General features: G+C 40.1%; 1 protein-coding gene and 1 non-coding gene across 3 annotated transcripts; one reads left to right on the forward strand and one right to left on the reverse strand.

Annotated features, from left to right (window-relative positions):
- Positions 1 to 4,951: 4,951 nt before the first annotated feature.
- Positions 4,952 to 37,812, forward strand: CEP78 (centrosomal protein 78). 2 transcript variants are annotated; one of them, XM_065908207.1, is made up of 16 exons: positions 4,952 to 5,453; positions 9,691 to 9,863; positions 9,954 to 10,026; positions 11,083 to 11,186; positions 12,960 to 13,134; positions 15,620 to 15,733; positions 17,453 to 17,517; positions 17,790 to 17,913; positions 20,023 to 20,158; positions 21,582 to 21,627; positions 22,973 to 23,101; positions 33,331 to 33,408; positions 34,833 to 34,999; positions 35,825 to 35,996; positions 36,322 to 36,369; positions 37,185 to 37,812. In XM_065908207.1, exons 1-16 carry the CDS (start codon positions 5,201 to 5,203, stop codon positions 37,746 to 37,748), a joined length of 2,421 nt encoding a protein of 806 aa, XP_065764279.1. In that variant the 5' UTR covers positions 4,952 to 5,200; the 3' UTR covers positions 37,749 to 37,812. The 2 variants fall into 2 exon arrangements, with proteins under 2 accessions (XP_065764279.1, XP_065764281.1); XM_065908209.1 differs by lacking the exon at positions 36,322 to 36,369.
- A 2,884-nt stretch (positions 37,813 to 40,696) lies between these two features.
- On the reverse strand, positions 40,697 to 40,803 carry LOC136148785 (U6 spliceosomal RNA). The gene has a single exon (XR_010659560.1). It is a non-coding gene; the product is annotated as a U6 spliceosomal RNA (small nuclear RNA).
- Between the last annotated feature and the right edge of the window lie 21,822 nt (positions 40,804 to 62,625).

Here is a 62,625-nt window from a genome sequence, read left to right on the forward strand (position 1 = left end):
AAGTCAGAGAAGAATTTTAAGAGGAGGGGGTAGTGGCTGCATTATGGAGAATGAACTGGAAGGTAGCCAGGGTTAGCAGCAGAGGAGGAAGTTGGTGTGAGAAATCTCCCTTTCCCTGGTGAAATAAGAGGTACTCTCTCATATGAGAGAGCAGGGACATCGAATAGTCTAACAGGACAGGACAAGAGTAGAGGAGATTTGGAAGGGTCATTGTGAACAATCATAAATAAGGGAGGGGAAGAAAGCAATGGGGACCACAGGTCAAAAACAAGACAGCCTATGTTGCTGACATAGCTCTGTGACCAGGTCCAAAAAACCTCGATGCTCTGAAAGCAGGTGTGAAGATGAAAGTTACAGATGGACAGAAAGCATCAGCACCAAGGTTTCATGGGAAGAGAAAACCACTTGGCAGTGCGGGTACAATGCTGGCATGATGGACCAGGGCTCGAGTACAGGGACTAATAAGCAAAACGATAAACTGTATTCCAGTCAAACTCACACTCACCAGACCCCCGAAGGAGGACAGCCCGTTTCTTGTAACACTCAGTAGGCCTGTCCCTCCCAGCTCAGGCCCCTACAGAGAAGCCAAGGCGTTTTGTCTGAGTCAGACATGGACCTAAATTGTCAGAGCATCCCAGAGGTGCTGTGGGGAGGCAGCTTTTGCTCATCATGTTCCTAGAAGTAGGTGGGTAGAAAACATCAGATGCTGAAAGAGGAACCAACGCTACTACTAAGCCATAATTAAATGTAAGTAGGGGAGAGAATGGGCTTCCCTGGTAGCTCAGCTGGCAGAGAATCCACCTGCAATGCAGGAGACCCTGATTCAATTCCTGGGTCAGGAAGATCCCCTGGAGAAGCGCTAGGGTACTCCAGTATTCCTGGGCCTTCCTGGTGCTCAGATGGTAAAGAATCTGCCTGCAATCAAGAGACCTGGGTTCGATCCCTGGGCTGGGAAGATCCTCTGGAGGGTATGGCAACCCACTCTAGTATTCTCACTTGGAGGATCCTCATGGACAGAGGACCCTGGTGGGCTACAGTCCAGGGGTTCCAAAGAGTCAGAAAGGACCGAGCAATTAAACACACAGGGGAGAGAATATCAGAGAAACTTTGAAAGAAATCCAGCCGGATAGAACACAGTAAGCATGAGGAAAATAAAGTTTAAATTAATATGTTAAATGACTAATATGATGAAAGCTTGCCTGATCTGCATCTGCAGTAATGCCTTGTACGGAGAGGAGATGAGAATGTTCCAGCAATCATTAATCAGTACTTCGTCTGTACCAACACCATGCTAGGCATAGGGAATACAAGGATGAGTGAGACATGGTCCCTGCCTTCAAAGGGCTTACTGTTCATGGAAGGAAAACCATCTAAAAAGATGCTGGGAATTCCCTGGCAATTCAAAGGTTGCAATTCTGTGCTTCCACTGCAGGGGGCATGGGTTCAATCTCTGGTCTGGGAACTAAGATCCCACATGTTATATGGCAGTTATAAATAGATTTATTTACAAACAATTAAAATAAATAATAAATTTATTATAAATAAATGATTAACAAGCAAAAAGATGCTTGTCACTGGAGATATGAAGTATTTTGACACAGGGATGTCAGGGGGTAGAGTAGTGAAGCACCAAAAAAGCAGGAGAAGAGAGAAGAGGATTAGGGAAAGAAGGCCTCCCAGGGAAGCTGGTCCCCAACCTGAGGCCGGGAAACCAGCGGACGTCAGCTCACTGAAGAGCAAGCAGAAGAGGAGGGTCTTAGTAAAGAAGCAACATCTGTAAAGGCTCAGATAGAAATGACAGAACATCAGAAATTTCAAGCTGTTCTACATGTCTAGAGAACACAGTCAGGAAGAATGGAGCAAGAGATAAGACAACAGAGGCAGTCAAATCATGATGGAGCTCATATGCCAAGCTAGGGAATACAGACCTGATTGCTGAGGACAATGAGAAATCTACGGCTTTTCAGGAAGCAGTCTGAAGTTCCAGGAGGAACTGGAGAGAGAGATCTTTGTTAGAAGGCATCACCCTGGAAGGAGAAGTTAAGCCTGACCGGGAGATAAGATCACCTGGAGAAATTGAAATGTCAAAAGGGGTGCCCACTGAGGATAGGAATCTGAAGAATATCAACATTTAAAATGGGCCAACATTTAAGATGGGTAAGTGAGACATTGGAGAGTGACACTGAGAAGAAGGAATTAAAGAGAGGGATTAAAAAAAAATCAGGTGGCTTGATGGAAAACACAGAGGAGGGAGCTTTAAGAAGATAGGAGACAACTGCATTAGATGATGCTGGAGAATAAAAAAAAAATGGATGCAGCAATAAAGAAATTATACTGAAAATTGGAAACAATTTAAATTACCATCAACAGGAAACTATACAAATAAATTATGGTATTTTCCTACTTGGGACTTCTATACATCAAGGGAAATACACGAACTACACCTTCATATGTCAACATGGATGAACTTAGGAAAGATAACACTAAGCAAAGCAAGTAACAAAAGAAAACACAGTAGAATATTATATGCTGTTTAAGAATAATTACAAATGTAGCATAAATAAAAAGACATCCATTGCAGTGATGAATACCAAGTTCCAAGGAAAGGTTACCTAAGGTCAGCTGGGGAACGGTTGTGATTGGGAAAGTCTCCAACAGAAATGGTAATGTTTCATTTCATAAGTTGGTTGGAAGATAGAGGTAGTGTTTGGCTATATTATAATTTGAGCATGTTGTAGGTAAAAGTCATTACTGACCATATCTAGGAAATTTTAGTGTAGCATGTGTGCCCATGGAGAAGGTGATGGCAACCCACTCCAATACTCTTGCCTGGACAATCTCATGGATGGAGGAGCCTGGTAGGCTGCAATCCATGGGGTCCTTAAGGGTTGGACACAACTGAGCGACTTCACTTTCACTTTCGTGCATTGGAGAAGGAAATGGCAACCCACTCCAGTGCTCTTGCCTGGAGAATCCCAGGGACGGGGGAACCTGGTGGGCTGCCGTCTATGGGGTCGCACAGAGTCGGACACGACTGAAGCGACTCAGCAGCAGCATGTGTGCCCAGGCTAGCAGTAGGCAGAGGTACCCAGAATGCAGTGGGTAGAAAAGGAATTCTGTAAACATAATGGCAAGGCCTGATCGGAGGACTACCACTGTTCTCGAAACTGGATGCAAATCCAACATCTAACCCAAGGTTAAAAGATAACCTGAGGCGTATTTACAATTTTAAAAGTTTACTTGAGTGAAAAGAGATTCAATTCAGGCAGCACCAAACTGGAAGTGGTTAGGTGCACTCCACCCACGGAAGCTGCAGAGATTTTTATTTTAAAATAAAATGAAAGGTAGAAGCAAAGTAATTAGTGGTCTGCGACAGTTCTATAGCCTAGTTGGTGATTTTGTGACTGGTGGTCCTTACCGGTTGTTGAAACCAAGACATTTATTTATAGGCTTTGGCTTTTGTAGGTGGCCACATCAGTCTAATGGCCACATCAGTCTAAGGACCACATCAGTCCACTGGAGCCACCTCAGTCTAATGGCCTCCTTGCATAGTTAATCTAACACCAACTGTCTGAATTCTTCCTAAGTTACCTAACTTCCTGTACCTCAGTTTCTTTTGCAAAGTGGATCATCAGTAGTAAATTCTCTGTGGAGTTGTTAGGAAACTTGGATGATTTCATACTAAAACAGTGCTTAAAACTATGTCTAGGAAACAGAACTAGACCAACAAAGGTCCATCTAGTTAAAGCTATTTTATTTTAAAAATAAAAAACTTTTATTTTCCAGTAGTCATCTATGGATGTGAGAACTGGACCATAAAGAAGGCTGAGCGCCAAAGAATTGATGCTTTTGAACTGTGGTATTGGAGAAGACTCTTGAGAGTCCTTTGGACTGCAAGGAGGTCAAACCAGTCAATCCTAAAGGAGATCAGTCCTGAATATTCATTGGAAGGACTGATGCTGAAGCTCCAATACTTTGGCCACCTGATGCGAAGAACTCTTATTGGAAAAGATCCTGATGCTGGGAAAGACTGAAGGCAGGAGAAGGGGACGACAGAGGATGAGATGGCTGGATGGCATCACCGACTGGATGGATATGAGTTTGAGTTGAGCAAGCTCAGGGAGTTGATGATGGAGAGGGAAGCCCGGCATGCTGCAGTCCACTGGGTCGCAAAGAGTTGGACAGGGCTGAGCGACTGAACAACTGAACTAAACTGAGGACACACAAAAAGTGCTAGTTACCAGACAGTTATCATTATCAGTACAAAACAAAATGGTTATTAGTAATTACGATAATGTTCTTAATGCATGGAACACGTCACCATTTGCCAACGACTGTGTCAAGTAGGCAGAAACCAAAGAAATAAGAATTCTCTGCAGAAATTAACACACATGTGTGACGACTTAATGATGCACAGGTGTTTTTCATCCAGCCGTACATGCCTCCCTTAGGGAGTGTACTCCCTCTCTTGGCTGGTGCAAGCACAGACACTTACCGGGAGTGTAAGTAAGTAAGCGAAGTCACTCAGTCGTGTCCGACTCTTTGCGACCCCGTGGACTGTAGCCCACCAGGCTCCTCCGTCCATGGGATTCTCTACGCAAGAATACTGGAGTGGGTTGCCATTTCCTTCTCCAGGGATCTTCCCAACCCAGGGATCGAACCCAGGTCTCCCGCATTGCGGGCAGACGCTTTAACCTCTGAGCCACCGACCACTGTAAGATGCGATGACACAACCATATCTCACTTTCACTCGGATCAGTAAACGCTTTTTGTAATCCCCGGATGCCCTAAACCACCTACCTTTGGCACCGCCCTCTTCTCGAAGCTCCCGCCCCTGATCCTCCGGCTCGGTGCCCACGGGAGGCGGGGCCTGCGTGCTGACGCACGGGGACGCGCTGACGTACTCGTGCTCCCGCCTGCCGGCTTGAATCGCAGTCCCGCGCCGCGGAGGGCGGTGAGGCGGGCGCCAACGGCCGGTGCGGCTGGGCGGGAGGCAGCGCGGAAACACGGCGTCCAGGGGGCGAGCTAGCTGGGGCCCGGGGCGCTGAGTCTTCTGGCGGACCCGCCGCTCCTGCGCACGCTGAGCGGCAGCAGCCGCCCGGCGGTGGGCGCCCCGGAGCCGGGTGGCGAGCCGGCGCCCCCAAGGCGGGGTGCGGACGTCGTGTCCGCAGCCTGCGTCCCCCGCGGCCGCGCTCGGGCCATGATCGACTCGGTGAAGCTGCGCCGCGACGGCGCGGCCGACTTCTTCTCGCATTATGAGTACCTGTGCGCGCTGCAGGACTCGGTGCCGCTGCCCGCCGTGCGCGCCTGTCTGCGGGAGGGCGTGCTGGACTTCAACGCCGACCGCCTCCGCGTGGCCGACTGGGCGCCGCTCCTCAGCACCCTCACGAATGATAGAGATCTGCCCCTGATCTGCATCAAGAGCTGCTTCCAGCCGTGGCTTGGCGAAACAGGTTTGTGGTTCCGGCTCTCGGGCCCGCGTCCGCGCTGCGGAGCGGAGTCGTAGATGGTGCGAGGGGGAGCCTGGTTCCTAGCACTGTGCCCCGTGCCCCTGTGTGCGCCGGCGGTGGGGCATGCGGCCTAGGACTCCTGCCGGCTCCGCGACCCCGGCCGAGGGCCTCAAGGATCTCTGTTCATCTGTTAACGTGGGCTTCGCGTGTCTGTGGTGGTTGCAGGATTCACTTCTGTTAATGCACAGTTTGGAGCGTTGTTAATTGTTCGGCAGATGTTACCTGGTCTATTGAATGACTTTGCCTTGTACAGAACAAAGAGATTAGGAAGTTGATATATCCCAGCTTCGTTTCCTTTTGATTGAGACAGGACTCAGGGAAAAAAAAAAAAAAAGTATCACATAGTGGAAAGAGCACAAGTGTGAAGGCAGCTTAGGGGTTGAATTCCAGAGCTTATACTCTCTGTGACCTGGGCAGGTTACTTTTCAACTGCAGTCCCCACACTTGTAAAATGACGTTAAAACGCACTTTTCCAATGGGTTCTTAGATTTAGGCAGATTATGTGTGTAAAGTACCCTTGCGCTTGAGTGAGTTCAGTCATCTCCTGCCCTGGGTGACCTTCCCTTCTCCCGGGCAGCAGATAGATACAAGCACAGTAGTCAGTACTCTGAAAGAGTGAGTTCTGGAGTTACAGAGCATAGGATTTTTTAAATTGAATTTTTTATTTTATATCAGCATGTTATTGATTTACAGTGTTATTGTAGTTTCAAGTATACAGTAAAATGATCAGTTATACATATATATATATATATATATATATCCATTCTTTCTCAGATTCTTTTCCCATACGGGTTATCAAGTAGTTTTCTGTGCTATACAATAGGTCCTTGTTGGTCATCTATTTTATATATAATAGTGTATATAAGTTAATCTCAGGCTCCTAATTTATCCTTCCCCTCCACCTTTCCCCTGCGCAAAGCACAGAATCTTGGAAGAAAAGGTTCAGAGTAGGCTCCTTGGAGGCGGTACCATCCTTTCTAAGGACATGTAGAAGCTTCTGCGGTGGCAGGAGGGAGCAGTTTGTGTCAGAGGTTGAGAAATAGAAGAAAATATGGCAAAACTAAGGTACAGGAGTGGAACTCAGGGTTTGGGAAAGAGATGAGTTGATACCGGAAATATTGTGGGGCTAGACAGAAAGGGGCTTTGTTTGTCCTGTTAGAAGGTGGGATGTTTATCTTGAAGGCTGTGGGAAACTAAGAACAATGAGATGGACTTTTGATTTAGAAGTTCACTCTGACCTCCACGTGAAAGGCAGTTAACTGGATGCAGATGAATTTAATCTAAGGGTCCAAATTAAGTTATAAATGGTTGGACTGGATTTTAGAGATCAATGATTCAGAATGGGTGGGACCTAGTGACCAGTTAGAAAAAGGAAGACAGCAAGCTTGGGTGAAAAGCCACATCTTTCTGAGAGATACGGAACACAGTAGGAAGGGGGTGGGGTGGGGAGAGGATCTTACTTCTTCTTCGGTGCTTTAGAGCCAACTGGTAAACAGGTCTGGGCCCAAGGTATAGATCTGGGTTTTGAGGAGGACAGGTGTTTGAAGGCACAAAGAAGATCCAATGAGTTATAGTTCTGAGGGATGTTTTTTAAGTGGACACACCTGAGGATGTTTATGAATAAGAGAAAGTAGCCAGCAGAGGAAGTGTGTGCAGATCTAGGAGAGGAAATGATTTATTTTTAAAAACCTGAATACTTATCATGTACCTGGCCCTTTTCTAGGATCTGGGGTTCATACCATCTGTTAACTCTTCTCCAAGGACAGCTCAGCTCATCCCCTGGTGAAAGGAAGTCAGGTTATTCTCTGTATCCCATTCAGGTGTAGGAACTGTCCTTACCTCTGAAGCCACTTTACTTAACCAGAGTAATAACTTAGAAATCAAAGAAATTACAGCTGAAAGGGACCTTAAAGGCCACTGTACTTGATTTTCCCTAATATTTTGCATGAATATAAGAAAAATGTATGGCAGAAAGTATTCTCTTCATAGTTCCTTTACTGAACTTTCTTTATGTCTTGCATCCAGTGGGTCTAGCTTGTAGATTTTGGCCTCTTCCTAAATTTGCTTCTTCATCCATATTGTTACATTTTGCCTGGACTGTTGCAGAAGCACTTAGGTGGTTTTGCTGCCCTTGGGCTTAGTTCCTGTAAGTCCATCTGCATACTCAGCTTGAGTGATGTTCTAAAATAAAAAGATATGTTTAAAACAATGCTTGCAATAGTGTTCCCACACAGGATTATTGCATGTTAGTTGCACAGCTTGTGTTTTGCATAGAGGCTTGAAATCTGAACTGTGCTCTACCAAGCCTCATGGGGCTCTTTGGCCCTGAAGAAGGGTTCTTTTTCTAATCATTCCCTTTATCTAATTGGTCCTTCAGCAGCGGGGCTCCTTTTTCTAATCAGCGGCGGCACCCTTATTGAGCCAGCGATAGCCCCAGCCCTCATGACCTATGGGATAAAAATACTGTCTCCCAGACTTGGTTCAGCCAACATCTCTATTATTTTTATTTTTTTAATATTCAAACGTTCAGAGCAGTTTTATTTTCAGTAGCCCCAAAGTGGAAACCACTTAAGTGTCCATCAGTAGGTTTATTGATAAATTGTAGCATGTCCTTACAACAAAATACCACCCAGCAATTAAGAGGAATGAGCTATCGATATCCACAACAGCCTGGACTTCAGCTTGCTAGACTTCCTGTCCTTCGATATCTCCTGGAGTTTGCCCAAACTCCTGTCCACTGAGTCAGTGATGCCATCCAACTGTCTCATCCTCTGCCGTCCCCTTCTTCTCCTGCCTTCAGTCATTCCTAGCATCAGGGTCTTTTCCATGAGTCGGCTCTTCACATCAGGTGGCCAAAGTATTGGAGCTTCAGCTTCAGCATCAGTCCTTCCATAAATATTCAGGACTGATTTCCTTTAGGATTGACTGGTTTGACCTCCTTGCAGTCCAAGGGATTCTCAAGAGTCTTCTCCAAGACCACACTTCAAAGGCATTAATTCTTTGGCATTCAGCCTTCTTTATGGTCCAACTCTCACATCCATACATGAATACTGGAAAAATCATAGCTTTGACTAGACAGACCCTTGTCAGCAGAGTAATGTCTTTTCTTTTTAATACGCTATCTAGGTTTGTCATAGTTTTTCTTCCAAGGAGCAAGCATCTTTTAATTTCATGGCTGTAGTCATCATCCTAAGTGATTTTGGAGCCCAAGAAAATAAAGTCTGTCACTGTTTCCATTGTTTCCCTATTTATTTGCCATGAAGTGATGGGACCTGATGCATTGTTTTTTTTTTTTTTTTTTTGCCATTGAGTTTTAAGCCAGCATTTTCACTCTCCTCTTTCACCTTCATCAAGAGACTCTTTAGTTCCTCTTTGCTTTCTGTCATAAGGGTGGTATCATCTGCATATCTGAGGTTATTGCTATTTCTCCTAGCAGTCTTGATTCCAGCTTGAGCTTCATCCATCCTGGCATTTAGCATGATGTAGTCTGTGTATTAGCTAAATAAGCATGGAGACAATATACAGCCTTGATGTATGCCTTTCCCAATTTTAAACCAGTTCATTGTTCCATGTCCAATTCTAACTGTTGCTTCTTGACCTGCATACAAGTTTCTCAATATAATTACTCTGAGTGAAAAAAGACAGACCAGGAAAAAAAAAAAAGACTACATACTGTATAGTTTCATCTATAAAACGCCAGAAAATAAACTAATCTATAGTGTCAGAAAGCAGCTCAGTGGTGGCCTGAGACTGGAGTGGAGTGACAACATCTCTATTTTGTTTCTTCTCCCACTTGCACCCCTGGCCTTTTATCATCCCCACCTGCAGTATTTACAGCGCCCAGCAGGTGTCAGGTCTGAATGGCTACACAAGGATGCTCCCTCTGCAGTTAATCCACCTCCCTCTCCAACTCTAAGTAGTGTCATCTTTCTAGATTCAGCTTCAGGGTGATCATGAAGCCATCACTTAGATATAACGTTTTGCTTCCATAGGAGCCTCTGTACATATAGATTATGTTGCTTTATCTCATGTGGTGAAAGTTTTGAGTTTACATATGTCCATCCTTAAAGAGGGTTTAAAGGGCAGGAGTCATTTCTAATCCTTAGCCCAGAGTGTATGCTTTTTAATGATGATAAAGTGTATGGTTGAAATCACTCATTTTACAATACTTTTGCTTTAGCTTCTGACAGAAATAAAGTTTACAGAAGTCGTGTTCCTGCGATAAGAAATAAAGATGTGACCTTCCAGTTGTGTAAAGCTCTTAAAGGCTGTTTAAGTGCATCAGGTGCGCTGAGGAACCTGGAGCTTAACGGGCTAGTTCTGAGAGAGAGGGACTTAACGATGTTAACAAAGGTAAGCCTTCAGTGAGTCCTGCCAACATTTGGCAGTTGCTTTGGGGGGAAACTGAACCAATAAAATTTTGAACCTTTTTCCTCATTAAAGGGATTGAATAAATCGGCCACTCTGGTGCACCTGTCTCTTGCGAATTGTCCGATTGGAGATGGAGGTTTAGAAAGTAAGTGTCAGTCTTAAGTCTCTTCCCGTCAGACTGGTCTTGTGATTCCCTGCACGCCTTGTTGACTCCTGTCTGCCTGTTCTTGCTGCGCTCCCCGCCTGGATTGTCTCCCGTACCCGCTCATGCCTTGGTCCCTTCTCATTTGTACCATGGGAGTCTGTCATTCTGGGTACTCTGAGCACTAATTTTACTTCAGTTTGCATTAAGCCCCAAACCACACATTTTGTATTTTTTGTGTTTGTTTATATTTTTGTGGTTTCTCTTTAAGAAATATTATGGGAAGGGAAATAGCAAGATGTCAAGAGCAAAAAAATCTGTATCTTTAAACTGTTAAAACATCCATCTGCAGTAATAATTATAATGCACTGTGGAATGTGTTAAAGTAGGAGATATATTCAAAGTACTATAAGGGCATTTAAAAGGCAAGCAAACTCAGTAGTGTTGGCAGGGGTTTATCTGGAAGTAATCACAAAGAAGGTGACTGTTGCGGTGCTGAAGCATTCGTGTGTGTTCACTGTGCCCAGTACTGGCCTGGAGGGCTAAGGGGGGCTGCATTTCAATTTGAGGGAACAGAGTTTGAGATCGTCTATCTTATATTACTGTATTATATTGCATAGTACCTAATAAGATTCTGAGTTTATAGTTGATATTTAAATTGTTGATTGAAAATTGGGATATATCATTGGAAATGAAAGTAAGAAGAGTCTTATGCTTTTTAGGTTTTTCTTTTTTTTCCCTGTGTCTTTAAAGGTATCTAATACTTAACTGAGTTGTTAGGAATAAAGTTTGCAGTATTCAGTGTATTCAGTTTTAATATCTAAATAGAATTAAACTATTGTTGTAAACTGAACACTCTAGCACTTCGTTACTGACTTATTTTAGAATGCACCGATCAGTCAGTTACCTATTGGGAAAGATTGTCAACAGTGATTTTAAGAATCTAGCTATAAACCTCCAACTGACTCAAGAAAAGCAAATAAGTCAAGTTTGACCAATATAGGCTCTTCATCTTATTGTGTGTGTGGTTTTCTTTTGTTTTTTGTTTTTTCCTTTTAGTTGTTTGTCAAGGTATAAAGAACTCTGTCACTCTTAAGACAATAAACTTCACGGGGTGTAATCTGACATGGCAGGGAGCAGATCACATGGCCAAGATCTTAAAGGTGATTTTATGTTTAAACTTTCATGAAAACATATGTGATTGAAGCACATTAATTTTTTGATACAAATGGCAGTGATTTTTGTCTTTTGATACATGTGAGTGCAGCTTTAGTTTTGTTGAAAGAATATGACCAGTTTTCAGTTTGAGGTTCTTCCATTTAATAAAGATAGTCCACTTAATCTTAGAAATAAGACATTTAATATATACTACATAATAATATTTAAATACTTTTATGTCTTTAGTTATTGAAAACATTTATTGTAATACTGTGAAGAAACTTGTCATTATAGTCTTCAACAAGACTTAAATGAAGTGTTTATTAGATGCTATAGTCTATAAACTAATAAAAATTACTACTTCAGAACTCTCTATAGTTTTAAAAATACTGCCTTAACAACTTTATAGTGGTTATATTTACTGTGTTTAGGCCTAAAATTATTTAATAATTTGACATGAAGCCTTTTTAATACTTTGATGGTACAGATCAAGGATAGGTAAACTATGGCTAGGGGGCCAAATCCAGCCCATCCCCTGATTTTGTAAAGAAAGCTTTTTGGAACATAGCCATACCCATTGTTTGCCTGGTAACTAACTAAGGCTACTTTCACCCTACACCCATGGTGATGAGTAGCTGCCACAGAAACTGTATGGCCCACAAAGCTGAAAATTTTTTAATTTAAATTTAAAAAATTTAAAAATGCTTTGGACCTGTACAGGGCAAATCCATTGATCCCTGGGACAGAAAATGGTGGTGAGCTTGCGTGCTGAAGCCCAGTGTCCTAGGTTCAGATTTCATCTCTCCCCGTTTCATAGCTGATGACCATGGGCAAATTGCTTAACCTCTGTGCTTTGTTATGAGGTTTAAATGAACTCACTTGGATAAATAGTGCCTGGCACATAATAAGCACTGTGTAAGTGTGCTGTTATTTCTGCTTGTAGCTTTTATAAGTTATTGTTAATAGAAAAATGACACTAATGATTTTTCTTTTAGAGTGTCAGAGGAACTTTGAGTCTTGTTCAAGAATGTAATAAGATTTTTTTCCTTTAAAGTCAATGTTCCTTGTTAATAAAATTTATTTTATGAATATAAAGTACTGAATATCTTTAAGATAATGCTAGTGGTTAAATGTCAAACTCTCAATTTCCTAAGGCACATCAAACTGACTTTTCATAGTCCAGGCCTTTAAAGTTGGTGTATATATCTGAAGTAGTATGTGAGATCCATTTTGTAAATATAGTTTTTAAAATAATACCTTAGAAGTTAGAAGAAGATATTAGAACCTATTTACTTTTGTATCATTTCAAAAATATCTGTGTCGTTTTCAGTGTACACAAACTATATGTATAGAACTTCATGTATATAACTTGTTAATAAATAAGATGCATATTAAAATTTTTTCTTAGAGGGTGCCCAGTCAAGTGTTTGGAGACCACTGGAGTGCAGAATGATAAAATTTAGAGCCTCAGCAATGACAGAATTTAGAACTTATTCCCTGGGTTGGCAGATAAGGGAAATAAAATTCTTAAACTGTAACTGAATTGTCAAACTTTATATAGCTTATCAAAAACAGTCATCCAGTGGCTAGAGTCTGATCACTGACAGACTTGAATCTGGGTCACTGGATCCCTAAAGCAGAATTAACTGTTTAATTTCTCCTGTCATATGTGATTGGCACGTACATGTGTGTAAATCTCTGACATAATAAACTATACTCAGTAGGCATACGCTGTTTCTTCATTCAAGTGACTTACTTTCGTCCCATTCAATCTGAAGTATCAGACCATCAGAAGGCATGAAGAAACCTGGGCAGAGAGTCTTCGTTACAGGAGACCTGATCTTGACTGCATGGCTGGTTTGAGGCGCATCACTCTGAACTGCAACACACTCATTGGTGACCTTGGTGCAAATGGTTTTGCAGAATCTCTTAGTGAGGATTTATGGCTGAGAGGTAAATTCTAAAATTGAATATGTTGAATTTTTCATACTAGATATACTTGGCTATTGGCATGATACTGTTGCCATAGAATTTTTATTTTTTTTAATTTTATTTTTTCAGTAGCTTTTATTTTACTTTTAAACTTTCTCTGAGTTGCATATATTCTTTATAGAAAATACAAAGTAACAGGAGAGCAATTACCTGTAATCTTAATGCCCAGACATAATCACCATTCATTTTGGTGTATATACGTTCAGTCTTTTTTTTTCTTTCTATAAATGTATTTATACACTTAGGGATTACAAAAATAGAATGTAATATACTTGCTATTTCATATTCCTGCTTTTTTCACTTAATGATGTCTCATGTAGTATTCCATCATATTGATGTCCTGTAGTTTAATCAGTTCTTTGCAATTAGGTTTAGACAGTTTGGTTTTCCCTATCAGAAACGATGTGAACACATTGTGTATACATCCCTGTGTCCATCAAGATTACTTCTGTGGAATAAGTTACTAAAAGTGGAATGACTAAGTGTGAGATAGTTTTAAGACTTTGGGTACACTTTTCCAAACTGCCATTCAGCAATGGTGTGCCGGTTTGCAGCCTAACCCTCGCAAACACTGGCTTACAGCACTTCTAAAAGCTGTAAAACTACAAAAATGAAGACCTCTGCCTTTCTCATGCGACTTTTTTCAGTTAATAAAGTATGAGCATCCTAACAAGTCAATAATTTACATTTACAGCATCATTTTTAGTGACTGTTCAGTGTTCGCTTATATAAACATGCCACAGTACACTTAGCTTATTCACTCTTGTGTATAAGCTATGTCCCATTTTTAAGTTACAGCTCTCATACACATCCTGGCTTATATCTGATTATTTCTTTTGGTTAAATTCTTAGAGAATTGATGAATCAAAAGGGCATACTGATTTTGAAAGCTTTTATTACGTGATGACTTAATCTGATAGGTGAATAATCACATTTTATTTTAGTTTGTATTCACTTGATTTACTGGTGAGATTTAGTGACTGTTTGTATTAATTTGACTAGTTGATTAATTATACCGTGTCCATTTGTCTGCTGTGAGAGTGTGTAAGGATTGCATCATGCCCTGTCAGATCCGCACATCTGACTTGCTATTTCTGTGTGCCATGGGGTTTTGAAAGACACCAGTTATTTTAATGTAATAGTATATATGCTGTGGTCACTTGCTCAATTGTGTCTGACTCATTGCAACCCCATACAGACTGTAGTCCCTCAAGCCCCTCTGTCCATGGGATTTTCCTGGTAAGAATACTGAAGTGGGTTGAATTTCCTTCTCTAGGGGAACTTCCCAACCCAAGGACATACAGCACTTTAGAAAAAGACTGATGATAGTTTCCTTTCACTTAGTATTTTTTAATACCTATGCTTTTGTACTGATGATACCTTTGGTTTAAATGAATAGGTTGTTCAGCCCCAGAACTATTAGAATTCACGATCATTTGTCCTGGATTTTGTCTGACCTTTTACAGAAAGTGTTGTTGACCAACATTCTTTCATGATAGGTTTTTAGCATGTATTTTCTATTCACACATTCTTTGAGTTTGTTATTATTTGTATCCTCTTAGACTTCTTTGTCTTATTTATTCTAAAGCAGTTATTATACTTTTTCTACTTTGTTCTCCCCTTTTAACCAGTTTCAAGAGTGGTTTGGAACTCAAGATCATGATCAAAGGAATGCAATGCAGTTTCTGAGCTTCACCAGTTTTTGCTTGTGGGGTTTACAGTGCCACCACTGCCCTCGCTGGGCTCCCCTGACAGCTCAGTTGGTAAAGAATTCACCTGTAATGCAGGAGACCCTGGTTCAATTCCTGGGTCGGAAGATCCGCTAGAGACGGGATAGGCTACCCACTCAAGTATTCTTGGGCTTCCCTTGTGGCTCAGCTGATAAAGAATCCACCTGCAATGTCAGAGACCTGGGTTTGATCCATGGGTTGGGAAGATCCCCTGGAGAAGGGAAAGGCTACCCCCTCCGGGATGCTGGCCTGGAGAATTCCATGGACTTATACTCCATAGGGTCGCAAAGTGTCGGACATGACTGAGCAACTTTCACTTTCACTACCCTTGCTCATTATGAACTGAGATTCATTTTGTTTTGTGCTCATAGGTTATATTCAATTTATTCTTCAGTTCTAGAACTGTAAAATATGCTGGATGATTTATTGGTACTAAATGCAGGGTAATCATTGTACATCCAAGAAGAGGTTTTTATTTTTTTTTTATTTTTTTATTTTTATTTTTTTTAATTTTTATTTTTTTCAAGAAGAGGTTTTTAAATTGGATTTTGCATTATGTGTGTGCATATATTTCTATGTTTTTTTCTATACCCAAAATTACAAACTTGCCATGACTGGTTTTATGCAGGACTCTTCCACACATGGGAAAATGAGAGTTGTCTTTATGTTTAATCTGTATAGAGTTAGCAAGTGACCTTTTTGTCTTTCACCAAAAGCACTTGACCTGCAGCAGTGTGGCCTCACCAATGAAGGAGCAAATGCTTTACTAAAAGCCCTTGAAACCAATAGAACTCTGGTCGTTCTGGATATAAGAAAAAATCCACTTGTTGGTATGTGGTCACTTTTTAAAAAATTGATTAAAAAATAGCAAAACAAAAGCACTTTTTAATGTATTGATGATTTTAAAAACCTAACGTGTTTAACTACACAGTTGACCCTTGAACAACTTGGGGTTACTGGTGCTGACCCCCACACAGTTGAAAATCTGGGTATAACTTTATAGTCAGTGGTTCTGCCTCTGGATTCAACCAACCTTGGATCGAGTAGAACAGTAGTATATATTTACTGAAAAAAATCTGTGTAACTAGACCCACAAAGTTCAGACCTGTGTTGTTCGAGGTCAGCTGCACTTCCCTAATGTTGCATTTCCCTTATGTTTTTAGCAGATAATTTACTAATTAAAGTGAATTATACTTGTAAATCATTCTTGCCTCTACTCTGAAGATGAATGTAGATAATCTTGCTTCTGCCAAACGCCTTATTTCCTTCTTGTGCAATTCTTGGAACGAGTGTTTTATTCCTTTGACAGTTTAACAAGTAAAATTTTTTAATACTTTTTGTGTACCAGATATGGGTTTTGGCACTAAACCAGAGATAAAGCACTGAACCAGACAGACAAAGTCTTGCCCTCATGGAGCTTGCATTCTACTGAAGGAGTTCAGGTAGAAATGAGTAAACAGATGAGGAATATAGTTTTAGATAGTAGGAAGTGAAAGAGATATCTTAATGTGAAGGGAGTTAGGGGGCAGGTAGGCCTACATTGGATCTGCTTTCTAGGGGACAAGTTTACCAGAGAAGTAATGTTTGAGTGGAGACCTGAATGAAGAGAGGAGCAAGCCATGGAAGATCTGGGGAAAGCACATTCCAGGACAAGGAGACAATGAGGATGCAAGCATGTAGGTGGGTGGAATATTTAAGGGAAAGTAAGGAGGCCAACATAGCCAGAGCACTGAGTGAGGAAGAGCGTGGTATACCATGAGGTCAAGGAGCTAGCCAGGGCCTAATCTTGTAAAGTCTTGAAGGCCAGAGTAAAGACATGATTATTCTAAATGAGTAGAGGGTTTTGAACTGGAAAAAGGCATGATCTAAATAATGTCTCAATAAGATGACCCTGGCATAGTGAATAGACTTGGGGGGCTGGGGCAAAGAAGAGAAACAGGGAGACCAGTTAGGAGACTGTCTCAGTGATCCAAATGAGAGAAGTTTATGGCTTAGCTTAGCTTGGAAGTTTGGAGCAAGTGAAAAGCGATTGAATTCAGGTTGTATTTTGAGGGTGTAACTAACAAGACTTGCAGATGGATTAGATGTGGGCTATGAAGGAAGGATTAACAGAGAGTCAAGTCCTTGATGATTATGTGCACAACTGGGTGGTACCACTTAGGAGGGGGCTGATGGGAGGAGCAGCTTTTGAGGGAATATCGAGACTTTGGTTTGATATTTTAGATACCTTTGAGGTATCTGAGTGTCTAGACAGTTCTCAGACTCTGCTTTCTACCCAGAGGTACCCAATGCCACTTTAGATGCGAAATGTTTAAATTTTACCTTTGCTGCTACCTAAATAGCCCCTGGGGTCAGTCTGCAAGATGGCATCTTAGGTTTTTGAGGAAGAAATTAGAATATACAAAGGGAGAAATAGGTATATTATTATATAATGTAGATTTCATATTTAATTTTATGGGTAAAGCAGTAATTAGTTGGCTTTTGTTTTTAAATGGAAATAGCCACTCATTGGGAAATAAGTACTCTCATTTCAATTTATTTTACTTTAGATCATTCTGTGATGAAAGCCATTATCAAAAAAGTTCTCCAGAATGGAAGAAGTGCCAAGTCAGAGGTATAACATGTTTTAGTTTTCTAGAAAGAATTTCACTTCAATGTCTTTCTTAAAAAAAAAAAAATTATAAGGATACTTTCTGCCATCGTAAACTAAGTTTTTAGTCAAATTAAATGGCTTTTCTGTTTCTGAAAATATTGTGCAATTCTTTAATTCAGGTTCCCAGAAATGCTGTCAGAAACCTTTTATTAAAATGTTTTAATTTCCAATTAAGATCAAACCTTGATAAATTACCTATAACTTAAGTGGCATATTTATTATTTCTTTCTCAGTACCAATGGATAACTTCTCCATCCGTGAAGGAACCAGTGAAGGAACCATCCAAAACTGCCAGACAGAAAAAGAGAACCATAATTTTGGGAAGTAGTCGAAAAGGAAAAGCTACTATTAGAATTGGTAACTTTTTTTTTAATGCTACTAGAACTTATAACCCTTATGTTTTCTAATGTGCTGAAATTAAAACAGCCAGTATTAACCACATAGATATTATTAATAGGACTATAATTGTCTTGATATGTATCATGAGAATTTATAGAATATAGAAATTATAAATGAATTTAAAGAGATGTTAATATTAACCAACTTCTATGTTTACATTTCATAAAAAGTTTGTTATTTTGACAATATTTCCTGGTTGATGATTACTTCTAGTATTTTGCAATTGAAATTTGTGAAAAATTGGAAATAACCTGAAATAAGCTATTATAAGCATCTTCAGAAATACAACTTCTTTTTTTTTCTACTAAAAGATGTATGATTTTGATTCCCTATTAATCAGCTTGCTTAGAGAACAGTGTGTTAAATAGAAGTTGTCCAAAGTGTTTATTAAATTAAAAATAGCTTATGATTTGTCTGCCAATTGTTACTTTAAGACGGTGATAGTTTGGTAATCAATCAAATGGTATATAAAAAGAAATTAAGATTTTTATATCACACTAATTATATACTATTATTAAAAGTTTATATAATGTATAAAGCATTCTTAAAATAGCTAATTTGACTTGCTATAATATTAGAAATAGAAATATAGGTAAATAAAACATGTATATATAAAACATGTTAGAAATTCGGTAATAGTATGTGGTGGTATAGAATAGGGCATCATGAAATGAGAATAAAACAAATTTTTTTTAATTTAGCATGATTAAACAAAGTGGAAATGTAACTGATGTTTACAAGTTCACTGAGCTATTTTAAGAGTAATTTTATTTTATTTCTTGGGCTTTTTTTTTTTCTTTTGTATTTGCTTCAGTTATTTGGAGACATAGAGGTAAGCCAAATCAATGTCTGGCTATGTAGGTAGATTCAGGTGAGTATAGGAGTTAAATAGCTGTGTGAATTGTGTCACATCTACAATGTAATTATGTATGCCTTAAAAAGATGGGAACTTTTATCGGAAATGTTTTTATCTCCTAATGAGACAAATGTAATTTAAAAAATTTTAATTATAAATATACTTGCATTACTTTCTGCAAGTAAAGGTGTACACATACAAACCATGTGCATATAGACTTTTTTTTTTAATGTAATTAAGTTAAAAAACAAAATGAACTGAGCCCCTCTGTATTTTGAGGCATGTAAATTTATCCAAAGAAATCACACAGGATCACGTGGTTGTTACCAGTAAGCTACACTATATGAAACATTTGTCCTGTATCACCACATACACTCTATTTTACATGCCATCCTAATGCTGGTAAAGTACAGTAGGTTTGAAGAATAAATACAATTATTTTAACCAATGATGCTTGTTTTCAGTAATGTTCAAGTTAAAGATTTAAATGTGAATTTTAGCATACGGTTTGTTCTAAAGAAAGTATTAGCTTGTGAGTCTCTTTTTTGTTACCAAATGTTTCTTATAAAAATACTTGATTCTTTAGTACTGAAGTGTAGGGTAAGTCTCCGCATTTCACTCTTTCATCCGGTGGGTTTCAATTTTTGTGTGTGTTTTTTTGTGTTTTCTATATGAAATCCAATGAACAGTGAAGGTCAGCAGACTTACAGGAGGGTAACATTGACTCATCTACCACCTGGCAACTTGTATACAGTCATCACTTTTATTTGTTTTTACATAGAAAAAGTAATCTTAAAATGAAATCTTGGTCTAATCCCGAAGATTCGATTTGGCAGAAGTCATGGGTGTATTTATGTTTCTCTATTTTTGGGATTCATAAATGCCAAAGGTGTTCTAAGATTAATATTGAGTGTCTCTGCGTGATACATAAAATGTGTCATTCTTTGGGATTTTTCAAAAATTTATTTTTGCATGTTCTGCATACCTCAGTACTTTTGTTTTAGTTAAAATAACTCGTTACTGCAGTGGACTTACATTTTTAAAAATTGCTGGCCTGTGTAAAACATTTTCACAAAACGATCGTGTTTCTAATGGCCTGGACATCATTGTGAAGTGCCTGTTGTATTCCCTTCAGTGTGTACGCATGTGATAGTTGCTCTGTAGGCTTTTAGTGCATTTGATTCCTTCTTTTCGTGATTTCTCAAACACAGGATTGGCCACAAAGAAACCTGTGAGTAATGGAAAGAAACCCTCCACTGGTAAAGACTCTTATGCCCCGGAACCTCTGCCTCCTGGTGTGTCTGGCTTCCTGCCATGGCGAACGGCAGAGCGTGCAAAGAGGAGCAGGTAGTGTTTGCATTCTCTGTCTTTCAGTCATTTGGAATTCTTTATTTTGGAGCTTCTATTATGTGGGAGGTCTCTGGTGGTTTCTATAGAGGAAGAAAGATAACTCACATGGCTTCTGCCTAATGAGTCCTCTAAGAAAGAAAAAAAATAATTGGGAGTTTGAAGTTGTTTCTCAAGTGTGACAACAGAGGTAACCCCACGGGAGTCCTGAGGGGACTAAAATTCTCTCCAGTCGTGCAGATGAGAAAAGTTTCAGTAAAGGCAGATGTGTTTGAGTCAAGCCCTATAGCATAGAAATAGAAATTTGGATCTGTAGGAATGGGAAAAAAGACATTTTAGGCATGGGAATAGTTTATTGCAGAATGGATGAGAAATATGGATTAGACCTAATCTACATCAACCAGCTTAATTCAGTAAATCAGATTTAGTTTGTCAAACTAGACTTAAATAGCTTTAGCTGATTACTTATTCAGAGGATAAGTTCATAGTAATTTTGTCATAGAGCTGTGAGTAAAATTTTTCAACTACAGCTCTAGGCTTACTAGATGAAATAAATTGCTCTAGGTTATTTTCAAGTGACTTATTTGGTAATATTCATAAAATTAGAGTGGTGCTAGTGGTAAAGAATCCACCTGGCAATGCAGGAGACGCAGGAAACGTGGGTTTGGTCCCTGGGTTGGGAAGATCCCCTGGAGGAGGAAATGGCAACCCACTCCAGTATTCTTGCCTGAAAAATCCCATGGACAGGGGAGCTTGGTGGGCTAGAGTCCGTAGGATCACAGTGAGTCAGACACATCTGAGCACATTGATGAAATTCGGTGTTAACAATTGCTTAAGAAAACAAAGAGAATTGATTTTAAATAGTACTTGAAGTAATTACTGCGTAAGATACCTGTTCAGTTGCTCACATTTAGTTGATATTTATAATCCCCATTGGACAACTGACTACTTTTTTGCAAATGGTAATATAGATTTTTAAAGCATAAACTATAATATTGAATTCCCAGTCTTTGCACTTTAGTTTAAGAGCTTTGTATTTTCATATCTTCTTCTTGAGGCACTTATTAATCTCAGGTCCATCCTCATCACAAGGAGTTGTAAATTAGAGAACGATTTATGCCACCAGTTAAGAAGGTAGACTGAAATCTCAACCACCCTGAATGTAGGAATCAAAGGTGCCTCTCAGCAGTTCAGAGAGTTGTCACAAAGCGAGTCTGCTAAATTCTGTTCACTTTTTTTCATAGCAGAGCCTTCCAGGTCCTTGTTTTGAGCTGACTTATTTTTATATACAATTCTATGTGGATATTGTACATGATACTAGGAACTTATATTAAATGCATTTAACTAGTGATGTGTGTACATCAAGATATAACTTTTTTTTTTTTTTGCATTTAATAACTTTGTTTTGTTAATATCTTTTTAGGGGTTTTCCTTTAATCAAAGCTCGTGATGTGTGTAATCAGTTGCAGGTATGTGGTTATGATTTATTTATTGTATACAGGGGGTTGAATTGGGAAGGGTGGACGGTCATACTCCTTGCTTTTAAACTGAACAGAGCCTTACTAAAAACAGCTCCCTCTCTGAAATAAATCCATTTAAAACCCGTCTCGTCGTTCTCCCATTGCCCCTGTGTAGTTGTATGGATATGGCCCACTGGGAGCCTTGTGGTTATGTCTGTAAACAAGGCAGTGGGTTCTCCAGTCCGCAAGTCAGCGGTTACCTAGTAAGACGGACTTGATTGCCATTTCTAACTCCTTACGTGGAGCTGTCATATCCGAGAGTGTTCATGTGTTTTCAGAAGATGTTGTTTGGGGGCTGTCTCTACAAGTTCCTGATTTCAAGCCAATGTGAAGCAACATATCCCAAACCTCTGCTCTCTGAGCGTTCCTTCTTCCTCACCAAGGCTGCACACTTGCCTTCTTTTACAGCCTCATGGCCTTGGAGCAAGGTGATCCTGCCAGTGGCCTTAGGAGGCTGTGCAGCTGCTCTGTTGAGATTAAAAGAAGAACACCTTGGATGTCAGTCCTGCCCCTGGATGCCTCATTCTATTAGTGGGGGTTTCCTCTCCTGCAGGGCTTGTCAGAATGATATCCTAGTGACTTGGCTTCTGCACAGTTATGTAAAACTAACACATGTCCTTTTGACCCATAGTCTTTTATGGGGTTGTGACCAGGTCAGTTTTTAAATGGAAGTGTCTTATTGAGCAACATTCCAGTGGCAGTGAAGCTCAGTAGGAGAATTGAATTATAATTACACTAGTTTTGGCTTAAGGATGATGAGAAAATGAAATTTTTGATAGGTCAGTTTTAATTGTGTATGTAGGTGACTAATTTTTTAAAAAATTCTGTTTATTATTCACAGTTTAGATATGTTGACTTTCTAATTATTCTTCTGATTCTTTACCAGTCCCCTTACTGATGAATTGCCCTCCTAAAAACTACATTTTCTTCCAGATTGTTTGTGTCTGATGGTGAAGAATAAATTTCTGTTTTGCAATATAAAAGTGATCTGAGAAAAAAATGTTTACCCTGGCTCCTTATTTGTCTTCTATGAAAGAAACTTAATAAAATAATATGGACAGTTCCGAATACTAATCCTAACCATGTACACCAGAGGTCTGTTCAGTAACATAGCAAAAATAAGTTACTGTAATTTTACTTTGTCATTGCTTGTTTTAGACTAAGGAGCAGCGGGAGACATTTACAAATAATGACTTGATAGCTCAGATCACTTGTGTTAAATGTCCTTTAATATTTGGATATTTGGTATCTTGTTCATGCTATCTTTTATACAACTTTGTCATCTTTTTTTAAGCAATCAGATTTTCCTGTGACTGTGACCGTAGAGAGTCCTTCCTCCTCAGAAATTGAAGAGGTTGACGATTCCTCAGAAAGTGTTCAGGAAGAGCCAGAGAAAATCAGTTTGAAACAAGAAGCATTGCAGGTATAAAGTTATCACTTTAAAGATACAGAGAAGATTATTTTTCAGACAGATTAGTTGCATCTGACTGCAATACTTGACAACTTGTGTGGGAGCTTTCTGTTTTCCCCTCCTGTCTGCATTGTATCCCCTTGGTCTTAGCTTAGACCAAAGTGAATGGTGGACATTTGAACTCTAAGAAATAAACAATCAAAACATGTCATTAGTTACATATTTGCCTTTCTTTAGAACCTTAGTATTAGCTATAGGGAGAATCTTTAAGATAAACTTGAAGGAATTGAGTTCCAAATGAATGTAGTCAGCTGATTCAGTGCCCTTGTTTTACAGATGAGAAAACTGACAATTCTTTTTATAGGAGGGGTGTATGACCTCATTTTTAATGAAAAATTGAAAAAAAGGTTTCAATATTGATATTCTCCTTTCCTAAAAATAAACAGCAAGAAACTCCATTATATTGCCTAATAAACCTGACATTTAATGTCATTCCATACTTCTGTTTGTATGGACAGAAAAGAAAAATTGATCTTCATAAGAAATTTTTACTCTTCAAAATAATATATTAATTTTATTTCAACTTAAATGCAGAGCTGATAATTTGTAGTAAATAAGGGAAACACGATTTGAGGGCACCTTGTTATTGTGCTACAAAGTCTGTGTTTAATTTTTTTAAAGTACTTAGTATGATTTTCTTTAATATGAAATCTTGATAAATTTTGAACTAGCCTATTACTAAAGGACAATGGAAATTACTGTTTGATTTTTAGAAGAGAAAGTTAGATTTTAATTTTTTAGTTAAAATTAGTGATAATATAGAGAAATTTTATTATGAAATATTACAGTAGGAGGAATCTGTAGTTCATGTAGAATTACCCCCTTTTCATCTTATAAATGAGCACCTACAATCTGTAGCACATAAGTGGTTTACTAGTAAGGACCCTAGGGCCTCTAACCCGCATTCATTGTCATTTTAGGTGTGTTGTATTCGTTTCCTTCACCAGTAGGTCGGAATATTGTATTGATATTTCTAAAAGCAGTTGTAGACATTGGGGAAGACCAAGAAGTTTTAGAAACTGTGACCGCAGAATAGATTCAGGATGCTGTGAGAACCCTTTCAGCTCTTCTTTGTTTTAACAAGACACTAAAATGATGGTATCAAAGTGTTTAAATATATAAACCCACAACAATCAGGAGATTTTAGAATATCTTTGAAAGACAGGAGACAAGGGGAAGAGTGTGAAACTGAAGCAGTAGAACAAGGGAAACCATCACCTATGATGTGCCCAGGGCCCTCCTGCAGCTGGGGGAGTCTGATCCCCTGCAGAAATAGCTCCACACTCAGACGTGCATGTGGGGAAGAGGGTGAAGTTAAACAGGTGAGTGAGATGGGGGAGCTCATCGAGTCTGTGCTTGAAAGAGTTGACTCCCAGCCCCACCCTCACTCTCCTGAAATGAGATAATTTCATTTTGAAAAAGTTAAACTGGAGACAACTAGGGCAGCTATTGTGAGTTTTTACGCCCTAGAAAAGAGTACCTGGGGGTATCCTATTATAGTTACTACCCACTTTTTCCTGCATTAGAAAAGCCAGTCAGTCACTGACTTCCAGGAAGCTTTTTGCTCTCATTCTTAAATAAAAAATAACCATCATACAGCTTACAACAAGAGAAGTGGAGAAAGAGTAAAAACAAATCCCAGTAGGACCAGGGAAAATTTAGGGAACAAAATAATTTAAGAAAAAACCTAATTCGTGTCCTTAAAGAGGCTTAAAAAGAGCTGAAAACTTTAAGAATAGGGTGTTAATTAAAAAGGGGATGTCAGAAAGCAGAGAAGTCTTTTGGAAATGAAAATGTGGTTGCTGAAATAAATTCAGTAGGAATTAAAGAGATTTCTCAGTATATAAAAAAGAAAGAATGGAAAATGTGATAGAAGTGATATATTAGGAGAGGCTGCACCAAGGGGGTCCAGCATGTTCCTGTTAAAAATTCCAGATCCAGAAGAAAATGGAGGGAAGCTGTCAAAGGGCAAGAGAATTCCCCATAACTGAAAGTAAGCTTCAGGCTTCAAACTGAAAATAGCTAAACAAAAATAGCCTCAACCTAGATACTCTTCACTATGAAATTTTAAAATACTGAAAAGATACATCCATTCCAAAGAAAAAAATACTGATCACCTAAAAAATATAAAATCTGACTTTATCATTGTTGTCATCAGCACCATGGATTCTGGAAGGCATTAGAAAGATACCACCACAGTTTTTCAGGCAAATAATTTTCACCCTAGGGTTTTGTATCCAGCCAGACTATCAGTTATAAGTGGAGGCTGAATAAGATATTTTGTACCTAAAGAAATTTGAAAAGCTTACCCCCTGTGCTATACAAGTTATTTGTAGAAATAATCCAACCAAATGAGGAAATAAACTAAGAAGGAAGGTAATAGGGGAGTCAGGAAACAGTGGATTCAGTGCAGAGTCAGCTAATATAGATTTGAGAGCCTTCCGTTGGTTGTGTGATTGACAGCTTAGAAACACAGTGAGGCGTATTGTACTTACTATGCATTAGGTACTGTTGGAAGGGAGGAGGGAGAGGAAGAGGAGGAGGAAATTGAACTCCAGAGGAAAAAAGGCTACACTGACATAAACATGAAGTGAACTAAATTATGGTAGATTTTTTTCGGGCGAGGGGGAGGGGGCTGCACCTCAGCTGCAGGATCTTAGTACCCCGACCAGGGATTGAACTCATGTCCTTGGCAGTGAAAGTGTGAGTTCTTATAGTGAGTAGCCAGTGAATTCCCTAAACTATGGTAGATTTTAAACTACTGCTGGTGAGCAAGAATCCACTTAAAGCTGCCATTACAGGTGTCCCCCTTTTCAGTGGCACACAGAGGCAGTGACCACCCATCTAATTTGTTGTCCAAACCAGAACACTGATAATGTAAGGAGGCACCATACTTCTGTAACCTCGGGACAGCAACCCAAGGCATCCGAGGGTGTGTGGTCATGCTGTGCCAGGGTAATGACACGGAAACAGTAGAAGAGGTATAATCTATACATGGAGACACGGTGGATGTCTGCAGTGGGCATGTTAATTTAATTGTAACAGTAGAAATCCTGTCTTGGTTTACAGTTTTTATTTTTTATTGTCAACTTGGTCTCCCGCATTGTAGGCAGACGCTTTACCGTCTGAGCCACCAGCGAAGTCAAACCTGAACTATACTTAGTATGTGTTAGTATTCACTTAGTATGTACTGAAATGCATTGTGTCCTGGTATATACTTAGTATATCTAAGTGTTTTTAACATATAACTCATTTAATGCCTATAACTCATTTAATGCCCTGAATAACCTTATGAGGTTGGTGCTAGTATCATTCCCGCTTTTCAGAAAAGGAAGCTAAGCCAGAGAAGGAACTTGCCCAGCCTGTCCTTGATTTATGGTTGGGTCGGGGCTTTGAGTTCAGGCTTTCTGCCTCTTCTCTTAAACATTGCTCCATCCTGACTCTCAAATAAGGAAAACTTAACTGCACATAGCACAGAATATAAATTTCAACTTTGACAATATAAAAACTAGGTTTGGAAGGTAGACAGGAGGTAGGAAAAAAGGGGAAAAGACACGAATGTCTTCATTTTATAAAGCGGGATGTTGAAAGAGTTTATAGTTGATCAGCAATATAGATTTTTAAGTATATCACTACATATGGAAAAGATCATGACCGGTGGAAAACCTAATAATGACATAACTTTACTAAGCAGTGTGGATATAGGAAAGAGTGTAAAGGAACTAAATCCTTACCTAGTAATTTAGAAAGTTAACAGATACTGCCTCAAATTTAGTCAAATAGTCATGTAGGTATAGTATTTGGAAATGGAAAATTAAAAATAAGACTAGTTTTCTTAAACTTCATAAAGAAGGATATCCAGATAGCCAGTAAACATGGAAAAGTGCCCAACTTCATTAAGTAATAAGAGAAAAACAAATCAAAACCAAAAAACTATATGCCAGTGAGATTGACAGAGTCTGATAGTATCAGGTATTGCAGACCTGGAGTACTATGAGAACCTTCTACCCTGCTTATGCTGAAGTATAAATCAATACTACTTTGAAAAGCCTTTAGCACTGTCCATCAACTGAAGGTATATAAATATCCTGTGACCCAGCAGCCCTCACCCCCGCCCTGGATAAATGCACCAGAATAACCGGTACAACAGGATTCGTGTGCAGGCGTTAGGACAAACAGAAAAAACCAGTGTCCTGTAAGAGTCAAACATTAAATAAATTATGTATGTTCATACAGTGGGAAAGCTTTCAAGGAATAAAATTGAATGAATTATTAGGTTGGTGCAAACATAATTATGGTTTCAGACAGTGAATCATTATAACTAGGCTTAAGCACATCTTCATTAATTAAAATAGGAACCATTACAGTCAACACTTGTTTACCAACAAGAAATAAGTTTTCTTATTCCTGTAGCATAAAAATCCATGCTTCAGGATCCAACAAACTCTTGAATAGCATTTTCTGCATCCTGCTGGTTGTGGAAGTGTTTTCCCTGCCAAAAGCTGTGAAAATGTTTGAGGAAGTGGCAGTCAGTTGGTAAGAGGTCAGGTCAATAGAACGGATGAGGCAAAACTTCGTAGCCGAATTCATTCAACTTTTGAAGCCTTGGTTGTGTGACGTGAGGTTGGGTGTTGTCGTTGCAACCCAGTGCCAGCTGCAGGTGTTGGAATTTTCAGAGTATCTCATTGATTTACTGAGTGTACTTCTCAGACGTAGTGTTTTCCCCAGGATTCAGAAAGCTGTCATGGATTAGACAGGCAGTGGACCACCAGGCAGTGACCATGACCATTTTTTGGTGAAAATTTGGCTTTGGGAAGTGCTTTGAAGCTTCTTCTTGGACCAGCCACTGAGCTGGTTGTCACTGGTTATTGTATACAATCCACTTTTTGTTGCACATCACAATACGATTGAGAAATGGTTCATTGTTGTGAAATAAGAGAAGACAGCACTTTAAAATGATGACTTTTTTAAAATTTCTGGTCAGCTCATGAGGCACCCGGGCTTCCCTTGTGGCTCAGCTGGTAACTAGTGTGGGAGACCTGGGTTCGATCCCTGGGTTGGGAAGATCCCCTGGAGAAGGGAAAGGCTACCCACTCCAGTATTTTGGCCTCGAGAATTCCATGGACTGTATAGGCCATGGGGTCTCAAAGAGTCGGACACAACTGAGCGACTTTCACTTCACATGAGGCACCTACTTATCAATCTTTTTTACCTTTCCAATTTGTTTTAAATGGTGAATGACCATAGAATGGTCAATGTGGAGTTTTTCAGCAACTTCTCATGTAGTTATAAGAGGATCAGCTTTGATGATGCTCTCAATTATCGTCAATTTCTGATGGCTGACCACTATACTCCTTATGTGTAAGGCTCTTGTCTCCTTTGTAAACTTCTTGAACCACCATTGCACTGTACATTCGTTAGCAGTTCCTGGGCCAAATGTGTTGTTAATGTTGCCAGTTATCAATTCCATAGTCTAAAATAAATATTAAATTAACAGCAAGTAATAAATCATTAGCAAAAAAAAAAAAAAAGTGAGAATGCACATTAAAAGACAAGTGCTCAGGGCTGGTGCACTGGGAAGACCCAGAGGGATGGGGTGGGGAGGGAGGGAGGCGGGAAGAGGGATCGGGATGGGGAACACATGTAAATCCATGGCTGATTCATGTCAATGTATGGCAAAAACCACTACAATATTGTAAACTAATTAGCCTCCAACTAATAAAAATAAATGAAAAAAAATATTGATATAACCACATTTATTTAGGGTGTATTCTAATATCAAATAGTAGCAAATTTCAACAATGCAGAAAACTGCAATTACTTTTGCACCAACCTAATAGAACTACAGATAGCAATCTGGATGAATTTTTTAAAACAATGTTGAGTGAAAGAAATAAAATAGAAAAGACAGCATACACTGTGATCCTCTACATAAAGTTGAAAGTGAAAGTTGCTGAGTCATGTACGACTCTTTGAGACCCCATGGATAGTCCATGGAATTCTCTAGGTCAGAATACTGGAGTGGTGGGTACCTTTCCCTTCTCCAGGGGATCTTCCCAACCCTGGTCTCCTGTATTGCAGGTGGATTCTTTACCAGCTGAGCCACAAGGGAGGCCCAAGAATACTGGAGTGGGTAGCCTATCCCTCTCCAGCAGATCTTCTTGGCCCAGGAATTGAACCTGGGTTTCCTGCATTTAGGAGAATTCTTTATCAACTGAGCTATCAGGGGAGCCCCATGTCGTGACAGATGGAACCAGATTAAAGGAAACGGTTGTCAAGAAATGAGGATGGTGTTTATAACTGGGGAAAGAAGCCTGAAATGAGGGAGGGATATGCAGGATCTTTAAGATGCTGACAAGTACTTGCAGATTTGAGTGGTAGTTATGGGTTATGTAAGTATTCTCTTTTTAGTTGTCACATTGACACTTTTGTTCTGTGTACTTCTCAATATGCATATAATATTTTACAAGTAAAAACCTGCAAACCTGCTTAAAGAATTGGTCGCCTCTAGGGTGCTGGATGTGAGTGTGGGACGAGACTATTTCATTTTAAGCCTTTCACTACTGTTTGCATTCACATGTTCATTCACTCAACATTAATTGAACATACTCTTTGTATCAAGCACTCTTGTTAAAGAGTGCTTATAAGTTTTATTACATGCTTTAGCTCATGTTTTATTGCATGCTTTAGCTTATGTAATCCTCACAAGAGCTCTGTGATGTGGGAGCTTATCTCCACTTTATAGATAAGAAAGCTGAGGTCTAGCATTATGGAACTTGTCCAAGATTATAGAGCTAATGGGTAGGGTCAGGATTTTGCCTCAGAATTTTTAAAATATAATTTAAAAGAGAAATTTAATTACTACTAATTATAAGCAAAGAAGTGCACACTTAAGGGAGATGCCAAGTTTTCACTTATCCAGGTACAGAAAAAGCACACATCTCTCACACTGTATGCATCTTGCGTTGGTAGGGACTTTCCTTATTCAGCAGTTACTTATTGACTGTCTGCTTTGTGCTGGGTGCGGGTGCTGGGGATAAACATGTAATAAAATACATCCCCTTTCTTCAAATAGCTTGCCTTCTAAGTGAGGAAGTAAGCCAAAAGTTATTGTAGTGATTATATACCAAGTGATAACATTGCTGATGGCTGTATAAAGTCTTAGGAACCTTTTAGAAAGCAGTTTGGAGATAGGTACCTCAAAGCCTGAAAAACATCTATTTGCTTTGATCTCAGCCTCATTTTTATGGAGTTGTTGCAAGAACATTTTTCTAAATATGGAAAAAGGTCTTCATGCATAAAAATGGTTATTTTGTCTTATAATATTGAAAAGTTGGAAAGGATTTAAATGTGTAATCAAAGGAATGGTTGACCAGTAACCCCACTCAGTGAAATATTTTGTAGCCCACTTAAAAAATCCAGGTTATGAATCCCCTGATTATATGAGAAATGATTGATTTTAGTCATTTTAAATATAAAAAAAGATTGAACATAAAATTGGATATATAATATGATGGGAGCTTTGTTCCAGAAAAAGCAACCTAACCAGTGTATAGAAGGGAGGAAGGAGAGCAGATGACAGGACAGATTTCTCCAAAGCCTTATCGTTAGTCTTACCTAAGTAATCGAATGTCAAGCAATTTTACTTTCTAATTTTTTTTGGTTCCATATTTCTGTTTAAGGGAGAAGAATTATTCTGTCAGAGAGGGGTTCACTTTTTCAGAAAAATTTAACACTGTGTTCTAGTCCTTTCCACTAGAGGGAGAAACTATTTCATGTTACTGCACGTTAGTGTGCTGTTTAGAACCAGTCAAAAATTCTGTAATGTAGTCTACTTTTCTCAGACTGTGGTGAGGGTTTTTTGTTTGTTTTCTTATTTGTTTAGAATTTCTTTGAAATCAATTTTAGAAGATTTATTTAGCCATTATATTAAAAGTAGAGGAATTTCCCCCCTTTTTCCCATTGAAAACTTGGTTGGCTTTAGTAATGAAACTTTAAAGAATCTGAAGTTATTAGACTGTCAATTTTTAAAGCATGTTCTGAGCATAAAAATATGTTTATTGAGCAAATTTTTGAAAGCAGTGAACACCTTATTAAAGGAAATAAAGGCCACCTCTGCTCTTTTGTCTTAAAAAGGTATTAAAGATATTTTTCATGTCACTAAATATTTTTCTAAGTCAGATAATTTGATAAAGCTCATGGACCATCTTCCAAGAAAAACACACAGATATATTTTGAATATAGAACTCCTCAGGCCCATTCATTAACTCTGGTTGAGCCCTCTTATCATTGTTATTTTCCTAGTGGTTTCATAGAGCATTCCTTCATATGGTGTGCTATTTTTATTTAAACCAACCCCAATTTGGAGGCTCTTAGCTTTCTTCTAGAGTTTGATTATAAATAATCTTATGACATCTTGTTTGTAGATAAATCTTTGCCTACATCTCTGATTTCCTCAGGGTAAACTGCTGATCTAAGATTGTTGCTGGGTACCAAAAGTTATTGTCCAGAAAGTGACACCAGGTCCTCTCACAATGATAACATATAATAGAATTCCTTATTCCATAAGTGATTGTTCAAAGAATTTAAAATGTATAAATACACCTTACTGTTTTCATAGGTATTCTGATTATTTATGGTTGCATAAGAAACCACCCAGAAACAATGACTTAAAACAATAACAGTCATTTATTTTTCCTTTGTTCTTGAACCTGGAGATGAGTAGTATATTAATTTTCCTTTACTATACTCTCACTGACTTAAAATAATACCTGTTTTACTAGCTCACAGTTCCATAGGTCAGAAGTCCCGTATAACAGCATGACTGAGTTCTCCACTCAGATACACAATGGGAACGTGTGGGTTCCCTCCAGAGAGTGTTAAAGTGTGTGAAATTTAAGTGCAAGACATCAGGCCCCCAAAGATAGATGTTCATGTTTGTACTAGATGTTCAGCAAAGCTCATGAGTGTCATAGAGCTAAAATCAAGATGTCAGTCTGAAAGTGTTACTATCTGGAGGTTCCAAGAAAGAATACTTGCAAGCTTCTTCAGCTCAGTGGCATAATTCAGATTCTGCACTTGCTTGAATAGAGATCCCCGTTTCCTTGCTGGCTGTCAGCTGGGGGAAAGTCTCAGCTGCTGGAGGCCTCCCACTTGTATTCTCTGCCACAACATCATGCTTGACTTCTTCAAAGCCGGCAGTGGGGAATCTCCCTCTTGTCCCTTTTGTATTTCAGATTTTTAGGAGAAGTCCAGTTCCTTTTGCTCGGATGCTTGATTATATCACATCTGCCCAGAATAATCTCCCTCTTTTAAAAGCAAGTGATTTTGGAACCTTAATTACATCTACAAAATCCTTTCACTACAGCACCTAGATTGAAACACTGGCAGGATTGTGTGCTTCAGCATAGGAATCTTAGGAGCTCTTTTAGAATTCTGCCTACCCATAAGCAGTGTCCTCCACTTCAAGGACCTAAGTGTCTTAGTTCTTAAAAATTGTGAGTTTACCAGTGTTCATTTTATGTCACTGACCTTGGTGAATGGAAAGACTCCTGCCTCTGTGGACAGGAATGGCAGCCAGCTTCCTGAATTCACAGTCCTGGTTCTGCTGCTTCGTGGTGTGAGCTTGGCTGTGCTGCTCTACGTACTCTGCTTCTCTGCCTCTGTTTTCTCATCTGTAAGACGACGAAGTTAGTCTTGTTCTTTCTTCGTATTTAATGCCCAGGAAACTCCAGAACAGTGCTTGCCATGTAGTAAGTTGCTTTAAAAGTGATTACTCTTTTTAAAAAATGCTTTTGAATCTACAGTTATGTAACTCAGGTATGTTAAACATGTTCAGTAATAGGGCTTCCTATTGTAAAGAGACCCACAAATAAAAGTGGAATTTTTCTTTCTTGGTCTTAATTTTTTATTTCTGAATTACTATGTTATATGCACACACCTTTTATGGTGGGCTGCCACAGATTTATAAAGAGTGGGATTTAAATAAATCTTTACTATGCTAATTTGATATATTTCAGTAATTAATTTCATTAGCATGATATGATATTCCAAGTAGCAGATTAAAATCTGAGTTCACTTCTGGCTCTGCCCCTAAATCATGATGACATCTATAGCTAGAAATGCCTTGGAATATCATACTATGATTTAGTTATAATATTTACTCTGTTTCTTTACACTAGGGAAAACTGGAGGAGTGCCTAAAGCAGTTAAAGGAGGAAAGAGTAATAAGGCTTAAGGCTGATAAACGAGTCAGCGAGGTAAACAGGTCTCTTCTTCCACTTTTGAAAGCTTCTTGGTTTTGTTTTGATTTGATTTTAAGCCATATCATATAGTTTGTAAACTTGAAAACTAATAATGTTGCAAATTGGTGGTATCATATAGACCTTTACATTTACTGGTATTTAGTGATCATATGATCTAAATAGAGGATGAAATAGAGCTCTCATTTTCCATTTTCCTTTTAGACATAGGCTTATAGTTTATATATATTATTATATTACATATCCCAGAAGGTATGTTTTTAAAAATGCAAAAATCTGTTTTTTTGTGTGTTGTGTGTGTGATGTTAGCTTATTTTCTGTTCATGATTATTCTATTCAAGAAAGCATATTTTGTGTATGTACTGTATATCTAGTAACATAAATAACATGATGAGACTTTACTGGCAGTGAATTAGGAAAATGAGTCATTTAAATAAATATAAGATATTGGAAAACTAGTAAGAATGCAATGGAAATAAAAATACATACTGTGAGAATTACATTTGGTAATGTGCATGAAAACAGAGCATAAGCTAAAAAGTTATATAAATACAATTTATTACAGGGTGAATGTAGGGAAGAAATTTTGAAAGTGCATCTACTGAATTGGTGGACACTAGTTCATTCAATAAATATTGAACACCTGCTTATATAAGATATGAGGGCATCATGAACATAATGGCCTTTCTGAGAAATACTAGGGTTGATTTTTATATAGGGCAAATCATAAATGATGATCTACAGAAGAGTGCATGAGAGTGAATATTTCAAGAAGCTGAGTATATTGGTGATGGTACAGTTAATAAGTTGGGCTGGGTATGATTTAGCACTTTTAAACTTAAGCATTAGATATTTTGTTCACTAAAGTTATTCCTTAACATTCAGCAGAGTTGTAATATGCTTTGTTCAAATTAGGTTCTGTCATTTTCTAATTTAAGGGAAACTTAATAGCAGCTAATTTTCTAATGTGGAATGAGGATCCATTATGAATTTAACCAGTTTAAAATGGATCTTTTGAGAAATCATTAATAAAACAATCACTTTGGTTTATTTATATATATGTTGTATAGGAAACTTTGTTGAGTGCCTCTGCCTTTTAGTTATTATGTGATGTGGTCTCTGTCTTTACTGATGGAGAGTTAGATTAATTACAAATTAATTACATTTGAGGATGACAGAGGATGAGGTGGTTGGATGGCATCACCAACTCAATGGACGGAGTTTGAGCAAACGCCAGGAGATGGTGAAGGACAGGGAAGCCTGGTGTGCTGCCGTCCACGGGATCGCAAAGAGTGACTGAACAACAAATTGCACTTTGGATGTTTTAGTTTTGTTCTTTAAACTAGATGAGACTACTTTTGTTTTCTTTTGATGACAGTGAGAAAAAAATCATGTCAAATATTTTCAATCTTCTTTTATAGTTGGAACATGAAAATGCCCAGTTAAGAAATATAAATTTCTCTTTGTCTGAAGCCCTTCATGCACACTCATTGACAAGCATGATCCTGGATGATGAAAGTGTTTTGGGCAGCATTGAGAATTCTTTCCAGAAGTTCCATGCTTTCTTGGATCTTCTTAAAGATGCTGGGTTAGTTCTTTTCTCTTCATGGCATTCTTCTCTTTGCAACTATAGAGGTAGTTTGCTGAGGAACTTGAGCAGCTTTTATTACTCCCATGACCATATTTAGCCAAATGCAGTGAATTATAGGTAATAGAGTTGATTTTTTTTAAAATGAGGAAATCTATAAAGAAAAGCAAAAGGGGAGCCTGCTTTGGTAGAGTGGGAAGCCCATTATAAACAAGTAACCTGTAGACAGAGTAATTAGTAGGTATAATTTTTTGTAAAGACTACATTGAAGGCAATTTTAATTGGAAATATTTGGGAATGCATAAGAATTTTCCTGCCTTTCACTTATTTTTCTCATTCATTGAGTTTGAATTGAGTTTGTTATTGTCTTGGACTTAAAAACGAGATGCAGGTCAGTGGTTCTCAACTGGGAGCAGTTTTGTCAAAAGAGGGAAGTGGAGATTGATAATTGATGGAGTGCTGTTTGGTCAGTGATGAGTTGGTGTTGGGAAGGAAGAAGCAGACGCTTCTTGGGAGCTGGAGGGATGGTACTGGGAGTGTGGGAATGGAGGTGAGAGGCAGTGGCTGGTGTGTGTGGTCGATGTTGAAGCTACTAGTGAGAGTGTTTGAAATGGAGTGGTAGTAGGCAAGGAGATGGGATGTGTCCCAGAGAACGAATCTGGAAAGGGCTGAGAATTTGGGGGAGAGAGAGGCTCGTGGTCTGGAGTAGGTGTTGGCTTTTAAGATGTTAGAAGTATTTCCTGATTGTAGGTCTGGGGATATCTAAGCTGCTCTTCTGTGATTATAGTAACTTTTGTCTTTTTCTCCTTTTCTTCTCTGGTCCAGGCTTGGGCAGCTGGCCACAATGGCTGGTATAGATCAGTCAGATTTTCATTTACTAGGTCGTCCCCAGATGAATTCTACTGTTAGTAGTCCACCTAAAGAAGAAAAGAAGGCACTTGAAGAAGAAAAATCAGAATTACAGCAGAGTGCCTTAGGACAAATGCAAAATATCCAAGTAAGTGGACAGAACTTAATGATTTTAAGAGCTATTAGCAAAAAGGAAATTTCCAAGTCTCAAAGAAAATAATAATGATCAGTCTCTGAGAGTTCATATGCTGAGGAGCTAGAAGCCTCTTTGAGCTCCTTTCCGATATCTTAGATTAGTATGTTTGTGCCCAGTAGATTTCATGATACTGTATTGTTGTAAATAAGAAAACTGGAAATTCTTTTGAAAATTTATGAGTTAAAGCAAACTATCCTTAGTGAAGAAAGAAAACCTTAGAGAAAATATCCTACATTTTGAATTGTACAAATGTCTATTCTATTCATATTTTATCTAGGTTTCTATTTGTATGCAGTCAGCTTACAATGAAGGAGCACTAATGAAGGTACAAGTACTGATATAGATAATTTTAAAAATAAGTGGTCCAGACATAGTTCATAGGCAGTTATTATAGTGAGTCAGCTGGTTATGGGAATGGGAGGGGAAACCTGTCAGCTTTTCCTCCAGCCTTAGGCGGAGCCTCCATCCCCTACCTCAGCCAGTCTCAAACTGGTCTTAGAAACTGACAGCTTGGATACACAGTCTGGTCACAAACTGGGCACATTTTCACATGTTTTCCATTTTGTAAAACTGTGTAAAAAAACAACTGGTTTACATTTACCTGGAGGATAGAAAAGAAATAAATTTTCTTACAGAATAGGGTTTTATTTTTAGTAAGGGAAAGGAAATAGGTAATAACTACCCTAAACACTGAAGTCTGAAAATGTAGCAGACATAATCTTGGATATAGCTAAGTTGAGAATCACTTGCAAGATATAATTAGAAAAAAACTGACTCTGAAATCTTCTAAATTATCTATTGACTGTTTTAATAATAAGATCACAGAGTAACATTGAAATTTCGGACTCCACTTTTTAATGGTTGGGCTCCCCAGGTGGTGCTAGAAGTAGAGAACCCACCTACAATACAGGACACGTAAAGAGACATGGGTTTGGTCGCTGGGTTAGGAAGATCCCTTGGAGAAGGGAATGGCAGCCCACCCTAGTATTCCTGTCTGGAGAATCCCATGGACAGAGGAACCTGGCAGGCTACAGCCCAGAGGGTTGCAGAAAGTTGGACACAACCAAAGCGATTGAGTGCTTTAATGGTAGGCCTTGTTCATCGCTGAGTTTTTGTCTTGTCTTTTGTTTTTCTCTCCAGTTTCAGAAAATTACAGGTGATGCTCGAATCCCGTTGCCTGTCGACACCTTCCATGTCCCAGTCTCTGCTCAGGAGACCTTGGAGACTTCCAAAGACAGCCTGGGAGTCCCAGCCGCAGAGCAGCGGCAGGAGTCTTTTGAAGATTTCATTGCCAGAGCATGTTCTCCTTCAGCAGATGTAATTTGTGGAACTGGAAGTCAAAGAAAAGAAGAGGAATTATCTAGAAATGGCAGGCCTTCCTCGGAAAAAGTGACCAAAACAGATGAATATATCAAAAGGCACTCTGCTAAGAAACAGCCTGGGAAGGCCCTGCCTTCCTGCCCTGACTCACCTGTAAAGCAGAAAAGCAGAGGAACCGGGCAGAACAGCTCTTTGGTTAATGAACCAGTTAAAAGCGAGTCTTCGAAAAAACACATTTCTGTGAAGAAAGAGAGTAAAATAGTGACTGTGTCATCAAAGACGACTAGAAGTAAACTCAATCTTCTTGAACATTCTCAAAGTGATACTCTTGGATCTGATTTTGAATTTCAAGAAAGCATCCATACTCTATCACGCCTGACATAGGTCTAAATCTTTCAAAATTATGTTTTTACCTTCAAATTTTAATAAATTACTTGTTTTTATTATAGCATTTGGTGTTTTAAAATATATGATTGGGAGCCATTAGAGAAAGATTTATCTATACTTTTTATTATAATGAACATTTTGGCGTATGGTATATTTTCCCTTTTGACAGTTTGCACTGTTCATTCATCTCGTCTCTACTGAAGGCTTAATATGTACAGTACTTTTCTGGGTGCTGTTTCAGCAGTGAGCAAGATAAAGCTCTACTGTCTTAAAACTAATACTCTATGGTGGGAGAAAATATGAGTAATAAGGCAGGGTAAGGGGACTAGAAAGGGGTGGGAAAAATAAATAGTTTTACCATTTAGTTAAGTGTCAAACTATTATAAATCATATGGCCGGAAGTCATTGGTGTATTTTCATTCACAATAACCAGGCAGAATTGAACATTTACCAAGACATTTAATCATGTTACAGGTTATGCAGCCCTATAAAATAGGGAACTACTACCATCCCCGTTTTGTAGATGAGTCTGAGGAGACATTATGTGAGTTACCCACAGTTACACAGCTGTAAATAAGTGATAAGCTAGAATTCAACCAGAACCCATAATCCAAGCTCTTTTTTTCCTTAATGGACTTTTGTTTCATTTGTTTCTTATTTATGATGATCATTTTTATGCCAGTTTTTAAAATTTATTTTTATTGAAATATAATTTAAGTATAATTTTATGTTAATTACTGCTGTATGGGAAAGTGACTCAGTTATACATACATATGCATTTTTTTAACATACTCTTTTCCATTATTGTTTATCACAGGATATTGAATATAGTTCCCTGGGCCATACAATAAGACCTTTTTATTTATCCTGTATGTATATACCAGTTTGCATCTGCTAATCCCAAACTCCCAATCCAACCCTCTCCCACCCCCTCCCGCTTGCAACCACCAGGCTGTTCTCTATGTTCCTGATTCTGTTTATATTTCATGGATAGGCAGAACCCATGCTCTTAATTATTTTGTTATCCTGTTTCCTTATTAAGAGCGGAAAGGTTTAAGGAAGGCACCGAGAGAAAAGCCTTCCTTTTGCATTGGAAGTGCAAAAGAGGGCTCTCAGGAAGCACCTTTCCCTGTCTGAGTAGAATTTATCCATGGCAGAGTATTGTAAGAGTATGTGATCACACATCCCTGGATTAAATTAGTCTCCCTGTAAAACATGCATAGTGAAGTCTTTAGTTCAATCAGATTGAAAGGTGAGATTAGGGAAAAGTTGGGAGTGTTAAATTTCTTGTAGAAGGTCCTAGCTGATTGTTACTAAGAGACTATAGTACTATTTGGTTCGTTAATCATGGACTGAGTGTTATAGGAGTAATAGGATGGGCAAGATGCCGTGCTGGCCCTTTAACAGAGTGAGAATGCAAAACCTACATTAGATGTCCTGACACTGCCTGTAACAGCAGCGCACGGGCCGAGGGCTTCCGGAGGCTCACCTGGCTTAGAGAGGCAGAGGGACCAGGGATCAAACTGCCAACATCCGCTGCATCACCGAAACAGCAAGAGAGCTCCAGAGAAACATCTATTTCTGCTTTATTGACTATGCCAAAGCCTTCGACTGTGTGGATCACAACAAACTGTGGAAAATTCTTCAAGAGATGGGAATACCAGACCACCTGACCTGCCTCTTGAGAAACCTGTATGCAGGTCAAGAAGCAGCAGTTAGAACTGGACACGGAACAACCGACTGGTTCCAAATCGGGAAAGGAGTACATCAGTGCTGAATATTGTCACCATGCTTATTTAACATATGCAGAGTACCTCATGAGAAATACTTGGCTGGATGAAGCACAAGCTGGAATCAAGATTTCCAGGAGAAATATCAATAACCTCAGATATGCAGACGACACCCCTTATGGCAGAAAGCGAAGAACTAAAGAGCCTCTTGATGAAAGTGAAACAGGAGAGTGAAAAAGTTGACTTAAAACTCAGCATTCAGAAAACTTAAGATCATGGCATCTGGTCCCATCACTTCATGGCAAATAGATGGGGAAACAATGGAAACAGTGACAGACTTTATTTTTGGGGGCTCCAAAATCACTGCAGATGGTGATTGCAGCCATGAAATTAAAAGAATCTTGCTCTTTGGAAGGAAAGTTATGACCAACCTAGACAGCATATTAAAAAGCAGAGACATTACTTTACCAACAAAGGTCTCTCTAGTCAAAGCTATGGTTTTTCCAGTAGTCATGTATGAATGTGAAAGTTGGACTATAAAGAAAGCTGAGTGCTGAAGAATTGATGCTTTTGAACTGTGGTGTTGGAGAAAACTCTTGAGTCCCTTCTTGGACTGCAAGGAGATCCAACCAGTACATCCTAAAGGAAATCAGTCCTGAGTATTCATTGGAAGGACTGATGCTGAAACTGAAACTCCAGGACTTTGGCCACCTGATGCAAGGAACTGACTCATTTCAAAGGACCCTGATGCTGGGAAAGATTGAAGTCGGGAGGAGAAGTGGATGACAGAGGATGAGATGGTTGGATGGAATCACCAACATGATGGACATGAGTTTGAGTAAACTCCGGGAGTTGGTGATGGACAGGGAGGCCTGGTGTGCTGCCGTCCATGGGATCGCAAAGAGTCGGACACAACTGAGCAACTGAACTGAACTGACAGAACCACGGGCTGGTGAGGTTGCAGAGCAGCTGAACTTCTCAGATTGCTGGTGGAAATGCAAAATGATGCAGTCCTTCAAAACAGGTTGGCAGTTTCTTTAAACATAAATGTACCAGCAGTTTCACAAGTTACATGAAAACTTGAAAGCATAAGTGAAAGTCACTCAGTTGTGTCCAACTCTTTGTGACCCCATGGACTATACATGGGGAATTCTCCAGGCCTGAACACTGGAGTGGGGTAGCCTTTCCCTTCTCCAGGGGATCTTCCCAACCCAGGGATTGAACCCAAGTCTCCTACACTGGAGGTAGATTCTTGCGCAGGGGCCATGCTAATCTTCTCTGTATCATTCCAATTTTAGTATATGTGCTGCCAAAGCGAGCACTGGAGGTAGATTCTTTACCAGCTGAGCCACAAGGGAAGCCCACATGAAAACTTGTGTTCATGTGAAAACATGTACATATTTTATAGTAGTGGTTTATAGCAGCTGTATTCATAATCATCAAAATAGCTTCCAGCAGGTAGATGGATAAACAAATCATGGTCATCCACACAATGTAATCCTACTCAGCAATTAAAAAGGAATAAATTACTAACTCATATATTCAAAATCATATGCCAAGTTAAAGAAGCCAGAAGGTTACGTCTTTATGTAACCTCAAAAGATAACATACTTTGTGATTCCATTTATATACTATTCTTGAACAGGCAAAACTATGGTAATGAGATTTGATCATTGACTGCCAGGAGTTGGGGATGAGAAGATTTGATTACCAAGAGGATGTACAAGGGATTTTTTTCAGTGATGAACTGTTCCATAGTCTGGTTGTGTTGCTGGTAACATGAATCCATACATAAGTTAACTTAATGGAACTGTACCCACCCCTCAAAAGCATCATTTTTACTGTATAATTTTAAAATAAAAATCTCAGGCCCTTCCCTCTCCCCAAAATAGGGAAGATATTAATTATTAATCACCATGATTATAAAACATTCTTTTGGAGAACTTATGAACCATTTCTAAAAGGACTTCCCTGGTTATCCAGTGGTTGAAGATCTGCCTTGCAATGCAGGAGATGTGGGTTTGATAACCTAATCAGGAAGAGTTGAACATTTCCATAAATGATGCTGAGATTATTGACTACTTGGAAAGCTTTTTTCTTTCATACCATGTAGCAGAATTAAAATCCAAATGAATTTAAACTGGTGTCATTCAGTTGCTAAGTTGTGTACAACTCTTTGCATGGAAATATGAATATAATTAGAAGGAAGTATTGGGGAAAAAAATCTTTTATACAGGTGGAGTGAGGAAAACCTTACCAAGCAAGACGAAAAGCCCAATATCTGTGAAAGAAAAAAGAAAGAAAAAACTGATAGATTTGATTGCATTTTTTTTTTAAAAAAAGGACTTCCCTGGCAGTCCAGTGGTTAAGACTCCATGCTTCCACTGCAGCACGAACAGTTTCGATCCCTCACATGCCATGTGGCATAGCCAAAAAATCATACATAAATATACAGAGGAGAAAAAAGATTGGGAGATTATGTGAAATACAACATAATTAAAGATCTGTAGTATTAAAGCATTTATAAACCAGATAAAAGATGGACAAAGGGTATAAAGATATTTTTATAAAGAAGTATAAGCAAGTATAAACTTTCAACTTCATAAATAGTCAAAAATTAAAATGAGGACCACTTTCCTCTTCCTTGAAAAGGCAGATTTGAAAGGATTGGTAATAGCTAGTACTGGAGATAACGTGAGTAAATGAGCACTCTGTCGTTGGAGAAAGTATTATTCCATATAGCCTTTCAGGTGGACAATTTGGCAGTGTATATCAGTTTTTTAAATGTATCTACCTTCTGATTTTGGACTTCCCTGGTGACTCAGCAGTAAAGAATCTGCCTGCCAATGCTGGAGACACAGCTTTGATCGCTGGAGGGAAGGGAAGATCCCCTGGAGGAGGAAATGGCAACCCACTCCAGTATTTTTGCCTGGGAAATCCCATGGATAGAGGAGCCTGGAGGGCTACAGTCCATGGGGTCACAAAGAGTTGGACATAACTTAGCAACTAAAACAACATAAACAAGACTCTGATTTTAAAACTCTTGACTGTAGGCATACAGTCTAAAAAATCTTTATGCAAGTGTCCTAGGAATCAGGTATAAGAATGTGTATTGAAGCATCTTTTGAAATAGTAATAAATGAGAAACAACATAATTGTACATAAATGAAGAAATTGTTGAGTTAGTACATGTCAGTTCTTACCACGCAATACTCTGCAGCAAATAAAAACAGGTTTATAGTGTGGACATGAAAATATTTGTAAGGTAAAGTGCTATGGAAAACAAGTTGCATGATAATATTTAATTGCAATCTCCTATTTATATACATATGGTTTTACATACATATGGAACCTGTTTACATATGTATGGCGTATGTGTGTCTATGCGTGCCTAGAAAAACGTTTGTAATAATGCATATCAAGCATTCCTTTGCCCAAGGCACTAGGATTGGAAGAGGAGGAATGAAAAAAGGGCTTTATATTATTTACTCCATTTACTTCTAGGTTTGATATTTTTATAATCATGTTTTTGTGGATGACAAGTAATTTCCTTTGTCACAGAAAACTAGGAAAATGCAAATATATAATCTCTAATACTGTGTGTCCTGTGTCTGTTTTTCAAAATGTGTCTGTCCTAGTATAGCTGTGGAAAATGAGCTTCACTGTGTAACCTCCTGTCAGTGTTTTGGACGCCTGAGGAGTTTCTACATAATAGTGTATTCAAACTTTTTTAAAAAGCCACAACCCACAGTAAAAATTTTATTTTATGCAAAGTGACAGGCATTGTCCTGGGCCACTCCTACCTGTGAGTACACAAAATGAATGGAAATTTTCATCAGACAGTTCTTACTGTACTTCCAGTGTGTTCTATTTGCATTCCTTTAATGAGAATTATGTTTGCAACTTGCTCAGTAGGGTTCACAGTCCACTAATGGGTCGTGTCCCCAAGTATTTATCCTGTCTCTCTGACACAACTGCCTCATCGAAAACACCGGTTTTTCATACATTTGCTTCATTGTATGGCTTGAAGTCCTTCTCCATTTGTGCATTATTACTTCCAAAGCACAGCAGTCTTTTTTATGTGAATTTAAAATTTTTTATTTTATTTTATTATCTGTTTATTTTGGGGGCTGTGCTGGGCCTTCACTGCTGTGCATGAACTTGCTCTGGCTGTGGGGAGCACGGGCTTCTCTCATTGTGGAGCACAGGCTGCACGGGCACGGCTTCAGTAGCTGCAGCGTGTGGGCTCAGTAGTCGTGGCCCATGGGCTAGTTGCCCCGTGGCATGTGGGCTCTTCCTGGGCTACAGACTGAACCCGTGTCCCCTGGATTGGCAGGTGGATTCTTTTTTTTTTTAAGCTGGTATTTTTTTTTTTAATTTTTATTTTTTATTGTTTTTTTTTTCAGTGGGTTTTGTCATACATTGATATGAATCAGTCATAGAGTTACATGTATTCCCCATCCCGATCCCCCCTCCCACCTCCCTCTCCACCCGATTCCTCTGGGTCTTCCCAGTGCAGGTGATTTCTTAACCACGGAACCTCCAAGGAAGTCCAAAGCCTAGGTTCCCTGAGTTCTTAAACTCCCACTACTCTTAAGGTAATTTTTGTTCAGTTCAGTTCAGTCGCTCAGTCGTGTCCAACTCTTGGCGGCCCCATGAATCGCAGCACGCCAGGCCTCCCTGTTCATCACCAACTCCCAGAGTTTACTCAAACTATGTCCATCGAGTCGGTGATGCCATCCAGCCATCTCATCCTCTGTCGTCCCCTTCTGCCCCTAATCCCTCCCAGCATCAGGGTCTTTTCCAGTCCCCTTTTAAAAACAGTTTTGTTACACGAAAAGCTTGAGTTTTCAAATTGACACATCTACAGGAGAAGTCTAAAATATAATTTGGTCGAAGAGTTTTTAAAACAATAGGACAAGTACCCCATGAGTTCAGACAACCAGTGTGGGTGACTGGCTGCTCGCAGGCACGTCATGTACTACAGGGTTGAAAGGGCTTGACCACGCACCCCTGCTCTCTTTGTATAGGCTTTAAATTTCAAACCAGTGGGAATTCAAAATACAACAAACAACGAAGCAGTTTAGAAGGAGGTAAGGCTATCTATAGACTAGATAATCGTTAATTTTGTTCTTGAAAGACCAGTGAGCACTAGTTGGGTTATTTAATGTCCTCAAAATCTTTAAAATGTAGAGCAAGTTTTTCCTCTCTTAAAAAAAAAATGGAAAACAAAAAATAAAACTTCATAGAATTTTTAAAATTCTGATTTTATTAGCATATGGTTGATTTATATGTGATGTTAATTTCTGCAATACAGCAATGTGATTCAGTTATATATCTCCATATTCTTTTTCATTAGGTTTATCACAAGATTCTGAATATAGTTCCCTATTCTATACAGTAAGACCTTGTTGTTTATCCTCTTGAGGTTAACATTTTAGACCTTTAGGTTAAAATAACACCAGGCTGAAGGCTTTCAGTTGTCCACACCTTTGAGTATTTCCTTTTTCAAAGAGGACAAGGATTGAAGTTTCCACTCAACTGAGGTAAATCTCTTCCATAACTTATAGAGGCAATGTAATCGTTTAGAGCATCTCCATGTCTGGTTCACTTGAAACCCATAATTCTTCCCTACAATGGAAAGATGTGTCTTACCTAACTATTGATATTATAATATTATAACTATAATAACTATAAATATCAACTGTATTTCTCCATATCCCCCATTCTTCCTTGAAGGAGAGTCGAGTGCCTTGGGCCTTGGGTTAAACAGCCTTGGTCTTGCAGGTGACTGACTTTCTAAGTCCGTGGTAGCATCTGCAGCTGGTCTGGTCCTGCAGCCGCTCTTCATGTCCCAGGCCTGCCTCCCTTTAGAGAGAGACTCTTGGAGAAGTTAGAAACAGCTCCATTTCTTCAAGAACTGCAGAGGCCCATGTGGAAGAGGCAGTGTGCTTACTATAGCTGGGGCAGTCTTAACCTCCAAGCAGGCAGAGATGCCTCTGTGAGGTGGGCCTCCTCTTGCTGGGTTTGAGGAGAAGCAGCTTCTGAGAAGAGTTATTGCGATGGCACACACGCCTCGGCCAGCCTAGACTTCCCGCCAGCTAAGGAGAGGGCCCTGTGGCTGCATTACTGACCCCATGAGAGTGGGTTTCTCCCAGCTGAGTTTAAGTTCACAAGTCACCACCTCCAGACAACTGACCAAGGGAGTGACAGCCTGAAGAGCCTGAAGCCAGGATTGCTCTGCAGGAGAAGCGGCTGTGGAAAGAGCCAGACTCGACCACCATTGCTGGATGAGACCCTCTTCCTGACCCTGAACCAAAAAGAAATTGGGCAGGAAATAACTGTCAACTTTTAATTTCTTTAGAGCTCAACCTTCAAGAGAAAGGATATTTATTTTTTTGGACTTTAATTCCTCCCTGAGAGTTTAATAATGTAGAGGCATTTCATATAGTTCAAATCAGGGCATTTTAATATTGCTGGCATTTATTATTTGGAGTCATTTCGTGCCTTCATTTGAGTTCCTTATGTAATCTCCAGTGAGCTCTGTTGAATGTCCTACAAGGGAGAATGTGAAATGGAAGACAGATTGGGGAGTGAATTTTCATGCTTGGGCACCAGAACAGCCTCGAGCAAATTTAATCATGGTCTGTGCAGACCCATCTCAGAGCCTTTCGGTCCCATAGCTGACCTCAGGGTCTTCACAAAGAAGTTGTAACGATGTCAGGAAACAGCCCTGCTCACGTGAACACAGCATCCTTTCACAGCAAGATCGGTTGCCTTTGTGCAGTGCTGAGTCCTATGCGGTAAGAAGCCCAAAGGTTGTAACTGCTGGGGAGGCAAGGGGAGGGAGATTTCTTCAAAGTCCACAAAAATGAGCTTTTTCAGAGCATTTGGGGACTAAACTTCTGTTCTTTTTTCCAGACTCCTTTCTTCCAAGATGAAGGAGTGGCTCATTCTGGCGGTGAGACAGGCGAAGGGCTAGTTCCGTGCACGGCCTTCTCCCTCTGGTTCTGCTGATCCTGCCTGTCCCCAGGCAGCGTGCAGTCTTTCTGTACAGTGAACCCCCAGGGCCTTCTCTGCCTCTGTTGCCTGGTAAATAAATTCCATTTAGTGGGAGAAGAGGAATGGGAAGACAAGCTAGACTTCCAGTCATAGTTTCCAGTCATCCTTGAAAGGTACCGATGCTGTTATTTTGATCCCTATTGATGTCTATTGTGCTTTTTTAAAAAGGTTTCACTTGGGTTTCATACCTTGGAGGGAAAATGGGTAGAATTAATTCAAGTCCTAAAAATTCAACATGGGGACTTCCCTGGTGGTCCAGTGGTTAAGAATCTGCCTTGCAATGCAGGGGATGTGGATTCTATCTCTGGTTGGGGAACTAAGATCCCATATGCCATGGAGCGACTAAGCCAATGCAACTGAAATACTGAGCCCATGTGCCGCAACTAGAGAATTCTTGCACCACAACAAAGATCCTACATGCCACAACTAACACCTAATGCAACCACAAATAAATAAATAAAAGGTTGAATGGGATAAAATTAAAATAACACAGACTGTCTTCATGTGTCAAGAAATATGACAATTAACTCTAGAATCCCATCTCCATAGCTTCCATCATGGGAGAGTCTGACTTCCTTCCTTAATTTCATTTAAAAATATTGGGGAAATGAAATCACACCCATTAGGATGACTACTATAGAATAAAAAACTAAAATGAAAGTAACAATCATTGGCAAGGATGTGGAGAATTTAGAGTCCTTGTGCACTGTTGGTGGGAATGTAAAATGGGGTAGGTGCTGTAGAAAATAGTATGATGGGTCCTCAAAAAAAAAAAATTAAAAATAGAATACTATATGATCCAGTATTCCACTTCTGGGTACATACCCTCCAGAACTGAAAGCAGAGTCCCAAAGAGGTATTTGTACACTCATATTCATAGCAGTATTGTAAATTCATAGTATTCACAATAGCCAAAAGGTGGAAGGAACCCAAGTGTCTGTTGACTGATAGGCAAAATGTGGTATATACATACAATGGAATATTCTTCAGCCTTAAAGAGAAAGGGAATTCTGACATACGTATGCTATGACATATGCTAAAGAAGGTTCTTTAGGAAGGAACCTTGAGAAACCTTGAGGAAGGTTCCTTGAGGACACTATGCCAAGTGAAATAGCTAGCCACAAAAAGACAAATACTGTATTATTGCACTTTTTTGAAGCCTGGAGTAGCCATAGTCACTGGAACAGAAAGTAGAGTGGTGGCTGTCAGGGCTTAGTGGAAGGGAGGCCTGGGGAGTTGTTTAGTACGTATGGAACTTTGGTTCTTTAGGATGAAGAGAGTTCTGGAGATGGGTTGCACAATAATGTGCATGTACTTAGCATTACTGATCTGTACATTTTAAAATGGGCTTCCTTGGTGGCTCAGACAGTAAAGAATCTGCCTGCAATGTGGAAGACCTGGGTTTGATCCCTGAGTCAGGAAGATTTACCTGTAGAAGGGGAATGGCTACCCACTCCAGTATTCTGGCCTGGAGAATTCCATGGACAGAGGAGCCTAGCAGGCCCCAGTCCATGGGATCGCAAAGAATTGGGCATGACTGAGTGAGGTTCACTTTCTTTTCACATTTAAACATGGTTAAGATGGTACATCTTTTGGTATATCTATTTGACCTTAAAATCCTAAAAAAGATTTTTGAGGAATGCATGTTGGATTAGGGGTAACACTTAAAGCCATCAATTGTGGCCAGAGTCTGAGGCAGCACAGTACATCTGAGCCTCCACTCTTGTGCAAAGGGGGTCCGCTCCTGTTGGCCTTCTTACTGTTTGAAACTAGCGAGACTTCGGAAAGCTCTGGAATCTGTGGCTGAAATACATAAATGGAACTGAAGAGTCTTTGAGACTTTTGCAGAACAAACAATGCTGTAATTTTTTAAACCAGTCTAAATGAGAGGGTGAAATATTTCTTCTTTTTGAGAAGAGTGAAGAAGAATGAAATGAATAAGTCTCAGAAGCTCAATCTGAAATAATAGGACAGGGTGCACAGAAAAGAGAGATTTTTTTTTTTTTTTGAGTCTCTGGGATAGATAAAGTGTACTTGCCTGTGATAAATATTTCCAAGTGATGTATAGTCTTCTGAGTTCAGTCATTTAAGTTCATGTGCAATTTGCAGTGATAAGAACTTAGTGATTTAAAAATAAAAATGTCATTCTTTTATAATATCACTTAAAACTTTGGTTCAGAATATAATGTTAATTGTTGATTTTCTGTTGAAACTTGGATTTCTGCTGGGCTAATATCTCACTCCAAGGAATCTACCTGCATGGTGATGAACTGAAATGTCTGGGGGGGCCAGGCACATCAGTAGAACATCTCAGGATTCTGATCACTGACAGAAGTTGAGATGAAGTCACTGGGCCCTGCTGTGCAAAGGAGGGGGAAGGTGAGAGGGGAAATGTGTTCGCCTTTCCAGCCTTCGTGGGCTTTTTTCTGCCAGGATCATCCCCTTTGGGGTTTGAACTAGTCCCTTTCGCTTCAGTATCACAGGTCAGTGGCTGCTGCTTATCCTGGTGTTCTGCCTCTGAGTGTAGGAGTGGGTGTGTGACCCAAGGGTCCCTGGTGTCCTTCCAACATGATTTTCAAAACAAAAACGAAGGAAGAGTCCCTGCACATGGGTGTCTTGTCCAAATTGCCCCTGAAGCAAATCCTTACCTTTGCCCATTTGCTCTGAGGTTTGGTTCTAGGTTCAGGGATGGATTCATCTCCCCTCTGATGGTTTGAGTGAGATTTCAGTCGGTTGCAATTAGGAGAGCCCAGGGATGCAGCTAAGCGAATTGAGCATGGGCCACCCAGTGTTCCTCTAAAGGTGGACTAGTGACAGGACTAGGCTACTACCTTCCTCCGCAAGGAAATGGAGAAGAGCAGGAAACAGTCTTTCGAACACTGGTCTAAGAACAAAGAAGAGCAATCAGGTTTCCGCTTCTGCCATTAAATGTGCCGTGTGATCGGCAATGAATTACTTTCCAGTCCTCTGTAAGATGAGGGGCTAGATAGCACTGTCCAGAGGCGCCTTTCAACCCTTATATTCTTTTGAATACATTGCCCAGAGTTCAGTTCAGTTCAGTCGCTCAATTTTGGTTGGCCTTAAAAGAGGTGCGTCCCATTGTGTTTGAATAAGCAAAACATGAACCTGAGTAGTTGTGGCTCTTAGACTGGCTCCCCTGCTCCCATCTTCTGCTGTTACCTCTCAAATGGGATCTTCTCATCCAAAACTGTTACATCAGAAAAGGAACATCAGACCTTCGTAATGGTTTATTTCTTACTAAGGCCCATAAAGAGGAGCAGGCTGAACAATTATTGACTTGGTTAATATAGCCTGCTTCAGTCAGTTCAGTCACTCAGTCGTGTCTGACTCTTTGCGACCCCATGAACTGCAGCATGCCAGGCCTCACTGTCCATCACCAACTCCCGGAGTTTACCCAAACTCATGTCCATTGAGTCAATGATGCCATCCAACCATCTTATCCTCTGTCGTCCCCTTCTCCTCCTGCCCTCAATCTTTCCCAGCATCAGGGTCTTTTCAAATGAGTCAGCTCTCTGCATCAGGTGGCCAAAGGATTGGAGTTTCAGCTTCAACATCAGTCCTTCCAATGAACACCCAGGACTGATCTCCTTTAGAATGGACTGACTGGATCTCCTTGCAGTCCAAGGGACTCTCAAGAGTCTTCTCCAACACCATAGTTCAAAAGCATCAATTCTTCTGCACTCAGCTTTCTTTATAGTCCAACTCTCACATCCATACATGACCACTGGGAAAACCATAGCCTTGACTAGACAGAACTTTGCTGACAAGGTAATGTCCCTGCTTTTTAATATTCTGCCTAGGTTGGTCATAACTTTCCTTCCAAGGAGTGAACGTCTTTTAATTTCATGGCTGCTTAGTTATACCAAAAAAAGAAGTGTGCACATCCATGTGTGTGTATGCACATGTGTGCATATTGCCTCTTATTTTTGGTTTCTTTATGTTCTAAACCAAATTTTGCTCTGTTGTAAAATTTAAAAAGCAAGATGCAAAAATAGCACATGTAAGTTGCTACCTTTTGTGCAGAAGAAAGGGACGGAATAAATATATATTTGTATTTTCTTATATTTGCTAAAGAAACTCTAGAAAGACCCAAAAGCAACTGATAAAAGTCACTACAAGTGGAGATGCAATGGGACCTAGATGGGTGGAAAATCTGGACATTTTCACTGTAAAACTTTTATATCTTTGACTTTTGAATCATATGAATATATTATCGTTTGAAAAAACACACCTAAACTGAAATTGTCGTGAAGGTTGAACATTGTCTGTCTACACTCTGAATTTCTAGAATGCTTAAATATTTTAAAGCAATCATGTGTAACATTTGCCTCAGGAAAACTTTAAAAAGAAGAAAATCACTTTGGAACAACAAATGCTATCCAGAATTTTAAAGATCTAAGAAAACAAAGGCAAAATACCATATGTGTCTCCAGGTACCAAAGCAGTATGTAAACAAGCCAAGTTCAAAACACAGGGAAGAAGAGAAAATCTCCCAAATGCTGGGCCTTCTATATAAACACGTCTCAAAATTTATATAGCTAAAAAAATTATATTGTGCACCAGCCAGAAAGCTGCTCCTCTGAGCCATCCCTCTAAGGATGGTTTAAATTGTCCCTGTGGCACTGAGCAGTTGCAGAAAGATGGAAGACCAGCAAAATGCCAACTGCAAACTTGGAGATAAAGGACTAAAAAGAGGTGAGAGGGAGCTTGGGGTGAAAAAGGATGGTAGAAAGGACAGAGGAAAAAATGGACAAGCTTAACGAAGGCTGCTACCTTCGTTACCCTGATACCAGGGATCAACTCTGGGGCTGACAGACTAGGAAGCAGCATCGGTACAAAGTCACAGAAATAGTGTCTGCAGCCTTGCCTGCTGTTGGGAGAGGATGCAGTGTTCTGTGGAGGGAGTGGCAGCATCCTGAGGCTCTGGGCAGGGCAGCACATGCCCATGCTCGTATGACTGCTCCTGCTCACACCCTTCACTTTCCAGATCTGTGTATTGCTCGGGTTCAGCTCGTAGTTCTCTGAGTTCACTCTCTCCTTGGAGAATTTAAACGACTTGATCAACAATTTAAAATCATTTTAATATGGGGGGAAATGTGTAGAAGAAGGGTCATATTCTCTGGAATAGAAGGATGATGATTTGCTGTTCTCTGCTTGGTCTGATTTCTCAGATTCTTGGTGACCCTAGACAGATACATGAGCTGGGTTTCAGTTTTTCCTTCTGTGAAATGGGGAAAGAGATTTCCAGCAGGGCACAGAGGATAACATCTATGAAGCCACTGATGGCAGGACTGGCCCAGCCTGACACCATCCCTTCACCCCAGGACCATTTTCCTCCTCAGAAAGGGAAGGAATTGCACTAAGTTCCTGAGATCTACAATTTGAATCTGATAACAGATACCCCAAAATGTGTGTAAGACACACTGGAAATCCTTCGTATTTTGATATAGATTGACAGCCTTAAAGATGATGGTAATTTCATCTCATTTCTCAGCTCTGCAAACCTCCACCCCAATCTCTGGGCAATCATCTAGGAATGGCTTTGTGCTGACTTACGAGGGAATGTATCATGATTTTCCTGTCTACTGCTCCAGGACAACGCCGGGAGAGACTGGCTCTCAGATTGCATGGATAGATAATTCTAGATGACATTCCAAAATTCCAGCTCTTTGAGTTTGAGAAACATCGTGTGTCACCACCTCCCCCACCCCCAGCTCTGCTCCTCTAACTACCTCTCCTTTCCCCATAAAACACATCCTTTCAACAGCTTGCAGCTTGCCAAGACCTGTCATAAATTTCAGGCAGTTGTGCAAAGTCAGAGAAGTGGGACTGGATCCAATACCAGTTGGATAGAAGTGGTTCCATCATCAGTGGAAACACTGACCTAGAATTCTAACTGCAGGACAGCATGTTAGTACTTGATGCTATGATCAGCCTTTCAGCCTCAGCAGAAGCACCTGGTGGAAAGATGGGCCTCAGCAGTTATGGGCTCGCAGAAGTGGCCAAGTAGCTTCCCAGGATCACCAGGGCTTCGCGGAGGGTCTCATGCCTATCCTCACTTCACTATTTAAAAAATAACCAACTTTTTAAAAAGTCGATTAAGTTTTGAATATTCACTAGGAAAATAATCTCAGCAACAAAGTCGATTAAGTTTTGAATATTCACTAGAAAAATAATCTCAGCAACAAAGACTGTCAGCAATACCATCTATTTCGTTCTTTCTGCCTTTTTAAAAATTCACTCTAGGAGTATCCAGCAAGCACTCACCATTCCTGATACTGAGGAATAGCCATAAGCAAGTTAGGTATAGTCTCAGCTCTCAGAGAATGTACTTTCTAGAATGTACTCATTCTACAGTGAGTAAGTATTAGTATTTCATAGACTAGCAAGTTATGAGAGACGTGTCCCGAGAAATGAGACAGTAAGTGTGGGCAGAGGGTACTTTTGATAAGGTGGTCAGTCACAGTGTGAAAAGATGGTGCTTCAGTGGCCTGAGAGTTGGGCAGAGCCAGCCACGAGGAGGCTGGAGGTAGAATTTGGTGAGGGAAGGACCCTGAGAGAGTCTTGGGACTGAAGGAGGAGTTCAGAGATTGAGCAAGTAAAAGGCTGAGCCAAGAGGTGACCAAGGACCAGGTCAGATGGGGTCTTGCGGGCCTTTTAGGAGTTCAGTTCTAAACGTAATGGAAAGCTGTTAGAGGATTTCAGCAGGGCAGTTGTATGTTCTACTCCATGTATGTTTTAAATTTTTAATTTATTTACTTTTTATTAATTTTTATTGGATTACTGTTGCGTTCATTTCTTGCTATATAGCAAAGTAAATCAGCTATACATGTACATATATCCTCTCTTTTAGCTTCCTTTCTCATTTAATTCACCACAGAGCATTGAGTAGAGTTCCCTGTTCTATACAGTAGATTCTCATTAAATAACTATTTTATAGATAGAAGCTGTATGTCAGCAACAGTTCAGTTCAGTTGCTCAGTCGTGTCCAACTCTTTGCAACCCCATGGACTGCAGCACGCTGGCCTCCCTGTCCATCACCAACTGCCCGAGTTTACTCAAACTCATGTCCATTGAGTCGGTGATGCCATCCAGTCATCTCATCCTTTGTCATCTCCTTCTCCTCCCACCTTCAATTTTTCTCAGCATCAGGGTCTTTTCCAATGAGTCAATTCTTCACATCAGGTGGCCAAAGTACTGGGGTTTCAGCTTTAGCATCAGTCCTTCCAATGAATATTCAGGACTGACTTCCTTTATGATTGATGGTTGGACCTCCTTGCAGTCCAAGGGACTCTCAAGGGTCTTCTCCAACACCACAGTTTCAAAGCATCAATTCTTCAGCGCTCAGCTTTCTTTATAGTCCAACTCTCATAACCATACATGACTACTGGAAAAACCATAGCTTTGACTAGATGGACCTTTGTTGGCAAAGTAATGTCTCTGCTTTTTAATATGCTGCCAGAATTGGTCATGACTTTTCTTCCAAGGAGCAAGATTCTTTTAATTTCATGACTGCAGTCACCATCTGCAGTGATTTTTGGAGCCCCCCAAATTAAAGTCTGTCACTGTTTTCACTGTTATCTATTTGCCCTTAAGTGATGGGATCGGAGGCCATGATCTTAGATTTCTGAATGTTGAGTTTTAAGCCAATTTTTTCACTCTCCTCTTTCACTTTCATCAAGAGGCTCTCTAGTTCCTTCACTTTCTGCCATAAGGTTGGTGTCATCTGCACATCTGAGGTTATTGATATTTCTCCTGGAAATCTTGATTCCAGCTTGTGCTTCCTCCAGCCCAGCATTTCTCATGATGTACTCTGCATATAAGTTAAATAAGCAGGGTGACAATATACAGCTTTGACATACTCCTTTTCCTATTTGGAACCAGTCTGTTGTTCCATGTCCAGTTATGACTGTTGCTTCCTAACTTGCATACAGATTTCTTGAGAGACAGATCAGGCGGTCTGGTATTCCCATCTCTTTCAGAATTTTCCAGTTTGTTGTGATCCACACAGTCAAAGGCTTTGGCATAGTCAGTAAAGCAGAAGTAGATGTTTTTCTGGAACTCTCTTACTTTTTCGATGATCCAACGGATGTTGGCAATTTGATCTCTGGTTCCCCTGCCTTTTCTAAAACCAGTTTGAACATCTGGAAGTTCACAGTTCATGTACTGTTGAAGCCTGGCTTGGAGAATCTTAAGCATTATTTTGCTAGTGTGTGAGATGAGTGCAATCGTGCAGTATTTTGAACATTCTTTGGCATTGCCTTTCTTTGGGACTGGAATGAAAACTGACCTTTTCCAGTCCTGTGGCCACTGCTGAGTTTTCCAAATTTGCTGGCATATTGAGTGTGGCACTTTCACAGCATCATCTTTTAGAATTTGAAATAGCTCAACTGGAATGCCATCACCTCCACTAGCTTTGTTCGTAGTGATGCTTCCTAAGGCCCACTTGACTTCACATTCCAGGATGTCTGGCTCTAGGTGAGTGACCATACCATCGTGATTATCTGGGTCATGAAGATCTTTTTTTGTATAGTTCTTCTGTGTATTCTTGCCACCTCTTCTTAATATCTTCTGCTTCTGTTAGGTCCATACCATTTTTGTCCTTTATTGTGCCCATCTTTGCATGAAATGTTCCCTTGGTATCTCTAGTTTTCTTGAAGAGATCACAAGTCTTTCCCATTCTATTGTTTTCCTCTATTTCTTTGCACTGATCACTGCGGAAGGCTTTCTTATCTCTCCTTGCTATTCTTTGCAACTCTGCATTCACATGGGTGTATCTTTCCATTTCTCCTTTGCTTTTCACTTCTCTTCTTTTCACAGCTATTTGTAAGGCCTCCTCAGACAGTCATTTTGCTTTTTCGCATTTCTTTTTCTTGGGGATGGTCTTGATCCGTGTCTCCTGTACAATGTCACGAACCTCCGTCCATAGTTCTTCAGGCACTGTCTATCAGATCTAATCCCTTGAATCTATTTCTCACTTCCACTGTATAATTGTAAGGGATTTGATTTAGGTCATACCTGCATGGTCTAGCGGTTTTCCCTACTTTCTTCATTTTAAGTCTGAATTTGGCAATAAGGAGTGCATGATCTGAGCCACAGTCCGCTCCTGCTCTTGTTTTTGCTGACTGTACAGAATTTCTCCCTCTTTGGCTGCAAAGAACATAATCAGTCTGATTTTGGTGTTGACCATCTGGTGATGTCCATGTGTAGAGTCTTCTTTTGTGTTGTTGGAAGAGGGTGTTTGCTATGACCAGTGCATTCTCTTGGCAAAACTGTATTAGCCTTTGCCCTGCTTCCTTCTGTACTCCAAGGCCAAATTTGCCTGTTACTCCAGGTGTTTCTTTACTTCCTACTTTTGCATTCCAGTCCCCTATAATGAAAAGGACATCTTTTTTTTTTTTTTTTTTGGTTGTTAGTTCTAGAAGGTCTTATAGGTCTTCATAGAACCATTCAACTTCAGCTTCCTCAGCATGACTGGTTGGGGTATAGACTTGGATTACTGTGATATTGAATAGTTTGCCTTGGAAACAGAGATCATTCTGTCATTTTTGAGATCGCATCCAAGTATTGCATTTTGGACTCTTGTTGACTATGATGGCTACTCCATTTCTTCTAAGGGATTCTTGCCCACAGTAGTAGATGTAATGGTCATCTGAGTTAAATTCACCCATTCCAGTCCATTTTAGTTTGCTGATTCCTAAAAGGTCAACTTTCACTCTTGGGGACTTCCCTGGTGGCTCTGCTGGTAAAGAATCCGCCTACAATGCAGGAGACCTGGGTTCGATCCCTGGGTTGGGAAGATCCCTATATTCCCTGGAGAAGGGAAAGGCTACCCACTCAATGATTCTGGCCTGGAGAATTCCATGGACTATACAGTCCATGGAGTCGCAAAGAGTCAGACACAACTGAGTGACTTTCACAGTGAAGAGTGTTAACAAATGTATCAGCAACAGCCATTTTTAAAAAACACACACAATTTTTCCAAATTGGGTGGATGTTGCTGTTGTTTGGAGAATGGATTCAAGGGGCCAAAGTGAATGCAGGGAAACCAGGTCTAGTAATCAAGAAGAATCCATGGATGCTTGGACTAGGCAAGTGATAGAAGCAGATGGACTGGAGAAAAGTCTGGAGGTAGGGCAGATTTGCTAAGAGAGTGAATAAGGCTATGAGGAAAGAGAAAACCTCCTTTGAAACCTTGTAGAATGAGACCTAGTTTGGAGTATGAGAAAAAGGGGGAAGCAGGAAGATCCAGTCCTGCACTGGCTTCCCCTGCTGCCGCCCCCAAATATCCCTGGCTTTGCTGTATCGCCTTTCTTTGTATTTGCTCTGCCTCCAGAAAGAAGAGGAAAGAACAAAACTACCTTCAGATTATAAAAGTACAGAAGTCATTCTAAAATTGAGATGATGGTATCTATAATAGAGACACATAGATTTTGAGCAGGTGAGTAAACAAGTGTTCTGTGGCCCATTTTCGCATTCCATGTTGGACCCTGAAATGAATGAGACATCTCAGGTGAAAAGTGGGGCTTCTCAGGTGGCACGAGTGATAAGGAACCCACCTGCCAAGGCAAGAGATGTAAGAGACACAGGCTCAATCCCTGGATCTGGAAAATCCCCTGGAGAAGGGCAGGGAACGCACTCCAGTATTCTTGCCTCGAGAATCCCACGGACAGAGGAGCCTTGCGGGCTACACTCCTTGGGGTCGCAAAGAGTCGGGCATGACGGAAGTGACTTAGCATGCATGCAGGTGGATAGTGCTGATCTAACAGATGCATGTGTACATGACCAGGTCCAGCACACTGGGTGTGATGAATAGTGTGTCTACAAGCTAGAGAGGTGGTGCCAGAAATGTTGTTCTTTTCCTTTAAAAAAAAAGAAAAGGCAGTGAAATAAATACATTTTCAGGTTAAAAAAACTTGATGCTTTTCCTATATCATAATCACTTTAGGGTGTCAGGAGATATAAGCAGTATTTGTTTCCTGTGTAATGCTGCCCACTGACCCACAGAGAGCACTTCCCCTAAAATGACCCCCTTAGATATTTTATTTGTATGAAGTTTGTAGTGGAATGCTCTATTGATTATTTGAAAATGAAGCAAAAAGGGGGAATTGAGGGATAAATAGGCAGAGCACAGAGGATTTTTAGGCTGTGAAACTACTCTGTATGATACTATAACAATGGATAAGTGTTATTGTATCCTTGTCCAAACTTACAGAATGTGCAACACCAAGAGTGAGCCCTAGTGCAAGCTGTGGACTTTTGGTGATAATGATGTGTCAATGGAGGTTCATCAGTTATAATAAATGGACCACTCTGGTGGGGGATGTTGATAATCAGAGAGGCTATGCATGTATAGGGATGGGAAGTAGTTGGGAAATCTCTGGACCTTCCTCTCAATTTTGCCTTGAACCTCAAACTGTTCTAAATAGTAAAAATCTACTAAATAAAAATACTTAGAAAAAAAAATGGATGAACTGAGAAGACATTGTGCTAAGTGGTATAAGCTGGTCACAAAAGGCAAATTTTATATCTTCCACTAACAGGAGATACGTTTGTTACTGAACCAAATTTGGGTTCAATTGATATTGACCCCAGGGTTCTTGGTCTTCCCAAATCAATAGAAATTGGCTAGAGGCCAAAAAAGAAATTCAGGTAAGGCTTTATTGGGGCTCCTGCACTGCTTGCTGCAGGAGGGAGCCAAAACAAATAAGTTCCCTTGCACACTCCTGGGGATGAGGCTCAGGTAGTGGGGAGGAGCACATTCCTTATATGGGATGACGGTAGGAGTGTGTCCAGGAGTCAGGTTAGAGGGAAGGGTGGTTTCAGTGGTTAACCCATCCTTTTGCAGTGTTGATTGCAAAGGGCACGTATGGTACTCTGCTTTCCCTTCCAGCACCCAGTTTTTGCTTCTGGCTCTTCAGAAATGGCAGTTGGGTTTCTGTTTTTTGTTTTTCTTCTTTGTATCTTTTGGTCCAGAATCTGCCCCCACTGCACATACACACAGTTATTTTTAGTCCCATATAGTTTCTTTGTCCTTTGTTGCTGGAGGAGAGGTCTGTCCAGGTGCAAGCTTTGCAGCGCTGCAGCAAGGGGTCCCAGGTCCCAGTTTATCTCACGCTCACCTGACAAGCAGCAAAACTGATCTACTGGTTCCAATCTGTGGTGAAGGAAAGTGTAATATTAATTGCCAAGTGTTCAGCAAGGATAATGGGCAGCTAATGCTCAAGCCCTGAACTTCTGGATGGCTTTCAGCGAAGGGGTTTTAAAGACAACACTAGGGGTGAGTGTTAGAGGTGATTGGTTTGATTGACTGATGAGGAGGTGACAGGATGAAGTTTCAAAATCTCAGCCATCTACTTTCTGAGTCCAACCAGTCTGGGGTCTGTGTGCTGGTGGTCAGCATGCAGTTAACTCCTCCCTGGTGGGGGCTCTAATATCTCCAAAACAGTTCAAAGATATGACTCAGGATATTATCTATAGTCCTTGAGGAGGAACTAAAGGTCCTCGACTCTGTTTTATGGACAAACTATTAAGATTTTGTCTTGCTTTCTTTTGTTTTTGCATTTTCTCACTTCTTTGGTTAAATGACTCTTTGGAACCCAGGGAAGGCCTAGGGGGCTAAAGCTTTTCTACAGACAAGAGGCAGTGGACTCAGGGGTCTGTTTCAGGGAAGGCCCCTTAGGGTCCTGTTCATTTTCACTTAGAACAGTCAAATTTAGAGGCAGAAAGTTGAGTGGTGGTTTACAGGAGCTGGGTGAGGGGAAACAGGGACACTGTTTAATGGGTACAGACAGAGTTTCAGTTTGGGAAGGTGAAAAAGTTCTGGAGATGGATGGTGGTGATGATTGCACAGCCATGTGAAAGTATTAATGCCACTGAATTGTACATGTAAAAATGTTAAAATGGTACATTTTATGTTATGTGTATTTTATCACAATAAAAAAATGAAGCAAAATAGGATGAGGACATAAACTGAGGGAATAAAGTAAGTAGGATGGATATCTTTTCCTACCAGTTGGGGTCAGAATGGAGAGCGTAATAGGATTGTGACATTTCTTTTTGCCACATAAACTCTGATGAATCCCTCTCCCTCTCCTCCATTTTCTCTGAAAATAATGAGTGATAAGGAAAAAGGATCTTCATATCCAGTTACAAAAAGAGCAGTAGAAGTAACTTCACTCATTCCAAACAAACAGGTTTCTTTCTTCCTCAGAGTTGCCTTCTCTTTTCTTCCTACTCCCCTCTAAACAGGACACTGATTTGATTGGAAATGGCAGCAAAGCTCACCATTCATTCATAGTAAGGGTTCAGTAAAAATATCTATGAAAATTGATATTTACAAAGTATGCATTTCATGAGAATCTACCAAGAAGGGAGCAAAGTGAAAATGAAAAGTGTTAGTCGCTCAGTCGTGTCTGACTCTTTGAGACCCCATGAACTGTAGCCCCACCATGTTCCTCTGTCCATGGGATTCTCCAGGCAAGAATACTGGAGTGGGTAACCATGCCCTTCTCCAGGGGATCTTCCTGACCCAGGGACTGAAACTGGGTCTCATGCAATGCAGCAGATTTTTTTATCATTTGAGCCACCAGGGAAGCCCTAGAAGGGAAAGGGCCTCATGAAATGCAGGGGTTCCCTGAGCTATCTTTATACATCTGCACTGCAAAATAGGCAAGAATGACAGAATAATATCTTAAGATTATATTTTCCCCAGTGTCTTCCCTTCTCCAAACAAGAAGCAAAGATGCTCTTTGTTGAATAAAGGGAAATACATGACAGAATACTGTCAAGCAGTCCCTAGAAGGAGAGCTGGTGATCAGCAGGCTGTATCAGGCTTCTGAGAAGCTAGGTCTGGCATCTCACAATATTTATTGATCTGCATATTACTGTCTGAAATTTGTAAACATTGAAGAGTTGGGAAATGTCACACAAAGATCTGGGTTTTTGGTTTCTTTTTAAATATGGGAAGATAGCTTGAACAATCTTGTTTGTTCACTTGGTGACAGCAAGCTGGATCTCTGAGATGCAGCTGTTGTATTTAGATGGTGTTATTAGTTAGAATAACATAGCCCTTCAGATTTCAGTGGCATAACCTCAGAGAAGTTGATTTTTCATGTGTAACAAGCCCAAAGCAGGTAATTCAGAAGCTGGGGCTCCTTCCTTTCTGTGTCTCCACCATCCCCTAGGACTTGGGAGTCTTCAATTTCAGCCTGCAGAACAGGAAAAAGGAAGTGGAGGAGCATGCCATTTCTCAACCTCCTTGGTCTGAACGTGGTATTCTCTGCTCCCTTCCATTGGTGGGTCCCAGCCACATGACCTGCCTTGATGCAAAGGGAGCTGGGAAATATGGAGCCTGACAAAGTCCCTATTCTACGGAAGGGGAAGCATACACGTGGGGTGGGCTGGTGCAACTCTGCTGTAAATGGGTGTGTGCATTTCAACTCCCTACAGTCTCACCATCGTCTTTCTATCCCTGAGTGGCCCTGGCTGAAGGTGCTTATAGAGGACAAAGCAGAGAAAGAGATGGATTCTCTTTTTTTTTTCATTTATTTTCACCAGTTGGAGGCTAATTACTTTACAATATTGTAGTGGCTTTTGCCATACATTGACATGAATCAGCCATGGGTGTACATATGTTCCCCATCCCGATCCCCCCTCCTGCCTCCCTCTCCATCCCATCCCTCTGGGTCATCCCAGTGAACCAGCCCTGAGCACTTGTCTCATGCATCCAACCTGGACTGGCGATCTGTTTCACACTTGATAATATACATGTTTCCATGCTGTTCTCTCAGATCATCCCACCCTTGCCTTCTCCCACAGAGTCCAAAAGTCTGTACTATACATCTGTGTCTCTTCTTCTGTCTTGCATATAGGGTTATTGTTACCATCTTTCTAAATTCCATATATATGTGTTAGTATACTGTATTGGTCTTTATCTTTCTGGCTTACTTCACTCTGTATAATGGGCTCCAGTTTCATCCATCGAGAGAGATGGATTCTTTCTAGAATGGAAAAGAGACTTCCTTGGGTTGGGAGAGAGGCAGAGACCCGAGAGAGAGGCAGAAGTCAGCAGGTCCCTGAGAGAGGTCTGTGCGCCTTATCTGTAGTGTCGTCAGGTCTTGGTGGGCAGGGAGACAACCACTCCTGTGTGTGCATGCTCAACCTCTCAGTCTTGTCAGACTCTTTGTAACCTCATGGACTGTAGCCCGAAAGGTTCCTCTGTCCATGGAATTTTCCAGGCAAGAACACTGGAGCATGCTGCCATTTCCTACTCCAGGGGATCTTCCAGACCCAGGGATCGAACCCATGTCTCTTGTGTCTCCTGCATTGGCGGGCAGAGTTTTTACCACTGCGCTACCTGGGAAGCCTGGATAGCCACCCTTTCTCCACCTAAACGAGTCATAAAAGTGGTAGAGAGCTAATCTAGTTGAAGTAGCATATAGACTTCAACAGTGGCAACAACTCAGCTAAATTTTCTGGGGCAGGAGGATCAAATGGCTGAGTGCTTCCCTCTCTACTCCAAGCCAGGGAACTGTGTAACTCCCTGGGATGAACTCCCCCACTCCCACAGTAGATTAGCTGCTTGGGGTCTACAACTAAGTCATTACATGCAATAATGGATTCGTGACAATTCTTGCACACTTGAGTTTATGGATAGACATTCGTACCCTCTATTCAATTTTGCAATTTTCTAAATGAAGGTGCAGAGGAAGGCAGTGAACCTTGTTCATTTCAGCTTTTTCTGGAAACTTTGCCCTCCACCACCGGAAGCTAAAGCAGGACCTCCTATCCTAGCTCAATCCCTCCCACATACCACAATAAAGCAAACAGAAGTCCTAACCCTGTCAGTTTACAAACCTTTTCAAACTAGGGTTGTTGACACTGGCTGGGTGATGGTGGAAAGCCCCAGGACAGGCATTCTGTGTATTCCTGGTGGATCACTTTTGCTCAAAGATTTGGGAAAATATTTTAATAAGAAACTGAGTTAAATTAAGGAGTAGAAGGCAAAATTCACATTTTAAACAAATGATGAAATTCCAGACTTCAAAGGAACTTTTTTC

This window comes from Muntiacus reevesi, chromosome 17 (genome assembly GCF_963930625.1).
Source record: "Muntiacus reevesi chromosome 17, mMunRee1.1, whole genome shotgun sequence".
Classification (NCBI taxonomy): Eukaryota; Metazoa; Chordata; class Mammalia; order Artiodactyla; family Cervidae; genus Muntiacus; species Muntiacus reevesi.

Bases quoted from the DNA above. Each gene is read 5' to 3' on its own strand.
- CEP78 (XM_065908207.1), top strand. From the start codon at position 5,201: ATGATCGACTCGGTGAAGCTGCGCCGCGACGGCGCGGCCGACTTCTTC. The intron at 9,864-9,953 runs GTAAGCCTTCAG...TCCTCATTAAAG, and splicing joins ACTTAACGATGTTAACAAAG to GGATTGAATAAATCGGCCAC. The intron at 17,914-20,022 runs GTAACTTTTTTT...TCTCAAACACAG, and splicing joins AAAAGCTACTATTAGAATTG to GATTGGCCACAAAGAAACCT.